The following is a 68,839-nucleotide window of genomic DNA, read 5'->3' as shown; positions in this document are numbered from 1 at the left end:
ATTATTTAAAGTAGCTTCAAAGATTTAAAGGTCTTAATACCGTCAAGAAAAACACTAGGTAGAAAAGAGTTCCCTGGCCGGGCACCCTGAGCTCTTACAGGATCAGAGGAGTGGCCTACTCTGCATGATGTTAACGTCCACCTGTTCACCGGCCACTGCAGTAGGTCTTCCAGACACAGCCACCGTGTTGTGTCCCATGGTCTTTCTGCAGTGTGGTGGCGGCCTGTGTCTTCTCCCCTTGATCCTGGGGAGTTCAAAGGACGTGTTGTGCTGTGGCTTCCAAGAGCTGGTCACAGGAACGCCACGTGCTCACACAGCAGCCATCTGGGCAGCAGCCAAGCAGCCACATGGACATGCCACAGGCAGCTGTGGCCAAAGCCCTGGCTGTGGTCCCAGATGACAACCAGCCCAACAGCCAGGTGTGTGAGTGTGGCGCCTCCAGAAGAGCCCTGTGACCACAGGACACAGCCACCCTGGCTGATACTCTGAGCAGAGCACACTGAGCCCTCGGGCTCCTCTGCCTCACGGTGTGTGAGCAGAGAAAACAATGAGGAGCCACCTGGAGAGAGGCGCTGGTCCGGCAGGAGAGGTGCTGGGCGGAACAGAACATGCTTCTCCAAAGCAGCTGCTTCTATAACCAAAACCCAATACAGAGACCCTTGGCCTTGACACCAGGTGGCAGGAGGGGGCTGGAGAGCATCAAGGAGACCGTGGTCAAGGCGAGGAGGACTGAGGGTCCTGGTGGACACCCAGAGGGTCACAAGAAGCTGGGGTGAGGGTTGGAAGGCAGTGAGATGCTGTTGGAGGCTCTGAGGACCAGGACCTCTTGGTGTCACGGCTGCAAGTCTGGTACCATGGGGACTGGCAGTTCCATGGAGAATGAGAGACGAACTAATGAACCTGGTGAGCTGGCACAAGGGGGCCGGATGAAGAATCAGAGAGCCGGCGCGCTGCGTCTGAGCCACTGTCGGACGCCAGAGGAGAGAGGGAAGGCAAAGGTTGTCCTGCCCAACAGAGGCCCAGGTCTGTCTGCATCTGAGAATAAATCTGCCTCCGCTTGCCTGCCTGCCCAGATGGTGAACAGTGACTCCAGGGTTGACCTCCAGGAGAGACAGATAAGCCCGTCTCCCACAAAAAACAACCATAAACGTGGGATGCAATACAAAAACACGATGATCTGAAGCCTCCTTGGAGGGAGCACAGGGAGGCAGGAGCGGGGACAGCTGCGCAGCAGAGTGTGGGAGGCTGTGTGGTCCCAGGGCTGGCCGGGCAGCCGCCCTCCAGAGGGAAGCTGCTTCTCTTTGGCTGGAGGAAGCACGGGAAGGAGGCTGGGCCTGTAGGACAGTGGGACAAAGTCAGAAAAAAAGGGAGCCCAGAAGGGGAACCCCACGTTCTGTACAAAAACTGCCCGGGGCCTGGGCTGCACTCAGGGCACACCAGGGTGGGGCAGGCGGAAAGTGGCTTGAACTGAGGTTCGGCTCTGGTTGTGATGAGTCATCCGTGTCCACTTGACTGGGTCTTGGGGTGCCCAGATATTCAGCTAAGCAGCGCTGTGGGTGTGTGTCTGAGGGTGTTTCGCGTGAGCTCAGCAGTTGAATCGGTGAACAGATTAGAGCAGACCACCCTCCCCAGTGGGGGGCCTTGTCTAATCCTTAGAAGGTCTGGATGGAGGAGGAGAGGAGAAGGCCCTGTCTCCGTCTGCCTGCCTGACAGGACATCAGGCTTCTGCCTGTGGACTGGGATTCACCACACAGATCCCTGGGTCTCAGGTCTCTCCCGAGGCTCCCCCGGGCAGAGGGCAGACCGCGGGACTTTTCAACCTACATGACCCTGCAAGGCAGGCCCTCGTAAAAAGTTTCTCTTATTCTCACTCTCTCTTCAGTTTGAATCTAACCAAGTAAATTGGCTATTATAACAAAGATATCAATCCTCTTTGGAGTAATATAATAAATCAGAGTCTTGCAACATGATAATAGTCCACAAGATTATCTGACAGTTAAAGACTCAGAAAAATGTGACTCATTTACAAGGAAAGGTTTCAAGAGGAACCAGTCCCCAGATGACCCACCCATTGGGATCACCAAAGACAAACAACTGTTTTTAAATATGCTCAATGGAAAGAGGGGAAAAATCATAGAGCAAAGAAATAGAGAATGCAAAAAATAGCTAAGGAGAAATTTTAGCATTGAAAAATAAAACAGCATTTCAATACTGATGGAGTCAATAGCAGTTTAGGGGTGACAGAGAAAATAATTGGTGAACTTGAACATAGAAATACAGAAACCACCCAATCTGAAGTAGAAAAGAACTATAAAAATGAACAGCATCTCAGAAACCTATGGCAATTTTTAAAAAATGAGCAATTATTAGGGTCTCAAAAGGAGAGAAGATGTTTCAGAGGAAAAAAAAAAAGTTAAAGAAACAGTTCCACAGTCTTACCAAATTTGATGAAAGACATAAATTTACAGATTCAAGAATTTCAGGGAACTACAAATAGAATACATTCCCAGGCACATGGTCGTCCAATAGCTAAAACCAAAGACAAAGGGAAAATGTGGAAAGCAGCAAGAGAAAGAAGAGAGCAAGAGAGCAACGAAACGACCTGAGACTTCTCATCAGAAATCGTGGAGAGTGGAGCAGCATCTTGACAGTGCAGGGCGGGCGGTGGGGAGGCACTCTCACGCAGAACCCCACAACAGTTAACACGTCCTTCAGCAGTCGCGGGCTTGGTAATCCTGCCCCAGAGGTGCTCGGGAGATTCCTCCACAGAAGGAAAACCATGCAGGTAGAACCCAGGTCTTCAGGAATGACGGTGAGCACAGGCAAGGTCAGCAGAGAGGTACATGGAAGGCCACTTTCCCTTAGTGTCCTTAGTACCCACTGATTGCTTAAAGCAAAGAGTGGATGGTACCTGGCAGGGCTGGTGACGTCCCTGAGCAGCCACATCCGGCAGCTGGCACACCCAGGGAGAGAGCCCTAGGGCTGCCAAGTGGTGCACGTTTAATCTTAAGCTGGCTGAAGGTTAGCTGGTGTGATGGAGCCACAGTCCCTACGTAACCCTGCAGTGAGCTACAGGCCAAGGGCAGCTTACAGAGTTCTAAGACGGGCCAAATTATCCAAGCAAAAGAAGAGAAACTGGGAGGAAGGAAGAAGAGAGAAAATTCCAGTCCCAGATGCTTTAACTGGGAACACAAGCAAATGTTTCACCAAGAAATGCCAAGTACATACACACTCAGAAAACAGAGGAGAGGACTTCCCCATCCCTGTTTGGGGCCAACCCAACCCTAACCCCCAAACAGACACGAAGTCCACAAGAACCAATGTGCACACACCCCCAACTCTCCTGAAGGGAGACGCCAAAGTCTTCAGCCAAATATAAGCAGCTCGGGAAATCTAGCCACTCACAGAGCCATGCAGAGTGGCCAAGGAGTGTTTGCCCTGGAACCCAGGGACAGTTCAACACTCGGATCCATTCACTGTAGGAGCAGAGGAAAGGAGACAGATAGGAAAAGCAGCTGAGAAGACGAAATGCAATAGAATCCATCCTAACAAGATGCTCCGAGAATCACATTTAGGAGGGAAGTACGAAGAACAGCTTCTCAAAAGCCTAACATCGCACCCAGAGGAGTTGGGTGCTCTCCTGTGGGACAGGGGGCAAGACGAGGATTTCTGCTCTCTCTGCTGCTATTCAACATTGAGCGGAGGTTTGAGTTGCCGCAAAAGGGAAACAAATAAACAAAAGCCCAGAGACCGGAGGAGATGTAGACCAGTCTCTCTCTGTGGGTAAAATAATTGCTAGTGTAACAATTGCTAAGAAGTCTGTAAAGCAGCTATGGGAACTAATAAGTGAATTCAGCAAGGGTGCAGGACACAAAGATCCGGAAATCAATTGTAGTTTTATATACCAGCAAACAATTAGATGAAACTTTAAAAATTCCACTTATAATAGCCCCCAGAATCATAAAAGGAACAAATTTAACAAAAAAATGTGTAATGATCTCCTCACCAGAAACCTGGGCACACTGCTGAAAGAAATTAAAGACCCCTCGTATTTTCATGTCAGAGACCCCCGCATTCTCCAGAAGCTGGCTCCTCCCAACTGCCCTGTAGATTCAGCGCCACCCAAGCAAGAATCCAGCAGCATTTTGGAGAAATTGACTGGCTGGTTTTAAGATTTATGCAGAAAGGCAAGTGACTTAGAACAGCAAACACATTTTTTTATATATAAAAACAAAGTTGAAGAAATCACACTACCTGATTTCAGAATTCACTAGGAATGAGTCATCAAGACAGAGTCTTGGCAAAAGAATACACACATAAATCAGCGACGCCCAGTTACAAGTCCAGAAATACACACATGGGTGTGAAGTCATTGTCAGCGAAGGGACAGTGGCAATTGGAAGGAAAAGGAAAGTCGTTTCAACAGAAGCTGTCCCTACGCTCCCAAGAGGGAGAGCGGACATCGAGCCTGACCTCACACCATACACAAAAGTGGACTCAGCATGATCATAGCCCAAGTGCAAAGGCTGAAACCACGGAAATTCTAGAAGAAAGCAGGAGAAAATCTTTCCAACTTCGGGGCAAATACGTCTTAAATTAGTTTCAAAAAAACCTAAATCACAAACATACATATGTACACATATACACATAGATATTATATGGCAGTTGATAAAGTGGGCTTTACCAAAGTTTAAAACTTTTGCTTTTTGGAAGATACCACTAAAGAAACAAAAATATCTGGGAACAAAAATGGAAGAAAATGTTCAAAATTCCTGTATCTGACAAAAGACCTCTATCCATAACATATTAGGAACTTTTACAACTCAATAAGAAGATAGAAATCCCACAACAGTGGGCAAGCTATTTGGACACATCAGGAAGCCAGTGTGCGCCTGTCCAGGAAGCCCATGGAGAGAAGCTCATTAGCACCAGCCATGGGGGAGGGCGACCGGGGGAAGGGCAGGAAGAGCAGGGAGAGGCCAGGCTGAGGCCTATGGTGACTTGGGTGGCCCAGCTAAAGCCACTGATGCAATTGTCCTGGAGTCACCCTTAGAGAGAGTCCTGGAAAGGCCAGGGACTCGCCTCAGCCCCACAGGAAGAACACCTAACAGCTCACATAGGAAGCAAACCCCAACTGGCCCAGAGTCTCAGCAATGAAGTGAAATTGGGAGGCCCTGTGTGAGGAGGCCCAGCAACAGGTGTTCAGAGGGAGAAGAGTCCCACGGCGCATTTCTGCACTGACATCTGCCTCCTTCCCTCCCAGTCCCTCTGCTGACTCCTGCCTGTCTCGCAGGATGCCAAAGGCCGACCCCAGGGACTCCCCAAGAGAAGCAGGTGGACTCAGCCAGGACAGGGCCATGGTGTGGAAACAGGACACCTGTGGAATTCTCAAGCAGACCACAGCAGACCGTCCACTCCCCAGATTCCAGGTCTTGTTTTCTCCCTGCTGGTCCAGCACACTGTGCAGGGTAGACACCCAGGAAAGATGTGGTGAAGGGAGACAGAGATGCCAATGGCACTTGGCAGCTAAACAGCCCCAGGTCCTGGCAAAGCTGTTCGATCCTTCACCCTGCAGAGGTCGGGATGAGTGGCACCCAGCCCGGCAGGCCCAGCAGGAGCCCCACAGCTCCCTGGTGCTGTGTACGGCCACATCAGAAGGAAAAGTGACGCTGGGGCTACTACAGGACAAACTGTCATTTGGGAAATGTTTTCTGCTCAGCCCTTCTATGGGGACAGCGCTTCTGAGTCTGAAAGTGCTCTTTTCAGCCTAAGTTCCACCACTCAACACAGCCATGGTCTTATTTTCATCGAAACCAAGACTTAGAAAAGGATGCGGAGGTCAAGCAATTACCTGCTTCATCCCCAAGCACTGGTGTCACCAAGGAGCCGGAGCTCTTCCTAAGTGGCAGATGCGGTCCTGAGTAACCAGAGACCTCATGTCTTTTCCCTTCCTTCTTCTGTTAACTCCCTGAGGTCGATGCTGACACCATGCCAGCCAGAGAGACTGCGGGATTGATGCCTCTTATCTCGGCTTGCTTTTGTTTCTAACTAGTGCATTTAATGGCCTTTGGTTTCCTTTAGATTTTTGTTCTCCAATTGCACCCTGGGGACCCTGGCAGGTGGAGCCTCAGACCCGCCTGCACAGCTGTGTTTGCAGCTGCGTATTGGGACTGAGTGGAGTGAGACGGGGAGACGGCAGCTGTAGGTAGGGGACCTGCAAAAGAGACTGGGGCTGGGCCGGGCCTTAGCTTGAGGCAGCCTCTGCCAGTCTCCCACCCGTTCCCTGAGCCAGTGATTCCCTCATCTCTGCCTCAGTCTCCACATCTGTGAAATGCACCAATGGCCGTGCCCGCCTTGGATGGTGAGCAAGAGAGAAACAGGCTGCAATGAGCTTAGCTCAGAGCCTGGCACGGGTGTCACTTGGTGAGTGCAGCTTGTGGCCCCTGGTGGCCCCTGGCTGCAAGGGTGGTTTCAGAAGCAGGTGACCACTGGAGAGCGTTGGCAAGACCAAAGCGGAGCCTTGAGAGGTAGCATGGTGTTGCAGGGCCAGCTGCTCTGGGAGCCGACGGCTCTGGGGTCTGCTACAGCCCAGGGCAGGGCTTCTTCCTGGTAAGAAGGTGCAGGCAGAGCGGCTTAAGTATAGAGGAAGCCAGGAGGCACATCACGTGCACCAGCACCCAGAGTCCCCTGCACCACCACCTTAACAGGGCCCACAGAGGTGAGTCTTTATCTCTCGCTGTCTTGAGGAAACCCTGCGTGGAGCAGCCCAGTGGAGGAGGAACCTCGCCCAGGGCCGGCCACACCTTCTGGTGAGGGTCTGGGCTCCCAGACAGGAATCGGGGCCCTGCCTTGGGACCCCATCCGATGGTGGCAGCCGGGTGTTGTGCCCTGCACTGGGGTGGGCTTGTGGTCTGGATGATGGGGCCCAGATGTGGCCTGGAACCTGGAGCCCTCCTCCCAGCCTGCCAGAGGAGCCAAGAGCTAGAGCACCACAGTGGTGGAATTGATTGTTCTTGGAGCTGCTTCCTCTGTCCTGAGTGGCCCCATGCCCTGGACTTGGGACTGTTCCCCCTGGAGTGCCCCCTCTGCCCTGAAGCTCCATCTCCACACTCTGCCTACCCTCAGGCAGGGTGACAGCTCCTGGCCACGGTCACCTTGCCTGTTCTACAAGGCTTTCTTGTCTCCATGGATGCTCTGATGAGGGAAGCCTGTGGGTCCCCCGGGCGCTGTGTGCTCCAGCCACCCATCTTCTCCAGGGCTTGGCCTCTGGGCTGCACTAGGGGCCTGCACTAGGGTCTCCTCCAGGCTGGCATACCCACAAGGCCCTGCCCTGACTCCTGACCTCCACCCCAGCCAGCTTTGTTCACCATCTCTCCTTGGGCCGTGGAAGCCTGCTGCCCACCCAGAGCCCCAAGCCACGTGCGTCCAGACCACCTGGACCCCACCCCCACAGCACCTCACTGTCAGCACCCCTCTCCCGCTCTCTCGGGAGGAATTGCCCACTCCCTTCAGTCACCCAGTTGGCCCTGCTATCTCTGGGCTGGGTGTCGTCAGCAGTCACGTGACTCTCAGCGCCTCAGGACAGTGGCCTCCCCTTCCGTGGTCTCTGCAACTCCCAGGTCTCCACAGAGAGGCAGGGTTTCCCAAATGCAGAACAGACCACGTTGCTTCCTACTTGAACCCAAGGGCCACGTTTTCAAAATGGAATCTGCAGGTCTTCCCTGGCTGGAGACCCTGCCCACTCTCCCTGCACCGCTCCCCTCCCCACGCCCTCTCGCTGACCTGCCACGCTGGGGCCTCCCTCTGTGTCTCCTTTCCCCCACAGTACCAAGCCTCGCCAGCACCCTGCCTCTGTGGGATGCTCTGTCCACACAACAGGCCACCTTTCCCAGAGGGTCTCCCGTGATTCCTGGGCCAGCAGCCTATTCATTAGCTCCATGTCACATGACCACAGAAGGCAGCTACCGGGCTCTGTTGCCCAACGTCTGTTCCTGTGGTGTGTGAAAGACAGCCCTCCCTCGGGGCTGACCCCGGGCATGGACCTGGCCCGTGAACGTGTCTTTGCAGATGTGACCAAGTTAAGGGTCCTAAGATCATCCTGGCCTTCTAAATGGGCTGTGGATTCATTTGTAAGTATCCTGTGAGAGACGCAGAGGGGGACTTGACAGAGGGGCAGCATGTGGCACTGCAACAGAGGAATGCTGAGGTGCTGGCCCTGAAGCCTGAAGTAAAGTGGCCACAAGTCCAAGATCAAGGCGTGTGTCCCTCTGCAGACTCCAGGAAGGCCCCTCCTGCCTCCTCCAGGCCCCGAGGGAAGAAGTCTCTGGAAGGTGGCCCAGCCTATAGCATCTGGTCCCAGCGGAAGGGATCACCAGGGCAGTCCCTGGGGCACAGACCTCATTGGTTTTGCTTTGTTTCCAAGTAGCTCTGGTGGAGAAGCAGGGGAGAACAGAAACGAGTTACGCCAGCGGGAGAAAACTCAGAGTCAAGGGTCAGAGAAAGATGGGGTGCACCAGCATGTCTGACCAGTGGTCAGGGAAGATTCCCCTGTAAGGCAGCATCTGAGCTGAGGCCCAAGAGGAGCCAGCTTCAGCCTGGACCCAGAGGTTCCGATGGGGCAAGCAGCAGCACCTGCTGAGGCCCAGGGCAGCGAGGAGGTGGCCAGCTGGCCAGGGCTGGCCAGGGCGAGGGGCAGCAGGAAGGGCTGGCTCCAGAGCTGGGGGCCCATGGTCCAGGGCGCTGCGTCCTGGACATACTGCCTGTGCTCTGGGGGTGCGGGAAGGAGCCTTCGCAGGATGAGATCTCAGTTCCCTGGGACGATGCTGGCTGCCGCGAGGACAGCAGCACTAGAGGGAAAGTGGTACAGAGCAGGTGGTGACTGGCAGCTGGCGCTGGGCAGCTGGGAAGTTCGCCTTGAGGGACTGGCTGACAGGCTGGGCATCGGGTTTGAAAGAAACAAGGAGTTTGAGCCTGAGCAGCAGGAAGAGCAGAACTGCTGCCCGCTGGGATGGGAACAGCAGGGCGGAGCTGCTTCAGGGAGGAGGAGCAGGGCACAGAGCTGGCCTGAGGGGCACCAGCGCCAGACGGTGTCCAGGCCAGGGGACCTGTCAGGCTACGGGGCCAGCACGAGACAGAGCGCAGGGACCAGGCTGTAGCAGCACGGAAATGGGGCAGCAGGACAGACCGTTGACATCACAGGCTGAAAGAAGCATCTTGCAGGGAACATGGAGGACTGAGTGCCACATCACCCCAAGCTTTAGAAGGTGGGAGGTGGGTGAGGTCGAAGGAAGCCTCAGGAGACCTGGGAAGGTGAGGGCTCAGAAGGGAGCCATGCAGGGCGCAGGGCAGCAGGGCTCCGGGCAGGCAGGCAACCCCGCCACACACTGCAGCTTGCCCACCTAAGCCGGGGACAAGGGGCCTGCTAGTTTGGTAAGGTGGAGTCCTTGGTGAGCTTGTCCAGAGCGCCCAGGGAGCAGGCTCTGGAGAGGAAGTGGACACTGCTAGTGAGATGTTCAGCTCTGCCAGGAGCAAAGGAGGGCGAGGCTGCTGGGGAAGAAAGGGACCAGGTCAGGTGCTACCTGCCCCCGGGAGGAGCAGGGAAGGGCGTCCGGGAGGAGGAGGAAGTGTGGAGTTCAAGTATGAGGCGCTGGGGCAGGGGCACCTGGGCCCTCCTGGGCCGGGAGGCCATGAGTCACCATGGGACCCGTGTACACACCCTGTGGCTTCACCATTTTGCTCTGCTGTCTGGGAGCAGGGACAGGGAGCTCAGTGTGCTGTGACTGGTGTGTCCAGGAGGACAGGGGAGGGTGGGGAAGGCCGGCAGAGCCTCTGGGCTGTCTCCCCATGCCCAGCCAGAGGCTGTGGAGGGGGGGGGCAGGGAGGGGGCCGGGAGCTGCTGGGCCCCAGGAACACCTGGAAATGCACCAGCGACTCTGGTGAGCGACACCTGCCCTCCAGAGATTCCAAGATCTAGTGAGGGGACACAGAATCTCCCAACGCCCGCCCCAGCTCGAGGGCCAAGTGCTCCAGTTGAGCCAGGTGGTCTGGAGGGCCGTCTTCCCTGCCATGCCACTGCTCCGCCGTGAGAGCACGGCCCCCACCTGTCCCCTCCTTGACTGCTTCCAAACAAAGGGACTGCACAGGGTCCTCGGCAGGAGCCAGTTCTCCATCACCCAGGGCCAGTGTCCCTAGCCCGAGGAGGCCCTCTGTCAGTGGGGGCCTTTATCCAGTTCAACAAGGACAGTCAGGGCACTTAAGAATGAAGAGCAGAGGCCCTGGGGGGACTGGGGGAGTGCTCAGCTGAGCTGGAGGCCAAGAGGGTGACAGTGGCTGGTGCGGTGGCACACACCTGTAGTCCTAGGGACTTGGGAGGCTGAAGCAGGAGGACCCCAAGTTTGAGAGCAACCTTGGCAAATTAGTGAGACCCTGTCTCAAAATAAAAAATAAATGAAGGAAGGAACGAAAAGGGCTGGGGGTGTAGCCCAGCAGCAGAGAACCCCTGGTTCCGTCCACACACACACACACACACACACACACACAATTAATTAATTAAAAAAGAAGGTAACCTGGGCTGCCTGAAGGCTCTGAGACAGGCCAGGGACAGCTCCATAGGTTTCAGGCCCCATTTGCTAGGAAATTCTCAGAGAAGAGGGGAGAGTTAGTGCTGTTGCCTTAGCAACGCTCTGTCACATTATAATGAGGCTCAGCCTAGGAGGAGGCCCGTCTTAAAGGAGCAGGAAGCTTATCGATTTTGCTGATGTCCGGAGGAGCCTCAGCAGGAAAGTGGCTTCTTCCTGGAGCTCACTGGCTCCATTACCAGGAAGACAGCAAGAGAGGACCAGGTGGGGTGCCATACCCCTGACGGCCCAGCATCCCCTGGGCACACCACAGGACAGCTTGGGGTCTCAGGGCTGGCGTGGAGGGGCAGAGGCTTCCTGGAAGGTGAAGCCCTGGACCAGACCCCTTGCCCACCTCTGCACAGAGCTGCAGCCCAAGGCGCCTCATGGTAGTCCAGATGGGAAGCCAGTGGGAAGAGGACACAGACAAGCATCTCTCCAGTGAGCAGTGGGCATGGCGGCAGGGGGCTGTGGCCACCCTGGCCTGAACTTCAGCCCCACAGATGGGGTGGGCCCCGTGAGGGGCTGAGTAGAAGCAGCAGGTGGACAGGAGTGGGTACCACGGCCCCGTCAGCCTAGGGGCCAACATGCCCACCACCAACTGCAATGGACAGTGCAGAGAAGGGAACTTATTGAAAGTCCAGCCTTTCAACCAGGAATGGCCAACACCGTCCAATGGGGACGTGGGCTGCAGCAGGTCTGCTCTGTCTTCACAGACTCCCCAGGGTCTTCTAGGAAGCGCCCGTGTGTGGCGGTGGACGCCCCAGGACCTGGCTGGTCCTGCTCTGCCTTCCCTCCTCTCCACATCCAAGCCTCCTGGGCCTCGGCCTCCACTTCTTCAGGTTCCAAGTTCTCTGATCCACCCAGGGGCAGATGGAGAGCGTTAGAGGAGAAAATCGCATCCCTTCTGAAACTACAGACGTGTGTATCCTCATTCCCTAAATGACCCACTGTGACGATTGTTTGTTTAGCATTTATTTTGTATTGGGGATTAAAGGTGATCAAGAGATGATTGTAAGTGCACGAGAGGAAAGAAGTACAAATATCAAAACTAGAAACTGAAAAAAGAATGGACAAGATCACTAAAATTACTAAGTAGATAAAGTACACAGGGGAGTGCATAGGTGTAGGTGGACACAGAGAAGGGCCTGACCCCCCAGGACTTCGATGTTGTGGGGGTCCTCGAGCCAGCGGCTCCTGCAGTGGAGGGACGCCTGTTTTTCTAAGCTTCAAGGCTGTGAGTGGGAGGGTCTGGCTCTTCCTCGAGTGCCAGCTCATCTCTCCCAGTTGCTGCCAGCCCTGGCTGCCAGCAGGGCACGGGTCCAGGAACCCGGCCAGGCTGTGACTCCCCCACTCCACTGGGCGGGGTCTGGGGGTCCAGGTCATGACACTCCTGCAGCTGCGAATGCAGGCCATGCGGCGCTAGAGGCCACCAGCTTAGCTTGGCCATCTCCCCTCCCCTGACCAGGGGCACCTGAGCGTGTTGGGACCATCCAGCAGCATCGGTGGTCACTCGGGGAGGGGCTTCTGTTGTTTTGTGTTCTGAAAGTAATGCATTAATCAGTGTGTGACTTTTAAAAAACAGCCTTATTAAGTTCCAAATCGTGTACCATATGATTCGCCAGGTAGAGTGTACAGTCTGAGGTTTGGGCAGAAAATGTGCCATATAGAAGTTTAGGCACACAGTGTTGAATGTAGCATGCAGTGGCTATAGGTACACGCCCCGTTGTGTGACCATCAGGCAGCCGCTGGGTGATCACTCGGTTCCCCTGTCCCTGCCCCCAGGAGCCTCTGCACTCCCTTGTGTCTGTGAGTGAAGACAAGTCACACTAGTCCTCCTGTGCGGGTCACTCAGTGTGTGGCCTCAAGGTTCAGCCCTGCTGGGGCAGTGCTCAGGGTGCCCTTCCTTGTCACTGCTGAATGACATTCCATTGGATATGAATATGTGGACAGACCATTTTTTTTCTTTGTCCATTTGTATGTTCCGGGACACTTGGGTGTTTCCACCCCTTGGCTGTTGTGAACAGCACTGCTATGAACATGATGTGCAAATATCTATTCCAGTCCCTGCTTTCAATTCCCTTGGGTTTACATGCAGAAGTGACATTTCTGGGTCATATGATAAAACTGTCTCTCTCCATCTGAGGAAATCAATGCAGCCCCCCTCCCTGGCCCCCAGGGACAAGACCCGGGTTCGCATCCTAGCTCCTTGACTGGCATCTTGTGTATCCCTTTGGGCCTCTGTCTCTTCCTCTGCAGTGGGTGGACACTGGCAGCCACCCAGGAGGATTCATGGGAACACTATGTGTTCTGGGGGCTCTCAATGGACTCAGATCCTTCCTCAGAGTTCTTTTGAATGGATACAATGTTTACCTCCCCCCTCATTTGATCTTTCTAACAGCTGGTGAGACCTGCAGGACCCACATCTTTCTTTCCCTTCTACAGGTGGGGAGACAGGCTCAGAGGACCAGGACCTGGAAGAGTCAGGACAAGACACCAAGCCTCCAGTCCAAATGGAGAACTCTCCCCAGCCCCTGGATGCCCTGCAACACTCACAGGGAAGCCAGTAGGCCCCGGGGCTCCCAGAGCACTTCCCTCCATTAGAGGGAATTAAGGAATTAAGTAAGAGGAGGGCCAGAGAGCAAGGACTCCCCCAGTCCCCTGGTGTCCTCAGCACCACCTCATCTCAGATATTCAGGGCCACCCTACCTGATGGCCTGTCCCCAAGTGTCACCCTTGCCTGACCAAAAGGCCCAGCCTCTTGTTTCCCTTGGCTGGCTGTGGAATGCTTTCCGGGGCTCAGAGGACACAGCGCCTGTGGCAAAGCCCCTCAGATAGGGAAGCCCCTTGCACCATCTTCTCAAGCTATACAGGTGCCCAGAGCAGGAACTGGCATCCAGACCTGGCTTCGGAACTCCCCAAGAGCCTAGAGAAGCACCCACAGGCTTCAGTGTCCCTGATTGTAACAGGAGAGGGTTGGACCCCATCCTCTGCCCCTCTGCTTCCGAGGAGGTTGAGCCTGGGCCTCTTTCTGTGAGAGGTTTTCTTTGTTCAGTTTGCTTTCCAAAGACTGAAGATTAAAAAAACTGAGTGGTGGTGGTGGGGGCGGGGGGGGGGATGCACCTAAATGACTCCTATAACCTTAATTTCTCAGGAAACAGAGACACTTGAGGACTCCTCTCCAAAACGGAGAATTTGAATAGAAAATGTGGCCCAACCCAAGCGCCTGTGGTCTAGGCTTTGAGTACCAGGAACCGGAGAAGGGAGGGGCCCAGCGATCTGGAGGCGGGGAGGGGTATCTCCACCTGCAGAGGTTCTGCTCTCCGGGTACAAAGACAGGCTGGGCCCAGGGGGCTCTGGAAGATGCCAGCCCCGTGGGAGAGCTCATCTGGGGCAGGCCCAACTGTCACAACCCCAGCCAAGTGCAGAACCCTCGCAGGCCTGTGCTGTCCCCCAGCACACACCACCACACCAGAACAACCCGTCCTGGGATGGAACCCCAGCACCTAATGCCCGCTTCCCCCTGGGCTCCTTGCGGACCATTCCACGGCGACAGGGAGAAGGCCTGCATGTGCGATGACCTGGCTCTAACTAAAGGGAGGCTCCTGGCCACAGCCTTCCTGACTCCGAGCCTCGGTTTAGCCCTTTCAGTGGTCACCTCTAAGGACCTGTTCGGCTGCAGGAGTCGTCAATCCTTTCCATCCCAGGTCCTCGCCCCCAAACCAGTCCCGCCCCCGCTGAGATTCCCCTCCCCACCCGCCGTTCCACTCGCCGCGTCCTGGGGCGCGGTCCCCAGCTGGGCACACCTCCGACCCGGCCCGGGGTCCGGGAGCCCCCTTGGCTCGGGGCCGCTGGGATGGAATTATCTGCCCCAGTTCAATTTCCCCCGCCTTTTTGATGTCACATCCTGTCCCAGCCTTCTTCCCCGCCGGCCGCCGCCCTCCCTCCTCCCGCGCGAGCGAGGCGCGGGTCCCCCTGCGCCGCCCCCGCCCTCCGCGAGCAAACTTTTGGCACCCGCCGCCCGAGCGCGCCTCCGAGCTGCGCAGGGCGCCTCCCCGCCGGGCGGGCTCCGAGCCGTCAGCCGCGGGAGAGGAGGGCGCAGCCCCCGCCCAGCCGCCCAGCCCTGCCCCGCGGCAGCCGCGCCGGAACCGGGACCATAAATATGCAGAGCGGAGGCTCCGCGCAGCACAGCCCGCGCGCCGCCCGCCCCGGGTGCTGAGCAGGCGCCGCCGAGCCCGCCGCGGCCCGAGCCGGGAGCGCGTCCGCGTCCACGCAGCCGCCGGCCGGCAGCACCCAGGCCCGCACGCCAGGACGTCGGAGGTGGCCGCGAGACATGCAACCGGCCCGGAAGCTCCTCGGCCTCCTCTTCCTCATCCTGATGGGCACCGAACTCACCCAAGTACGTGCAGCCAACGCCATCTTTCCCCGCCAGGCGCCCCGCGCGGCCCGCGGAGCCCCGCAAAGTCGGGGAGCCGCTCTGCCCGCCCTGCGCCCCCTGCCCGGTGCCGAGCTCCGGGGCCAGGGAAGGGGGTCCAGAGGCCTGGGTGGACCTGGGGCGAGGGAGGGGCGCAAGCCGAGGAGACCCGTCCCCCAGCCTGGCCCAGCGGGGTGCAGAGCTGTCCCCTTTCCCAGGACTCCCCGCCCCCACTCCCGCTGAGAAGTTCAAAGGGCGGCCTGGGGGCTGTTTGCTGCTGCTGTCATCTGGGGGGGAAAGGGTGCGCCCTATAGCTAAGCCCCAGGCTTTCTCAGAGGCACAGGGACCTAACTCCTGCCCCCCCAACACACACCCCTCTGGTGGCCCATCCCTTCCTTTGGGCATAAGGCTCCCCACACCCCCAAAAGGACACCCCAGAACCCTGGGAGGGCAGCCAGCGCTGGGGTGCATTGTCGGCTTTGTGTGCAGGGCTTGGGGGGCTGTGGCCACACAAGCGGCAAGAGGTGCAGAGTGACACCCGAATGCGTGAGGGGACCCTGGGCTTTGCCAGCTAGGCTTGGCATCCCCTGAACAATGTACCAGTAGAGCGTGTCCGGGCTTGGTATTCTCCATTTTAAAAATGCATCTCGGAGTGGCAGGTCCGGGAGGAAGAGAAGCGCTGTCGGCGAGCTCTCTGCTGGGAGGGCTGCTTTGGCACCAGGGTGCTCCCAGAGCCTGCCAGCTTCGGGGCTGCTGGGGAGTGACATTAAAATGCCCTTTCCCTGGTGCCACTGTGCTGCTCCGTGAGCAAGAGACTGGCTCTAGGGAGTCTCAAGTCCAAGTGGAAGGAAGCTGGCCCCTTGACCCCAACCCCAGCCAGACCCTCCCTGTCTTGCCTTGTCTCAGGATAAAAGAGCAAACAAAGGAGAGAAGGGTGGGCAGGCGCGCTGGAGGAGACCTCAGAGAGAAGACTCTGGAACAGGCTCTCCTTGTTTGCCTGGAAGCCCTTGCTAGCTCCCTGACTCTGCCCAGGAAGCACAGTCCAACCCCAACTAACAGTGGGGTTTTGTGGTCCCACTTACCCCCTGTGCCCCCTCCTCGGGTGCTGCCCAGGCAATCAGCCAGTTGCCCTGGAGAGGTTCCGCATGGCTCTGGGAGAGAAGTTTTCTCAGCCACTGGAGAAGGCCTGGCAAGGGGTGTTGGACTCATGCATGTAAGCACACACACCCACAGACACGCGTGCACAGAGCACACATGTGAAAGAGAGCCTCGAAGGTCCCCATTAGCAGCAGACTGCCCGACAGAAAGCTGCACCTGGACCTTATTGCACATCTTGGCAAAGAAACTGCTGGTCCTGGGTGGCCTGGAGGGGGTGCCCCCAGGAGCCCTCCAAGCCTTCAGGGCCCTCCTACTTCCAGGCACCCTGCGTCTCCAGTGCCAGACCACAGGCCCTCCTTCCTAAGTTCTCCTCGTCGTCATTTAAAAGATCCCGTGTTCTGGGGAGAAAGTTTTGGTTCAACTTCAGTCAGAAGCTTTGTCTCAGTGGGGAAGCCTTTGCCTGTCCACACGGACAGTGCTGGTGCTGGGTGCTGGGTGCTGGGTGCTGATCCTCAGCCAGCAGGGCACACAGAGCTCTCCAGGCAGACACTAGCTGACTACCTTCAGGACCAAGGTCAGCTCCCGGGGCCCACAGCCTCTGCCTCTGAAAAGGAAAGGATTTTTTTCTCTGCCTGGGAGGTTCCTCTTGGAGGCTGAGCTGATCTCTCTGGGGAACGCGTCCCTCAGCTCAGCTGGAGGCACCTCCCTGCCTCTAGCTGAAGCCCTGACTTCCCTCCCTCCTCTGAGTCCCGCTTTTAGAGTCTTGCCCTGGACATCTCATCTCTATCTTATCTCTTGTTGTGGGGGGATTTTAGAGCAAAACCTAGTAGCCAAACCCCTCCAAGCTCCGGGAGTCTATGAAGAGGTGAATGGCTGGCAGGGCAGCTGCTGGGCCTCCCAGGGCCCCACAGGGGTGGGACAGGTGGGCCTCAGCCTTAGCAGTGAGTGACCTCTAAGGTGGAGCCTGTATGGGGGATGGGTGTGGACCTGGGCTGGGCTGCATGGAATCTGAGCCTCTTGGGAATCTACCCAGGAATCTTCCCTTCTGGGTCCCAAAGTGTTCAAGCAGTGCCTGCACATCTATGTGTGCGTGAACCACCCCTCTGGGCTCCAGGAAGGGCGTCTATCTCTCGCTCCATTGCAGGGCCAGTGCCCCCATAGCTGCACCTTGCTTTTCAGTCCCCCTGGGAGACATGGACTCACAATTCCAGGGCAGCTGAGTTTATGGACTGGCACATGTTGGGATGGCAACGAGTCAGGGATGTATAGATCCTACCTGCACCTAATTAGGGTTGCAGGATTTGGGCAGACAGGTTTGGGGAGTGGAGCACGTGGCTGGGCCATCTGTTCTCCTTACAGCTCACTTGCGATGAGCCATTCAATCAGATGCCAGCTATTGATCGACAGCCTACTACATGCAAAACAGTGGATCCACGTGAACTTTGTCTTTAGACAGAAGGACATTTGACGTGGTCTTGTTCTGTGATTTTCGATAAAAGGCTGGTGTTTCACAGTCCTTGGGAAGCAGTGTGAAGTGACGCACAGCGAGCCTCTAGCGGGGTGCTGAGGAGCTGATCTCTCAGTCCTGGGGAGGTGCGGTAGGGCTGGGGCTCCCTAAACTCCAGGCCTCCCTGCAGCCTGCCCCAGATTTCCCTTGAGAGAGGCAGGGGCCCTCTGAGTGCTGCTGCGGGAGGGGCTGGGAAGTAGCCTTGACCTTGAGCCCAGGCCTCTTTTTCTTGCCCCAGACCCACCAGGACTGTGGGTGACCTTGTGATAGGCTCTTAACCCCGCTGAGCCTCAACTCCCAACTCCTTAAAACAAAGAGGGTTAGCTGGAGGGCTCTGTAAGATGCCTCCTCACCACAGGCCCCCAAGCCCACTCTTGCATCTGCTCCCTCACCCTTTCCTGGAACAAGCACCCTGTGACGACCAACTGGTTGGACTTACCCCTGTCACATCTGAGCTCCCAGTACTGAGTGACTCCAGACCCTGGCCATCTGGCATCGGGGGCGACACACTTTGTGGGAAGACCAAGGCTCTGCTGTATCACTGGATTAAGAGCTGTCTGCGCCCGGTGCTCAGGTTGGGAGTGGGGAGTGAGCTCTGTTGTGGTAGCTGGAAAAGGGTGGCCGTCCAAGCTGGATTCTGACGTTGCATCTGGGCCCACGAGAGCCCCAAGCAGGAAGACGGGGAGACAGCAGGAGGGCAAGCTGGGACTGCTGATAGGCTCCGATGCAGAAGGAAGGGCCCCCAAACCTCCACTCTTGGACAGCGCTTGGCCACCGTGGGGTCGAGGGTTGGGCGGTCTTACAGGGAGTGGCACCCCAGCTGGGCACTGTGCCGATGCCCCAGTGAGGGCCAGGCTGGAGTTGCACGTTGAGCATCTCTGAGTGCCAGCTGTTGCTGTGGTTGTGGTTTGCCTTCGGGCTTTATTGAGTGACTGCTGTATGCCTGGTTGTGGAGTTTTGTCAGCTGTTTGCCACTGAGGGGCCTGTGTGGGGCTGTGGGCCAGCCCTGGCCTCTGCTTGGGGAGCCGCATCGACGGGGCAAGAGACAGGAGGCGACGCTGACTTCGCCTCTCAGATCCCAGTGAGGGCCATTGCTCTGAGTCTCCTCTCTCATCCCCACACGTACCCCGTTCCTGAGAAGAAGACCTCTCAACCCACCCCCTGAACAAATGCAGCTGCATATTGTGACCAGCCCAAGTCTCTGCTGGGGGTCCTGTAGGCGCCCCGCCCACCTGCCAACCCCTCCTTTTCCCACAGCTTCTAGACCTTCCCTGCGCAGAACGTGCTGGGGTGGAGCATCTGCTGAGGGGGGTGCCGGGGTCCGGAGGAGGGACTTGGGCAGAATGGGACCTTTTCCTACTCCTGTTGTTTTAGGATCCTTTGAACATACCCATTCTCTGAGCTGGGGTTGGCCTCTGCCTCGGGGGCTGGCAACGCTTGGTCCAGGGGACTGGAGACTTAGATCCCAGGCCTGCCTCTGGTGGGGAGGTCCGGGACACCAGAGGGACCTTGGCTGTAAATCCTGCACACAAGGCAGCCACTTCATCTCCTAAAGCAATTTGCTTCTCATTTCCCTGACTTCAGCCTTCCCCAATCAAAAGCAAGGTAATTTTCTGCCTTGGGTTGTATTTATTACTAAAGTTATCAGGCCCTGTAATCAGTATTAACATCACCGTGGAAAGGAACACAAAACTAATTACTAGCTAAACTGAATTAGATACGTGGCAGCTGCAGGCTGGGTGGATGGGAAGGGGAGCAGTTTTCAGCCCTGAAAGCTGTGCTGAGGGTGTTGCTCCCACCCAAACCAGCAGCCAAGGGGTCACTCAGGCAGCAAGTGGCCTCTGTGACCAGGGCGGTCTTGACGGCCTTGCAGGCAGCCGGGTGCAGGAGGGGAAGATAAGAGGTGAAGTGGCACCTCTGTTTTTCCCAGATTGTTTCACGTGTAGAAGCTCCCCAGGAGCTTAAGGCACTGGAGCAGAGCCCGTGAGTGTCGCCATGGCAGAGCCCGTGACAGAGGCCCTGTCGCCCCTCACAGCTACAGCCCCAGAGACCCAGCTGGCCCTCGCTGAAACCAGGGCGCTGATGTGGGGGGGGGGGCAACCTGTCCAGTGACGCCCCTGCAGCCGCGGCTCTGACTCCACAGACACCTGGGCCCAGACTCGTTAAGACAGAGAATGAACCTAGAGAAAGCAGCCCAGTGGCGCCCAGCGTCGGCAAGAGGGGTGCCTGGAAGGCACTGGGTCACGTTGGCTTGTCAGGGGCCGTGTGGAGCTGGGTTTCTCTGATGTGGCCAGTGCTCTGCCTGCTGCTGCCCGGAACTGGCTTCCAAACAAGGGACAGCAGGGCAGGGAAGGAGTTTCACTGGTGGCTATCAGAGGCCTAGGTCCTAGCTTTGTCACCCCCACCAAGGACCAATGGCCACACCTGGAAGAGGAGGGGCCTCTGGGGCATGCTCAGGTCTTCACCTTCAGCTCTCAGGCGAGGAGCGAGGGGTCACATGGCGGGTCCCGGTGCCTAGACTGTCCTAGCATGTTCTGGGTGACTTGAGACCCGAGAAGTCACAAGTAGGCACAGGCAGACTGCGTGCACAGAGCCTTCTGCTGGATCTCTCAGGGGGCTGACGCATCGGGTGTCCTGGTCACGCCATTTGCTGTATCTGTCACAATTCCCACATGCCAGGGAAGTTGGCCTGACTGCAGTGAAGAGGTGTCACACTGTGCGCCTGTGACCTGAGCCTGGTCGTGGCTTTTCATGTAGGGGTCTTCTGCACCCAAGTTAAAGCTCTAGACCGCTGTCCAGCTGACAGCTGGTGACAGTGACAGTGTCTCAAGAGGTGTGTGCAGATGTAGGCTTAACTACCTGCTTGTTCTGTGTACTTTGATCCCCGATTTGGCCTGCTCCTTGTTACAGTTCAGTGCCATTTAAAATCTGCAAAGAGTCGAGGCTGAAGCATCTGAGGCAGGAGACAGAAAGGTGTCCATGTTCAGATGGCAGTGACCAGGGCCCACGGTGCAGATGGCTACCTGCATCGGTTCTGTCCTGACAGCACTTTGAGTGTGGGTACACGCTACCCTCGAGGACAGAGAGATCCCTAGTACACACACGCCCGCACAGCTGGGTCTGAAAAGAAGGTGCCTCCGCTCAAGCTGATGCTTTGGTGTCAGAGGGTTGAAGAAAGGATAGGTGCATCATGGTGGAAGTCACTGAAGGCTCCCCACGCTGCTCAATTCAGGCAGCAGGGCAGGACTCAAAGAAAAGGAGGGAACTGCCCTTTGCCACTGATTCTGCTTTCAGATTTTAAGTGCCCACGCCCCTCCCTCCTCCTGTTCCTGGGGCCACCTGGCCTCTGCACCCGCTCCTGTTATTCCAGGCCAGCAGGGAGAGAGCCTGGATTGGGTCAGGGGTCCCCTATTCCATAAGCAATGCCAGGGATTCGAGAACCAGGTTTCCCCACGGGTAGCGTCTGTCGTTGGTAGAGGTTGCTGAGGACGTTGCCCAGCAGAGAAGGGCCCTGAACACAAGGGCGGAGCGTGTGCTCCCTGGGAGACCAGGCTGGGAAAGCAGGTGTCCTCGGGGGCAGAGGTCTAGTCTCCGGAGCCTGGCAGCTCCGGGGTCCTCCGCTCTAAGCGAGTGTGGCCTTCCCGGGTGATTCTTACACACCCAGCTGGCCCACACACTGGCTCTCGGTATCTTTATGATGATATCAGCTTTTGATTCAGGCCTGGATCATTACTTCTCAATTAGTGATGGTGAGTTCTGTCACCTGGGAAGTAGGAAACGGGAACATTTGTAGGCCCTGGAAAACACAGTGCAGCCCAGAGGGTGATGTGGCTACTGAGTCACCTCACGCGTGCTCTTCAAAGCCACTCCCAGGATTGGACCCATTTCTGTTGGGCAGCTGGTGGAACACAGTGTGGAACACACGTCTGCGCTTGGCCTGTCAGAGGCAACCTTTAGAGAGCAGCATGGATCGTGCTGGAGGGGGGGACAGCGTGCCCGGGGCCGGTGTGGCAGGAAGCCCTACAGGGACAGAGGCTGACAGGCCCAGAAACGTGGCCCATCGGGCATCGATGGGGAAGACCGACTCCGAGACAGCATGGGTCAGCCGGGGCCCCCTCCTTTCCCCTTCCCTCTCACTCCCTCTCTCCTTGCTCCCCTCAAGCTGTTTGTAGATGGCCTGAGAAGAATAAGCATATTTTAAACAGCAAGGGGCATCCATCTTTTGTTCACTGGGGGTGTCCCTGTGCCAGGAGGGGTGGCCACATGCCTGCTCCTCTCAGAGCAGCCACCTCTGGCCCTGGGACCTGTGCAGATTCTCGTCTGGACCTCGGTTTTCTGACTGTGAGGTGGTTGTGACCAGGTTTGCCCCGCATGGCTGTGTGGGGCCTCACGAGGTGATCAACAGGCCAGGTGTGCCTGCCCCAGCAGGGTGCTGCGCCCAGCTTGGTTCCAGCGCTCACTCTTGGGGATGCACGTCCCAGGGATTTGGGAGAGTGGTATTCTTGTTTTCAAGTGTGCTGCTGGATTCATGCCAAGGTCAAGGCTGTGAAGCCCTGGCATAGTGGGCAAGAGCCAAGGAGTGCTCTGGTTGAGTGCCTTGTGGTCACCGCTGGGCGCCTGGAATTGTGCAGGTCCTGCCACCCCTGGGACTCAGCCTCACTGCGGCGGCGTCTGAGAGTCAGGCTGCTGCCCTGTCTGCTCTGCCCTGAGACATGGCCTTGGATGGGTCTTGTCTCTCTAAGCTCAAACTCCTCCTCTGTGCAGTAGAGTCCACAGTGGCTCAGCCCTGGGGGCTGCTGCAAGGGTCAGGTGGCATCATGCATGGCAAATGCCCAGTGTGGTCTGGGCTTGGCCCCTGCTGCACCAGTATTGTGACTACTCAGCTGCAGTGGAAGCAAGCCCTTACTTCAAGGGAAGTCATGTGGAAAATGGGTTTGACCCCTCTAGGAGTATTCAGCGTTGGCTGACTCCCTTGTCCCTTTAGTGCAAATGCCTCTGCTCCTCAACAATCCCAGGCTCACCTTTGCAAATTATGTGCAGCTGCCTAAATCTGTTACCTTCACTCCACTGTTCCCAGTTACTCTCACAAAAGCAGTGATCACCCCTGCAGAAATCACAGATAAAGGCGCTGGACAGGACAGGTTTGGAATTGGAAGAGTTGGGAGTGACTTATGTGAATCGCCTAGGTCATTAGAGCAGGTGGGGTGCAGGTGACATCAAGTGGGGTACAGGTGATAGCAGGTGGGTACAGGTGACAGCAGGCAAGGTGCAGGTAAGATTAGGTGGGGCCTGGGGTGCAGTGAGAGCAGGTGGGGTACAGTGAGAGCAGGTCAGGTGCAGGTGCAGTGGGAAGGCCAGCACTGTGTCCCCTGCACACCATCCTATTCACTTTTTCCATGGGGGATGAGAACTAGGTACCTGCTCAGTTCTCTGTCAAAAGACCAACGGTGCAGAGAGGGTGCCTGAGTTGAAAGTCCTCAGAGAGGGAGAGGGACAGCTTTGCTTCCCAGAGCTCTCGGATCCTTCCACCTCCTGGATCAGCTTCGTTCTTAGGAATTCCAAGGCCCAGCTCCCAGTGGCAAGCTCAGGGTGAGTCACCTGAATTGCATTTCAGAAGAACGCTCAGCCAAGCTTTGGGGAGCCCTGTGCCCTTTGTGTCCCCAACATGACAGTAAGGGCAGGAGAAATGATTGAGGTTCAAATCTCCAGGCCACCCCCCAAATGCCTGCCCCAAGAGAGTTAGAGAAAGTCCCTGCCCCATGGCACTGAGGGCTGCCCTTGGTTCCTGGTGGTAACTACCCAGACTCCCTAGCACAGAGGCCTGCCTGGTTACGTGCTCTTCTAACTTAGAGTTCCAATGGTAAGGCCCAGTGGGACACAGCTGACAAAAAACAAGCCAGGAGTTCTTCAAAATCAGGAGATGGGGATGGTGATGCCAGTCTAGGGGTGGAGCTCTAGGGTGTTGGGGTGGTCACTTTCATATTCAGTTATACACCCATTCCAGCAGCACCTCCTGGCAGCCTTTAGCTGACAGCAGCTCTCGAGGGAGTTGACAGGTTCCTGGGGGCACCACCCCTCACTTTTAATCCCTGCTCTGCACCCTGCTTAAGCTCGAGTCACTGGACAGAGGTCCTCTCTGACCCTATCTTGTCTTCTGCAATGTGGGTGACAACAACTGTCACCTTCATTGGGCTCCAGGCTCCTTTCTGCACTAACACTGCCTCACAGAGGAATGCTGCGGTTTTTAAACCCATGTTGCAGATGCCAGCCACTGACTCACAGCCAGTCACTGGCAGAACCGGGCTCACAAGAGCCCAGGCCATCAGGGTCCACGGTCTGCACACAGAGGGGACAATCTGAGAGAGCTCTTGCAGCAGAACATCTGCATGTTAGGTGGCAGGGAAGGTGTCCAGGGCCTGGTGTGGAAAGCGCCAGGCCCTGCCCGCCGGCTCTGTGTTGCTCCGTCCAGGTCTACAGCACGTGTCCTCGTAGCTTGCTCTTGGTTGGTATAAATGTCTGTGGCTTCTGAGGTGACCTGAGAGTTTCCTGGATTGGCCTGGCTGTTAGAAGCTGTTCCAACACAGTAAGTGGCCCTTGTTCTTCTGTAGTGGAAAGCCACGTGAGTGATTTGCGCAGATGTGGCTTGTGGCTCTGAATCTGTGTCAAATATGCTTGGCAAGAGGAGGGGGCGGGGCATCAGTGCACTCCAGCAGGCCAGTTGGGTGTGACTTGGTGTGACTTGGACTCTCCTGGTTCTGAGCAGAGCCTGCAGTACCAGCTTGCACTAGGAGATGGCGCCCCTCTCCAACAGTTAGAACTTGCTGGCACCCAACCTGGCCTGCAGCCACCAGTGCCATGCATTAACCAGAAAAACAAATCAGAGGGACTTCTTTGGCCAGCAGGCTGCACACCCAGTGCTCAGGCCAGGATAGCCTTGGCTGTTGCTGAAGTCCTCTCTTCAAACCAGTACTGAGCAACAAGAGAGAAAAGCCCCAAGAAGGTGCTGTGTCCCTTTCAGACAGCCACCCGGGAAGAGACTCCTTCTGTCCCTGCTGCCCTCATTCAAATCCCCATCTTGGAAAGGAGATTAACTCTCACCCAGGCAGAAAGGAGTGTAGCGAGTGATCTGGGGGATTCTTTCCTTCCCGAATGGCCAGGAAAGCTTAATGGAGTGCCTGAAGGAAGGAGCTTTCCTCTCAGATTAGAAGCCTGCTGCACATTCAAAAGCCCTATTATGGTGTTTGACCCAGGCAGGCCGCTTCTGATGAGACTTACATGTGTCCTGGACGCTGCAGAGGGCTGGGAAGAGAAGGTAGCTTGTGCCAGCCTGCCCTGCCCGGGAGCCCAGGCTCCAGGGCTTGCAGGCTCCTGGGAGGGACCCCAGGCCCCGCAGCTGCAGGCACGGGTTTCTTCCACACCTACACTCCTAGTCATGGGTGTGTCCTTTTAACTCCTCAGGTGCCTCAGCTCCAAATCTACAGCAGCTCCCACTGTGGGCACACTAGCCTGCACCGGCTCCTGGCCGCAGCAGGGCACACAGGCCTCCTCCTAGTCTCGACCGTGCCAGAAACCCATGGTGGAGGCCACTGGTAGGGATCGCCAGTTAAGCCCTTTCCTCCCCAGGCCTCTGGGCTCCAGGGCTGCCTGGCAGGGTCTTTCCCGGTGCACCCATGCCTCGCTCCCCTGCTGTTGGGGAGCTCCCTCTTGGGTTAGGGTTCTGGCGGCCCAGACTCTCCAGCCACCTGCCAAGACTGGCCCTTGCAGAAGGGGCGGCGCACTCCAACCGCAGCGACCCTTGCCTCCAAAGTAGTCTCTGGAGAGCAGGTCGGCGGCGTTGCCGCGGCTAGGCAGGCGGTGAGGGTGCGCGAGAGGGCGGGGCGGAGCGGGCAGCCGATGACCACCCCTCCGGGTTTTTTATGATTTGGGGGCGGAGTTTCGTCTGTCCTCCCGGGTCACCCCAACTCCTCGGCCGACTGGGGTTTGTAAACCTCGCTGCCAGCAGCCAGGGGGCGGCGGGGAGCCGGAGCGCAGAGGAAAAATCCACCCATTTCCTGGGCAGATTGCGTCGGCCGCCGCCCGGCCGTGTCCCCGCCTCCCGACCGCGGCCCCCGCGCTCAGCCCGCGCGGCGCTCAGAGCCCGGTGGCCCTTCTCGGCGGCGGAGCGCGGAGGGACGCGCCGGCAGCGGGCAGCGGGCAGCGGGCGGGCAGCGCGCGGCGGGCAGGCGTTGGACACCCTCCCGGCGCCCGGGGCGGCGCGGCGATGGCCGGGGCGCGCGGGGCGGCGGCGGCGGCGGGCGGGCGGCGGCGGGCGGAGGGGGCGCGGGGACGCGGCCGGGCTCCCCTGCCCGCCGCGGTGCCCGCCGCCTGAAGCTGCCCGGGCGCGGGAGCCGGCGCCGGCGCGGCGCGGGCGCAGGAGGCGACTCGAGGCGCGATGTCGGTGCCGCTGCTCAAGATCGGGGTTGTGCTGAGCACCATGGCCATGATCACCAACTGGATGTCCCAGACGCTGCCCTCGCTGGTGGGCCTCAACACCACCAAGCTCTCGGCAGCCAGCGGCGGGACGCTCGACCGCAGCACCGGCGTAAGTGCGCCCGCAGCCGCCTTCGCGGCCCCTTCCCTCCCCAGCCTCCTCCTGCGTCCGAGCCCCGGGCTGGGCGGGCGCCGCGCGGGACCGCGTCGTCCGGGGAGGCGGCGGGGAACCGGGCGCAGGGGCAAGGACAGGGTCCCGATCCCGCCCGTCTGCGCTGCGGCTCCCATCCGCACCTGAACCCTAGGGGCGATGCTGCCTTCCCCAAGGAGCTGGGGACCCTGTCCAGGGGCTTCGAGTCTGGAGGCTCCCTCACTAATAAAAACCCCTCATGGAAAAGCACGAGAAACTGGGACTGGAGACTTGGGGACTTGTCCAAGGTCACTCAGCAAGTGAAGGGTGGAGACAACGCCAGACCCCAGTCCAGGCTTGTCCCAGACCCCAGTCCAGGCTTGTCCGGCTGGGACTCAGCCCGCCCTACTTTGTAAAAGCTGGACTGGGGCCGTGGTGGGGGTGCAGGGAGCTACCCTCGTGGGGGCCCTCTCCTTCCTTTCCAAAGTCCCAGGGCACCTTCCCCCCCTCATCCCCTTGGGAAGCTACATGGGGTCCTCTGGGAGGAGGGTGCAGTGGGGCTGGGCGAGGCCCCGGGGACTTTGCTGTGGGATGTGTGCCCCCAGGCCTGCTCACTCCTGCCTGCTGGCCTCCGAAATAGCTCCTTCTCATCTGGAGCAAGGAGGGAGGGCAGTGGCCTGGCCCTTCTGGGCCGGGCTGACTTCCATGGTGGCTGGAGCTGGCTGAGCCGGAGCCACCCACCAGACAGGGGCCTGTGTGGCCAGGGGGCCAGCTCTGGACGTTTCCTCTAAGTGGAAAGGAGAGGTGAAGGACACGAGTCTTTCTCCCACTCCCGCTTTGCTTTCAAAGACTCGGTGCTCTTCCCAGAGGTCTCTGTGGTGTGACCTCCACCTGAGACCCTTGCACCTGCTGTTTCAAAATTGCTGTGTTTTCCTCCATAATGACTATTCCCGCCTCTGGGGTTGGACATGAATGAAGTGTAATATATCACTACCCTGCTTCTCCCCACCCAGCTCCCCTCCCATTCTCATCTAAAAATAGCAGGGAGGTGATTGGGGTGCTGGGGGTCTGTGGAGACAGTGGGTGGCTGCAGGTCCAGCAGCAGGGCACAGGTGAATGAATGTTCAGGGGTGTCTGGGGCCTGCTATGGGCCCTGGGTACCTGGAGGTCAGATCACTGAGCAGGGCTGCAAGGTGAGACCAGCCATGCACAGATCTGGTGTTTCGGTGGTCTCTAGGTAAACCCCAGGACTGAAGTGGGGTGACCCTTGCACAACATATCAGTTTGGTGACATCCACCACGTGGCTCATGGGTGGGAGCGGCATGGAGTTGGGAGCTCAGCATTTCCCTGGTGGCAGCAGGAAGCTGCTGTGGCTCAGGGCTGTGGTGGCTCTGTACTGATACCCTCCTGGACCCCGGCTGTCGCCCAGGGTGCTTGTCTCCAGGTGTCAGGAATGGCAGACCAGGGCTTGGCTGTGCCTGCCCCTCCACAGGGAGGGGAGGGCATCTGACTTCTGTGAGTCATGCAGGCCCTTGTGTGGCGACGTTCCATGGCCCCTCCCGTTTCCCTGAGCCTCAGTAGGGCCAGATGTCAAAACTCCAAGCATCCCCTGGGTTGAACTTGAATTTTAAAACTTTGAAGAGTCGTGTGTCTTTGGCTTCCTTCAGCCCCGGGCAGCCTGGCGGGAAACCCAGGTCTCTGTCCTTAAGGACCCCTTTCCCTGTGCCAGGTCCTTGGTGCTCTTCCCTGGGGTGGGCTGTGGACAGTCTCCTCCATTGTCGCCTGTCCTGCCTGACCCTTCTCCCTTTCTGTCCTCCCCGCTCTCTCGCCTCACCTGCACCCCCAGGTGTTGCCCACCAACCCCGAGGAGAGCTGGCAGGTGTACAGCTCTGCCCAGGACAGCGAGGGCAGATGTATCTGCACAGTGGTGGCCCCCCAGCAGACCATGTGTTCACGGGACGCCCGCACCAAACAACTGAGGCAGCTACTGGAGAAGGTGAGTCCCTGCTGTGGGAGTGGGCGGGCACCTACAAGAGTGCAGTGTGCCCTCGGGGAGCCAAGGCTTGGCCAGCCTGCAGGGACCCCGGGCCTTTCCTGGCACATCCCCACTCAAAGTATTTGTGAATGGATGGATGGATGGATGGATGGATAAGCTGGTGGATGATGGAGACGCCAAGGGCGGAGGTGAATACATTGGGAGATGAGTACACTGCTTCCTGGTCCATGGGGAGTCGTGAGCTTCCTGCCCAGGCTGCCGGCAGGAAGGTGCTGTGGCACGGGGGCTTGGTGAGGGCATGAAGGTCCTCCACCCACAGCCTCCCTGAGTGACGCTCCTTATCCACTGCTGACGGCTTAACAGCTGCCTCTGAGCAGGCAGCTCCCTTGGGCCCAGGGATGCAGGCCGTGAGTTGTACAGGATGGGGTCTCTGCCTTTGAGTGGTCAGACCTGGCTGGTCTAGGCTCATTGTCACCCTTGTACCCACCCAGAAGCAGCAGTGTGTGGTCCGCTTGTGTATTTTGACTCCATTATTTCACTTAAGCTTCAAAGAGTCACGTGGAGCTAGTGAAATTTCTCCCTCCATTTCCAGAAGGGAAAATTCAGGTCCCAGAGGACAGACTTGCCCCAAGCCACAGCTAGTTAGCAGGGCAGCCGCCCCCGACGCTGGCTCAGCTCCCCTCTCCTCAGAGCCTGCCTTCTCCTGCAGGCTCCTGCTGCCCGGGGATCCCACTGCTGGGCCTCCCCAAAGCTGCTAAGGAAAGTAGGAAAAACGGGCCTCTGTGCCCAGCCTCCTCCCTCCCCAGGAAAAGGCGGTGTTTCTGTGTGACACCCACAGGGCAGGCGTCCTTCCCCAATTTGAGAGTGGGACACACATGTACACACACACACACACACACACACACACACACACACACACACGAAAGCCGCGAGTTTCCCTGCAGATCGGGTCTGGACTTTCCAGAACGAGCATCAGCCTGGGTTAGAAGTCTGTGGAGGGGGTCTTCTGTGCCGGGGACCCAGGCCCTGAGCTCTGAGAATGGTCACTACGTGTGACACCTCCACACTGGGGAGGGGGGCCAGCCTTCCCCCACTGTGCCCTCTGCCCTCAGTGCCCATGCACCCTCCCTCCCAGGAACAGTGGGCCGCTTTCCTCAACTCAGTTTCCCCACCCACCAAGGGGGCAGATGGAGACTCAGGGTCTTCCTAGCTCTGTGGGCTCTGAGGACTCCAGTCACTGCCTGTCCCTGTCCCTAGTGCCCTCTAGGAGGGAGAGGGCGCCGTGTGTTGTGAGAGCAGCTCAGTGCCAGCAGACACTCACCTTGAGGGAGTGCATTTTCCTGCCACCTTTACCCACCTCCGTAAATCATTTGACAAGAGTTAAAGTGAGATGCATTGAGCAGATTCCATGAGCGTTTATTAACACCAACTAGACTGAGCCCAGCTGTGTCTTTAATTATTCAGCCGGAGGAGGGGGGCGGGGTGTTGGGGGGCCTGGGACTGCGGGGCAGGGCTGGGGCCCCTGGGAGGAGATGCCTGCTGGCAGGGCGGAGAGCTGGGAAGTGGGTTCCAGAAAGCTCTGTGAGCCCCTGGGAGTGAGGCCCGGAGCTCTCCTTTCTTCCTGCGCAGGCCACAGCGTTACTGCTTAAAAATTTAAAGCCCCATTTCACGTGTGCAGGCGCTCTATTTCGGGCAGCTGTGAGCCTTTGTCGGAAGAGGCCCAGCTCCTAAGTGCACACTTCAGCTTCATTCAAAGGCGGGTCCCTTCCTGGGCTCCCTCCTGCCCTGGCCTGGGCAGTTCTCTTCCTCCTCTTCTCCTCTCAGCCAAGGGGCGGGGCGAGGTCAGACAGGGCCCCACCCTCAGAGGCAGAAGCAGGGGAACAGGCTTCATCCCCAGGTCCTGGGCCCTGCCCATGGGCTGGGGCACAGCTGAGTGTCTTCCAGCTTGTTCCAAGTCTCTGCAGCTGGGCTTTGTGTTAAGACCCACCTGAGATGGCCGAGGGGCAGAGTGCTGGGACCCACCTTGGATGGTCTGATTTCCTCTGGCCTGAAGTCCTTGTGTGGGGTGGGCATCAGGATGCCTGGAGAGCCCTACCACGGTCCTGGGCAGCCAGGGCCAAGGGGTGGGGACTGTGTTCTCTTTGAAGAGCCATCACTCTGAGTTTGAGAGCTGAGGCTTTGGAGCCCAGTCCTTCAGTCTTAGCTCCCTGTGTGACAGTCGTGAGTTGCTTAACTTCTCTGAATCTTTGTCTTTGTGTATGTAAAATGAGATTTGGAATACGTCACCTCCTGGGGTTTGAGGAAGCTCAAAAGAGATGAATAATGAATAGGCTCTGTCCAGTGCCTGGAACATGGACGATGTTCAATAAACAGTAGCAATCAGTCACGCTCAGGAGGCCAGGTGTACCCTTGGCATGCCGGGGGCATCCCCTCCCCCTCTTCTTAGCACCTGCTGCCACCCTGGCTAGGGCTTAGGGTGGCTTCCTGCCCTTGAGCCTGCAGGGGCACTGCCCAGGGAATGTGCGAGCTGGAGGGGGAGCGGTGACGGGCAAGGTGACCATGCTCCATTGTCAGAATCCTAGCTGAGCCCTGGGCCAGAGAGCATGCATCCGGGGCACAAGAGCTTAGTTTGCTTTAAGGCAGCTGAGTAGCTTGGCATCTTTAAATTATCTGTTTTAAATTTAAAGTCTAAATTTTACAATCTGCCAAACACATTCCTCCTCTGGGGGACAGAAAGCCCACTGCACTGTCCAGCCTCTTGCCCAAGCCAATGGGCAGCGGGAGCCAGGCACCTCCCTACACACCATGTGCCCTCCGCTGGCCGAGGAGCGCGTGCCCCGCCTCCAGTCCCTGCATCCTGATTCTTCCAGGCTCCTAGCACTGGGGTACTACTGGGCCCTTGTTCTGGGGTCACAGATGTGGGCGAGGCCCTGCCCTGCCCTCCTTGCGTTTCTTACTGACAAGGTAGAGCAGACAGATGTGCGACTTGAGCCTGCAGGCATCGTCTCCATGTGGCCTGTTCCCGGTGGACTTAGCTCGCCAGGGACAGACGTCTCCCTGGGGGCGGGGCACTTGGGCTGGACCTCCAACCAGTGAACAAAACCAGATCCACAACCTTCCCGAAAGGAGAAGTTATGCAGAGTGACCAACGTCCAGGCCAGGAGGAGCAGGGAGACCGCGTCAGAGCAAATGTATTTCAGCCCCCCAAAGAGAGCGCCAAGGTCACCCCCACACGGCGTCTTGCCAGCTTGAAATTTTAAAGCAAATTTGTGTACGTTACTCTCAAATGAGGAGCCATAAAATTCACGCATTTTTAGGTGTGGAGAGCAGCAGTGTTGGTCTTCCTCCCACTGAGAAAGCTTCCCTTGCTCTTTTAATTCGGCTTTATCTGCTGGCATGGGAGGATTTACAGCCGGGGGAACCCCACCGTCATCCATTCTGATCCCGACCAGGCAGAGCTCAGCCTCACACCCAAATGGTTCTGTTCCTAGAAGGGAAAGTATTTTCAAATTCAGGAAAAAACCAGAAATGAAGATTTGCTGTTACGGAGGCGGCTTCCTCCGTCGTGATTGGTAATTGGAATGGATTCTGAGGAAAAGACCCCGACAGCACTGCGGCAGTCCTGGGGCCCCACCGCCCAGCGCATATGCACACAGGCCCGCTTCCTGGAAATGAGATGCGCTGGCAGGTGGCTGTACTAAAACTGTTTTTCTTTTAAGCTCTCTGGAATCCTGTTGAATATTAAAGTCCCATCTCGAGGCTAGACTCAATTCAGATCTGCCTGTAGAGGTGTAAAACAGCGATTCTTCATTTGCTGGGTGATTGATTCCTGACTCTGTGTTGTGAATGTGCGTGTTTGCCGAGCAGTCATCTGCCTATGATACTGTGGGTGTGATGGATGGTGGGTGAGATGGGGGAAGGCTCTTGCGGAGTCGGGAGAGCGACGGCTCCCTGGTTCCTCCCCTTTGCACTTAGCCAGCAGCCTCAGCCAGATTTCAGAGGAAGGGGATTTATGCCTGGGGGCGGGGCAGCCCAATGAGGCTGTTCATCTCTGTTGCTGTTTATGCCTGCCTGATGGATACCCTCCCGCCACCTAGGGAGAACGAAACGATCCCTACCCCACAAAAAAGATGAGCAGCACACAGTTGGTGCCTGCAGCTAGGACCAGTGAGCAGCCAGCTCCCCGCCCCGACCTGTGTCCCTGGTTGTAAGAGCCTGGCTGGAAGGGGAGCTCCTGTTCCTAACAGTGCTGATGCTGGTGATTAGCTAGTAAAGCATGCATGGGCCACTCTGGCTCCCAGGGTGGTGGCTGCGTGAGGAAGGTCAGCATGGTGGGAGAGCAGGCAATGAGATCCACTGGTCCATGCTGCAGCTCTTGTTGAACCTGTTGCTCTCTTGACAGGTGCAGAACATGTCTCAGTCCATCGAAGTCTTGGACAGGAGGACTCAGAGAGACTTGCAGTATGTGGAGAAGATGGAGAACCAGATGAAAGGCCTGGAGTCCAAGTTCAAGCAGGTGGAAGAGAGTCACAAGCAGCACCTGGCTAGGCAGTTCAAGGTATGTGCGCCCTCCTCCTCTGCCCCTCTTCAGCTGGACTTGCTTGCCCTGGCCACCAGGGAAATAGCGAGGGGCCTGGAGGGGCAGGCCTGGCGTTTGCCTTGCAAAGCACTGCAGGCTAAGAGAGCAGAGGCAGCCCGCCCTGGCCCTGGTTTGGCCAGGCACCTGGAAGGGGTGGGCTTGAGCAGCCACGTGAGCACAGATGGGCCCTGGAACCTGTGTCAATCTGGTTTGGAAGCCAGGGTCCCAGACCCTGAACTCTATGGCTGAGTGGCATATTAGCCGGGAAAGAATGTCATTATTGGCCCTTGCCACTCCACAGCTGTTGCAGGTAAATCACATTAGCCACGGATTAGCTTAATTGATTGGAGCCGTTCCTGAGCGGGGATCACTCAGGGCACTTTTTCATATCTGACCTAATTTAGCTATGACAAGGCACACTGTAGACACAGGGAAAAAAGACCAGCGTCTGTCTCAGCTCGTGGTAAGTGTCCCGCATCTCCAGGTAACTCCGGACACTGAAACTGCAGTTCCTTTGACCCGAAATTATATATACATACGTACAAGTATGTATATATACACACCGACGAGATCGAGAAGTCATATGCCACCTTAATTAAGGTATACATGCGTGTCAATTAGGACTGGAGCCCTGATGTAAATGAACAGGTCAAATTACGCAGCCCTCCTCGGCTGGAAATTGCTGATGTGCCCGGTTGTCTTCCTGTCCTTTATGCTAATGTTCTCTTTGATGTGCTCCCTGCATGAAGCTAGAGCTAATTCTCCTTTAAAAGCGATACATTAGAGAGACGAAATGGCAAGCTAATGAAGTTATGAATCTATATTATAAATAAAATAACAGCAGGCCTATCCCATGGAGGAGAAATGAGTCCCATGCAGGTGCACATTTTGTCCTTATTTCCTGATGTGTCCCCCTGCATTATCTTGGAGAGAGATTTGAACTTTCTGATCAAAAACAGAGTCTTTGTCTCTCCCTGAAGGGCCAGCATGCCTCTTCCCTGTTCTGCGGACTCCCTTAAAGATGGGCAGCCTCGAGGTGGCTCACCTTGGCGGGTTCTGAAATCCCGAGCCACCTCTCTGGGTTTGAGATCGGGGGCACTGTAGCTCTGGGGGAGGAAAGGTGAGCCCTTGCTTTTCACACTGCTTGCCCCGCATGGAGGAATCCCAGCAGAACTTGTCGTGAGAGAATCTCAATCATTATTAGGGCAGTTGTGTTCCCAGCATTCAAGTGTGGGTTTTTTTAAGTGACGGTGCAAGTATTTGTCTCTTAATGGCTGTTTAAGGCAGGCTAGTGAGCTAGCTTTTCAACAGTGTTTCATTTTCTTGCTTGCAGGGCTAACTTAAAAGAGTTTTTTCAATGCCGCAGTGACTGAAGAAGCAGTCCACTCCCATGTAACCATGAAAGAGCCAGAGAGCTTTTGGCACCCTGCATTTTTACTGTTTCTTTCCAATCTTAGCACCATATCCCTAAGGAACCTTGAATCCAACCAGGACCCTCCTTTGCATGCGACTCTAGATGCATTTCATGGATAGTTTGAAACCCTTGTCAATGCATTTTTTGAAAAGGAAAGAAAAAAAAAAAAGAACTTTGTGTATGTGACTTAAAGCATGTAACCTTAAGATGTTGCATTCTAAACTGAAAATAAAGACCTTTCCCAAATGTGTCGGTGTGCTGAGGATTGTTTAATATGCTCTCCTAACTCATCGGGGCCAGGATAAATAAGCACATAACTAAGCGGGCGTGTGCAGGTGCTCCGCGCGCAGGGAGAAGCCGGGCCGAGCAGGGTGTTACAGTTCTTGCATGCATCGCACTGAACCCAGCTTATTTTAACCTTGCAGGCAATAAAAACGAAAATGGATGAACTTAGGCCTTTGATACCTGTGTTGGAAGAGTACAAGGCCGATGCCAAATTGGTATTGCAGTTTAAGGAGGAGGTCCAGAATCTGACGTCAGTGCTTAACGAGCTGCAAGAGGAAATTGGCGCCTATGACTACGATGAACTTCAGAGCAGAGTGTCCAATCTTGAAGAAAGGCTCCGTGCATGCATGCAAAAACTAGGTAGGCCCGGCACCCTCGGGGTGTGGCGCTGCTCAGCCCACCTCCGCACACGCACAGGCCTAGGCAGTGGTGCTGAAGGGCGGCCCGCCTGGCCACAGCGAGGCCATGGCTGCGTCAGGGCTCCTGGGCAGGGCCACCTGGAGAGACAGCGCCAGGGAGGGTAGGAGCACCCGCCACCTGGAGAGACAGCAGCCAGGGAGGGTAGGAGCACCTGCCTGAGTGCACTGACCATGTCCATGCTGGGGAAAGGCCAGTTCCAGACCCTACTCAGTTGCACATCTGGAAGAGAAGAGGATGGCATAGGTGCCACCTGTCCCCTGACAGGTGTGTGTGTGTGTGTGTGCGTGTGTGTGTGTGCACACGTGTGTGCCCATGCAGGCTGAGTAGGGCTGGTAACATGTCTCCCATTCCTCCAGTTCATGGGAGGGCTGATGAAGCCCCTGGAGATGGCCAGTCCTGCTGAGTTGGGATGGAAAGGGTCACCTGCCTCGCAGGAGCTGTGCCAGTGGCAGCAGGCAGGTCCCACTCAGCAGCCTGGGAGGAGCGCCAGGACAGGTGCCTCTCAGTGTCAGGTCCCTGGAACACTGTCTTGGTGTGGAGCCCAGATCCCAGTGAGGCAGGCACGGGTGGCCTGAGACCATCAGGATGGGTGTGGGGACCGTCTCCCCCACAGCTTCCCAGAGACATTCTGGGAGACAGTGCATGTCTGAAATGTCACAGTCCGTGCATCGTTGGGCCCAGCCCACTCCCACATGCCCTGAGTTTGCACCAAGCCTCCCTCCTTCCCAACACCCCTACTGAAGGGCCCGGATGTGGGTGCTTTGTGGGTTTTAAAAAATCATTTCCCCACAAGCAGTTCTCTGTCCCCGAGAACGGCAGGTGGACCTGGAGACCTCCTCTGCCCCAGGCCCAGAGTCCAGGCACAGAGGGGAAGTGGTTTGAGTGGGAAGCCCAGGGCCTGGAGGGGGCATTCCCTCCTCTTGTCCAGCCAGACTGCCCATTCTCAGTAGCTGGGCGAGAGCACCCTGTCTTAGGACCTTGGGTCCTTAACATGGCTGTCCTCAGGCTGAAGGGCTGCGCAGGTACAGAGACCTGCCGGTCGACATGGCTAGGGGCTGGGTGGCCAGCTGTGAACGCCGGCTCTGGGGGTGGGGCAGCCCACGAGGACGAGGCCACATAAAGCAGTGTGTGCCCCTTGACAGCTGTGTGACCCTCCCTGGCATCGACCATCTTGGACTTCAGCTGCCTCCTCATCTGTAGTAGGAAGGTCCAGGTAGTCCCTGGGCCCTGGGGTCACTGTGAGAATTCAGATGTCATTCATGTCACCGGTTCAGAGGAGGCAGTGGTGGGACAGGATGGTAAGAAGGTAGGTTGGTAGGTAGGTTAGTGATGGAGATGGGTGATTGATAGGTGGTGGAAGGACGGAGGGATGGACAGGTGATAGAATGATGGATGGAGAGGTAGAGATGGGTGACAGTGATTGGCTGATTGACATGTAGAGAAGTTGAGCAGCTGCTCCTCCCCCTCCCCAGCTTTTGTCCAGCTCAGGACCCTACTACTACCATAGCCTTACGCCAGGCAGTGGCCGCAGGACCACGCTTGCCAGCTGGTTGCTGGGGGCTCAGCCTCTGTGTGGTGGAGTCGGCTCCCACTGCTGGTGCTCCTGGGTGGGTTGCAGCTCAGTGGCGGGCAGTGTCCCTTGACCCCATCACCCTGGCTCCTTGGTGTGCCTGTTGCCTCTGGTGCGAGGCCTGACCTTCTTGGTCCCCAGGGGAGGCAGGACTCCTGTACCTCTAGAAGTCCTCCTGTTGATAAGATCATCTTTGCTGCCTCCTTTTCATCAAGCCAATGTTGCTGACGGCTCCTGGCCCCAGAACCATCCACACACAGAAAAGCAGACCAAGGACTGAGGCTCCAGTGGCGCCCCTCAGTAGACTGCATGCTTGTCCTAAGGGCCCAGCCAGAAACTTGAGTCTGAAACTCATCCCTGAGCCTGGAGGCTGAGCACAGCATCTTGCAGGCCTCCTCTGGAGTGGAGGCTGGTTCTCAGTGTTGTCCTAGAGCAAATCTCATGCCCAGGCAGGAGAGAGGCAGCGCTGTCCAGAGGTCCAGCTTCTCCCTGAGCCAGGGCCTGGGCTATCCTCCTGGACCAGCGTAGAGCCAAAGCCCAATAGCTGAACAAGCTAAGCCAACAGGCTTTGTGAGCCACTGAGACATGGCTCCTCAGACGTGGTCACTCACCTGGGCCTGCTGCGTGCTGCAAGGCCAGCCTCAGTGGCCCTCTCTGTAGCGAGGGATTGAGCTGATCTTGGGCTGCCCCCAGGTACATTCCAGCGCTGACACCAAGGGCTTATGCAGTTTTGCAGTTTCTTTTCTGTTAGGGGATGAAGAGAAAGCCCTGACTCTCAGGGTCAACTGGGCACCCTTTTCTTGCCCAAGATGAGCCCATCTTAGCCAAGGCTGCCAGCCCCAGGTTCAGACTCTCACGAGGCACCAGGAGCTGGGCCACCCGCATACTGTTGAGGAGTCTGGGGGAGCACAGGCTCGGGGGCCAGGGCCAGGGCAGGGCCAGGCTCAGGGCCAGGGCAGGGGCCAGGGCAGGGCCAGGGGCAGGGCCAGGGCCAGGGCCAGGGCAGGGCCAGAGCAGGGCCAGGGCCAGGGCAGAGCCAGGGCAGGCCCAGGGGCAGGGCCAGGGGCAGGGCCAGGGCGAGGGGCAGGGCCAGGGCCAGGGCCAGGGCAGGGCCAGGGCAGGGCCAGGGTAGGGCCAGGGCCAGGGCAGAGCCAGGGCAGGGCCAGGCTCAGGGCCAGGGCAGGGGCCAGGGCAGGGCCCGGGGCAGGGCCAGGGCAGGGCAAGGGCCAGGGCCAGGGCCAGGGCAGGGCCAGGCTCAGGGCCAGGGCCAGGGCCAGGGCAGGGCCAGGCTCAGGGCCAGGGCAGGGCCAGGCAGGGCCAGGGTAGGGCCAGGGCCAGGGCAGGACCAGGCAGGGCCAGGCAGGGCCAGGGTAGGGCCAGGGCCAGGGCAGGGCCAGGGCAGGGGCCAGGGCAGGGCCAGGCTCAGGGCCAGGGCAGGGCCAGGCAGGGCCAGGGCAGGGCTCTGTGCTCTTCCTGCTGGGAAAGGAGTCGAAGCTCCTGCTTGCTCCTCACCCTTGAGTGGCCAGGAAAGACCACTGGACAGTGGGGTGTCCTCGCCTCCTGCCTGGGGTCTGGAGGGGCTGGATCATGAACTGTAGCAGGGCGTGGGGAGGGCCACCTGCATTCAGGCAGGGATGGGCAGAGCCAAGGGGAAGCCCTAGGACAGGGAGGGAAGGAGCCAGCCTGAAGTGCTCCCTGGGGCTCCGCCTCAGTGGGACCCTGGCAGGGCCAGGCCTCCCCTTTGGCTCCTTGCAGGAAGCCCTCAGGGTGGCCTGTGCTGTGAGGTCTCCTGAGGGCCCTACTTCCCTGCCACAGTGACCCCTTTTCCTGCTCCCTCTGGGCTCCGTCTGAGCATGAGGCCTGGGTAGGGCTGCCCACCGCTGGGCTTGTTTCTTCTGCATCTTGGACGTTGGTTTGTCTGAGCCCCCAGCTCTGCAAACTTCTGGCGTAACTCCCCAGGCCTTGGGGGACAGGAGCTGGGAGTAGAGGCCAGGCGCTGACCACATGGGGCACTTGGCTCTTCACCTGTGGCTGCCCAGAGACCCCTCTGTCCTGGTTGGAACACCTGGGTAGCACTTTGCCCTGGGCCTGTGGCCTGAGATGTCCAGGCTGCTCCCACTGTGGCCTCTGCCCAGAAATAGCAGGAGGCCGTGGTTTCTCCCTCAGGCCAGCAGCTCCTTCAGGCTCCCCACTTGACCAGTCACCCCTCTTCCTGAGACCCTCCCAGCCCAGGGGCTGTCCCCCACTGTTCTGCTTGCTTAGAACCTGAGCCACCAGTGCCAGCTCCGCAGGCCACCCTCTCTTCCCCTCCCTCTCCCGTCCCCCTCCCTGTGTCCTGGGCGCGCGTGACTGGAGAGGGACACTTTCCCGAACTGAATGTGCCAAGATTGGCCGAGGCTCTGCCATGGGCTTTTTTAGATCCTGTCAGTCCCGAGGTCTTGGCAGAACCAGTCTGGACAGAGAACCAAAAATAGCTCCCTGACTCAGGGAGGGCGGGCAGCCTGCAGCCCCGGGGGGCCCTGGGAGCTGTGCCCGCAGCCAGCTTGGAGCACAGGGCACACGGGCCAGGGGCCTCCCTGCCCGCCTCAGCTGAGATTTGAAGGATGGCTTCAAGGGGCCGTGTGAGCATGTGGAAGAGGCTAGGTGCCCGAGAAGGGAGCCCTGGCCCTGCAGCAGGCCTTCCCCTGGACTGCTGCCAGCCCCCCCGCCCCCAGGTGGCCAGGAGGTCCCGGTGGGCAGGTGGGCAGGACGTGGTCAGACCGTCCAAGGCTGCCTGACCTGGACTTGTCTGAGCACGAAGCCGCTTTTCTGCGTGTTCTCAGTCTGCATTTGCAGTGGCGTGACGGAGACCTTGCTGAGTGCCAGGTGTGCCCTGGAAGCCCCCGCCAGTGCCCTGCTCTGATTCCCACGAAGGCCCTCTGCTGCTCTCCGTTCCTGCCCAGGAGCACACTGGGGAGCACACTGCCCTCCCTGCGTGAGGCCGTGACGCAGGAGACTTGGGAGGGCCCGGGCCAGGCCACTCATCCCCTCCTGCTGGGGAGGGGTGAGTGGGGAGCCTCCTTACCGGAGCGGTGGGACCCCGACACCCCTGTCTGCAGCTGTGAGAAGTGGGCCGTTGCCACTTAGGTCACAGCGCCAGTGGGATGGAGTCGGAGGGGACCGTCTCTAGGGACAAGGCTTCAGTCTGGGTCCCCCCAGAAGCTGGGTGGGCTGGCATCCAGGTGGGGACCAGGGTGGCAGCTGTGGGAAGTGCTGAGGTCCCTGCCATGACTCCCTGTGGGCTTCTCCTTCCAGGGAACTAGTGGGACGAGGGGGGACGGGGGCACGCTCTCTTAGGAGCCTGGAGGATGGCGGGGAGGGCCGGAGGCCGTCTGTGGGAGGGGTTGGTCCTTGTAGGCCTTTCAGGGTTCCCACCCAGTTCAGAGGTTGCTGCAGCCCAGGACCCAGCCCCCAGATCAACAGGAACAAAGGAAGAAAGAGTTGGAGAGTGGGGCTGGGGTCCAGCCTGGGCTGCTTCTTCGGCCCACCTCCTCCACTGACCCCTCCCAAGTCCCCAAGAGACAGTTGAGGTGACAAGCTAGCCAGGCCCCTGGAAAAGGAATCTCCTCGGAGATTTCCAAGAGCTCTCCCTGTTTTGTATTCCCACCCCTGTCGATGCTGGTCACTCTTGGCCTCAACCCCTGTGCCCTCTCCCAGAGTGGACTTGGTCAGAGCAGGGTCTGCGTGCAAACCAAGCAAGCACCCTGAGCTCAGCGGCGGCCGCGCAGCCTGCAATGGGGGGGTCTGTGTTGACGTGGGAGGCACAGACTCCTTCCCAGGAGTGGGAACAGGTGAACCTGGAGCGGGTAGGAGAGCAGGACCACGGGTGGCATTACTTTTTCCATTTTGGGCCAGGCACCAGCGCTGGGGCTGGAGGTGCTTGGGTCCCCCAAGCCTCCCTCTGGCCAGGCTGTGCCCTCGGGCAGCTCTCTGGGCAGGGGTTGGGCCCTCCCTTCCCTTCAGTCCTGTACAGCTCTGCTGGGGACACCTTCTTTAAGTTTGAGAGGGTGGCAGGCTCTGAGACTGTGCCTGAGTGAGAAGAGTCCTCCCCGCCCTCCCGCCTGAGGGACTGCCGGCTCCCTGGGGTCTGGGCTAAGTCTCTGACAATCTTCCGTAAGCACCTGGATCTCCTCTGAACTTTGCAGACTGCTGTGTACACATGCTGATGGGAGGCCCTGAGCGGGTGTGTAGACTCCAGAGGTCACCGGCAGGCCTAGCCTGGAGAGAAAGGGAGGGTCTGGGAGGCCCTAGTTGGATGTCCCTGGGGGGCGACCACCTTGGACCTCAGGAGTTCTTTGCCCTCCCGAGGTGGGCTGAGATGGCAGTACTGTGGTGGTGGCCTGGCTGCAGACTGGCTGACTTTCAGCACTGAGGGTGGTGTTTCTGAACAGAGGGGTCAGCTTGTGGGCTTTAGCTCGTGGCTGACAACCAGGAATCTCCTCTGAGATTTCCAAGAGCTCGCCATGTTTTGTATTCATCTCTGTCGATGCTGGTCACCCTTGGCCTCAGCCCCTGTCCCCTCTCCCAGAGTGGGCTTGGTCAGAGCAGGGTCTGTGTGCAAGCCAAGCAAGCAGGCGGAGTTCAGCGGTGGCCCTGGCCCAGGAAGGAAACAGTAATGACATTCCTGGTGCTGCTCTCCTAGCCGCTCCACCTGGTGGTCAGCCACGAACTAAAGCCCAGGGGGCTGTGGAGGTCAGCAGACTGGCTGTCGGGAATGCAGGCCTCCACTTAGCCTTGCCTGAATGGCCAGGAGGCCTGAGCAAGTCCCTCACAGTCTCTGAGGCCACCTGTGAGTGGGAGGGCTGCAGGTCACCTCCAGGATCTTGGCAACCCTGGTGCTCAGCCTAGCCCTCCTGCCTGGGGCTCCTCTTCAGGGGAGGTGGGAGGCTACCCACTCCCAGCAGGAGGGCGCCAGCCTTCCTGTTAGTTCTCAGGTCACAGAGTGGACACTCCTGCAGTGACAGGCCCTGGGCTGTGGAGGGTGGTCTGGCTGCTCCTTCCTGGGTGTGGTGTCTTGCATGGAGCCTAAGTAGGTGCCTGAGGCATGTCCGCCAGTTCCCTGCTTTCCCCAGCTGTAGGAGGCCCAGCTGTGTGCTCTCCTGGAGAGAAAACAGTCTTGCTGAACCCTCCCAGAGCTGCTGCTGTGACCTCCCATCCCCAGACTGGCGGGCGTGGCTGGGCCAGGAGGGTACCGGCCCAGGAGGGTGGCTGCCCCTGGCTCCCGCCTGCCCGTTCTGGCCTCCCTTGCTGGGTTTAGGGAAGAGGTGGCCTCGAGACCTGGAGGGGAAGTGGAGGCAGCCATCAGGACTTCCGGGCAGTCTGGGACAGGGCTGTGGTGGGCCAGCGCTCCCTCCGCCTCGTGTCCTGATCTGTGTGCGCTCTGTTCCAGCCTGCGGCAAGCTGACGGGCATAAGTGACCCGGTAACCGTCAAGACCTCTGGCTCGAGGTTTGGATCCTGGATGACAGACCCCCTGGCCCCGGAAGGCGATAACAGGGTAAGTGTCTCCTTATTGTTACGGGGCCTCTTGGACAGGCGTGCTCGTGTGACCTGCAGGAGCTGGTCTCCCTCCCTCACCTCAGTCCCAGCCCCACCCACCTCCTAGGCCACCCGCAGCCCAGAGTCCCCAGGGGCTTCCTCCTACAGGGGCCCGTGTTCCCGGCTGAAGTCCTTGTGGTAACCCAGAGTCACAGATCCCAGTGGTCGGCGAGGGCGTGTGGTATGGCATGCTGGAGCCTGCAGTGGCCCCTGGGCTCTCTCCAGGCCCAGCTGGGCTGGGCTGAGTCTGTCTCTGACTGCCCGGCTCTTCCCCGGCGGCCTCTGCTGCAGGGAGAGCTGTGGGGCCTTCCTTGTTCTAATGACACTCATTTGTACTTCATTTGCCTTTCCTTTCATGGCTGACAGAAGCTCCTCTTCTTTTTGATTTTGGGAAGAGGCCCTGGTTCTTTCTTCCTGGGTGTCTCCCCCCAGGCAAACCTCGGGAAGGAGAGGGAATCAGGGCCAGCCGCCTGCCCCAGGGCCTGGGTTTCGGGCTGAGCCTCGGGAACTGGGAGGTGAGGGGTGCTGCGGGGTGGAGGACGCCTGCCCACCTGTCCCTCCTTGCTGTAGCCTGGACACAGCAGCTGTGGCCCGTAGGACGCTCCTCTGGAGGTAGAGGGGCAGCTCGTTGGGCCCTGCTCACCATCTGGGGCTCGGCCCTGATTACTGAGGCCAGAGTGAGTCTTGCAGCCCTGGCGCCCCCCCCCCCCGCCCTGTGATGTGGGCAGACGTGTAGACAACATGCTCTTGGAAACACCTGGGTTCTGCTCCAGGCTGATGGAGAAAGGGACTTAGGAATCCGAAGGCCTCTAAGCTCGACCTGGCACCCGCGTGGCGGAAGCCATTCCTGGTCTCAGCTGTCCACCAGCTACAGGCAGAGCAAGATGAGGTCTCCTGTGCTGGAGGTGGGAAGTGGCCGGGGACGAGGATAGACAGGTCCTCCAGCCTTTTGTGTTTGTTGGCCTAACTGCTTGCAGCAGGAAGAGCCCACCCCACCCCCCGTGTCACAGCCCCCTACCCAGGTGGCCGCCTCAGCACAGGGTGGTCTGGACGCTCTGCCTCCCTGCACGTGCTGCCGGCAGTTCTGGAGAGCTGGCAGGCTGCATACCTGGGACTCCACTGGGATCCAGGGTCTGTAGGGGAAAGGTTGTTTTCGTCCTGAACTCTGATGGCCAGTACTTGGAAGGTTCCTAACAATTTGAGTCAGCTGTTCCCTGAACTGTTCTTTGAGTCCTGCCTGGAGAACACGCCTCTGCCCAGACGTGGTGAACTGACATCCTTGCTGCACTGGGCAAAGCAAAATCCCCAACTTCCCGGAGTCCGGGGGCATCTGGGGAGGGGACCATTTGGCTCTCGCCCTCTGACAAAGAAAGAGGCTGGCAGAGGCCAGGGGGCTGCGGGGGCAGGCAGATGCTCCACCCCCTCCCACTGCAGAGGTAGTGATGATGACCCAGGAACAGAAACAAGGCCATGTGGCAGGTGCTTAGAAAGCAGGTCTCGTGGCCAGGGACTGTCCTGGGCACTCCACGACAAGCAGAGAGGGGGCAGTGGGCACTGCAGCCACACTGTGCGCCTCCCCGGCCCCTGCCTGCCCCTGCATCCAGGTGTGTTTCTCCCTGTGTTGATGAGACATGTGTCCTTACCTACTCCCTGCCCGAAACCTCGGAGACCATTCCCGGCTTCCCTGGACACGTTCCTGGCAGGCACTGATCTGTCCCCAGGGGCCCTCCCCCCTCCCATCTGTCCTCCCACCCACACAGGGCAGGAAACCCACCCACAGACCCACACAGGCCACGCTGGGCCGCGAGCAGGAGCTGCCCCCCACTGCTGCAGAGCAGGAGCCCACGTGTGGAGGGAGCACTGACCCTGCCCAGGCCTCTGGCCTCTGCGCCCCATGCCAGTCAAATGGGTCTCTCCCCAGGTGCCAAGGACCCAGAGTTCCTGGAAATGGGTTCTTTGCTTGCACAGTACAGCAAGGGTGTCGGTTCTCAGAGCCGTCTAGGGGCCCATGGGTGATTTAGATAATTAGATACCTATTTTCCGCTTCTTGACTGCATCGCCCTCCAGGAGAAGAGGCTCTGGTGGCAGAGTGTCGGGAAGGACCTGTGGGGGGAGGGGAGGACTCGGGGAGTTGGCGGCACAGGAGGCGAGGAGGTGGGAGCTGGGCTGGCCGGGGGCGTGGCAGCAGTGCTGCTCTGGGCTCCAGGCCTGCTGAGCCGTGTTCCCAGGCTGCTAAGTGCCACGTCTCCTGGTGGGTCCTGCCATTGATCTGGACTCGCAATGTTTTGCTTTGTTTTGATTTTTTCCAATCTCCCATCCAATTTTGATCACACACAAGCGGGAGACCAATAACTCGCCCCCAAACAAAACAGCCATCCACACTGGCCTCCATGCAGGCTGCCCTGGAGGCCCGGCCAGGGCTGTGGCTAGGGCAGGAGGGGACATGCTGAGCCACTGTTAGAGTCAGGCTGGCTGGTAGGCCTTCATCAGTCCTTCCTGCGTCCATTTGTTAAGCACCAGCTGTGTGCCAAGCGCTGGGCTCTCCCGCATCTCCCAGCGGGGAGCATCCTGTGCTTCCCGGGCCCTGGAGAGGCCTGGCCCACTTTGCCAGCACTGCAGGAGGAAGGCTTCGCCGGAACTGGCGTCCCCCACCAGGCTGTGCCTCTATCCCCAGGAGACCACACGAGCTCCAGGGGTCCTGTTCCCAACTCTGAAGCTCACAGCCCACCCTGACCATGGGCCACCTCACCAGAGCCCACGTCCAGCCTCCCTCTTCCTGGCCAGCTTCTTCCGAAGAAGTTCCAGGCCAACGGTCACCAGCATCAGAGGGGCCCAGCAGTCCCCTCTCACCACACCCAGAAGGCTCATGCCCAGAGCAGGTGGTATAATTGCCAAACCATGGTTATTTTAGAAGCAGCCGAGTTCGACTTTGGCGCCAAAGCCCTCCGGACACTTGGTAAGGGTCCTGGGAACAGGAGGTGGAATCACCCAGAATGCACCAGTTCATGCAGACGCGTGGGGTCAGCGTGGCGCCTGCAGCTCTGTCCCGTGGGGTCCCTCCTGATCTTTTCTCAGCAGGAGTCAGGGGTTCTTGGGCTGCCCATCCCTCTGCTCCCACTCTCCTCTGCACCCCGCCACTAACGGCTCTCTTCAGAGCCTAGTGCTGGGCCCCTTGTTTTAGCCATCCTAGCCGGAGGACACGTGACCCATGCTGGCCAAGCCAAGGAAGAGCACCCTGGGGCCCAGGTTCCTAAGAAAGGCCCTTGAAATAGCATCACGTGTGCTGCCCGGCGAGCGGGCGGAGGAGGCGCGGATCCGCCGCAGGGCGGGGGCGCCTCCCCAGCTCTGCCCTGGGCGGCCTTCCTCCTGCAAGCGGCTGAAAATAGTCAGGACAGTTAGGGAAGCCCGTGTTCTCAGTGAGCCTGACCATATGGGCCTGAGAGCACTTGAGACGTGGGGAGACCCAGTTTTTCTCCTGTGGGCAGCAGCGCCGGGCGCTTGCTTCTGAGAAGACTCCCTCTGGCAGCGGGGCGGTTGCAGATGCTCCAGAGCTCACGTGCACCAGCCAGCCTTTGATTTTTTTTCTGGCAAAGGATATCATGGGTAGGGAGGGAATTGGGCTGGGACTCGAGTGTAGCCCCTGAGGCAGGCAGAGACAAAAGAATGTGACAGCTAAACTTTTTAAAAGCAAAGTCATTTCCAGGGAGTACTTTCGGCCCTTTCAGCTACTGCAGAATTAAGGAAAGGCTGGGCTTGGGGGGTCCTGGGGTGGGGGGGTCGTCCGTTGCTGCTGATTGAGAGGGACGGCTGACTGACAGACCCATGGTAGTCCACCAGGAGGCCAGGTCCCGGGCTCCACCTGCTCCAGATCTGGATTGGACCAGCGCTGGCCTGTGCTGCCCACACTGAGGACAGGTTACAGAGTGGTCAGTGATGTCAGAGGGTGTCCTCAGGGAACCCTGGTGGATCCTGGAGGGCAGCGGGCCCTCACCCACCCTGTGCCCTTTGGGATCCTCACCCTCTCAGGAGAGGGGGGCCTGAGGCGAGGCCTGAAAGAGGCTGCCCTCTGAGGGCAGGGCGTGTGGGTGACGAGGTCTGGGAGGAGTGATTGGAGAGTCCATGCCCCCATGGACGGCACCTGCCTCGGGAAGTGGTGGACATAGCCAGGTTGGGACAAGGGCCGTCACAGCCTAGAGAGGCCATGGGTGGACTGCATGCAAGATGCCAGTGGTGGGCCCGCTGTCCATGGAGCAGAGCGGGTGACCCCAAGAGAGACCCTCCTCTTCTCTGGGTCTCTGTGAATTAGGGGTCTGGAAGCAGTGGCCTCAGCACCCCAGCCGTCCCCGCTGTGCCATTCTGTAGAGGTGCCCTGACCTGTCTGTGGCTGGAGTCCTGGGCTGACCTCGAGGCTGAGCTCACCATGGCCTGGATTTGCAGATGAACTGGTCCCTCCTGCCACGTGCCCACTTGTGTCTTGACCCCTCTTCCTCCTGGCTGTGTGTGCCCCTGGTGCCCTTTCTAGCCCACTCAGAACCACCCGTTCCTGCTGTCCAGGACTAGGAGGCAGAGCTGGGCTGTCCAGCATGGACAGGTGGAGGTGGCAGGTCCCAGTTGGCCTGTTCTAGAGCCGCGGGACTGAGGCAGAGAGGAAGCAGCGGCTGGGCCCATGCTGCCACGGTTGGGCCTGTACAGGTGTCCAGGTGCCAGCCGCCATCCACACAAAGACCCTTGCCCTGTGGCATCAACAGATCACCCTCAGGTTCCACAGGGCCTTCCCCAACAGACCCACTGTCACTCACTGGGCCACTGAGAGTGGGGTTGACAGGCAGGAAGACCCCTGTGGCATCTCCCTTCGTGTCTCCTGTCTCTTGAGGACCCTGGTCACTTGTTTCAGGCTCACCCTGATCCAGGACCAGCTCCTTATCTGGAGACATTAACTCTAAGACCTTTTCTCCAACCAATGCATCCGTAGGCTCGAGGGTGTGGATACCTCTTTTGGGGGCCACTCTCTAATCCAATAAGGGGGTTGACACCCACTCGCTTATGGGGACAGGACTTAGACCCCTGAGGAGGTGTGTCTGGGCTGGGGTGACAGGAGGGTGTGGCCATGGGAGCAGCCTCTCGCTGGGCGCGGAGCCTGCGGCCGCAGTGCTAACCTGGCTGGAACCGAGGGTGTGCGGTGGCTGGCAGGGAGACGCCGCAGGCCGGGCTGGGGAGTTTGGAGCTGCAGAATCAGGAAGGGTTTGTGTAGGACAGTGGTGGGGTGGACTGGAATTCTAGAAGATTCTCACTGGTTGTGGGAGCCAGTCTGGGGGCTGCAGGCGGAACCCCAGGGCAAGGCAGCTCGCCTCAGGGTCTGAGTGGGATCCAGACTTCTTCTGCTGGGGAAGGGCCTCTCTGCAAGCAGGTGGTGTGGCCTGGTGACCCCTCTGCCCTTCCAAACCTCGGACGCAGGAAGCAGGGTGACATCCAAGTCCCCATCATGAGGGGAAAGCCTGGCCACGCAGGAGCAGTGGGGTCTTCCTACAGGGGGACGCTTCTCCCTGGGGCTGTCTGGGCACATGCAGGCTCCTTCCTCATGCCTCAAGGGCCACGAGGGTCAAGGGTGCCCTGTCCCTCGACCAGCCTGCCCTAGGGCTGGGGTCTCCGGTGGAAGCCCAGAGCCTGCTCCTGCCCATAAACACGCCAATCAGACTGCAGCTTCTGAGGCCACCCCTTCAAGCCTGCACCCATCCAGGTTGTACCCAGGGCCTTTTAGAGGAAACGGGGGATTCTGGTGAAGACCCCTAACCAGGCCCTTCCCCAGATGCCAAGGGGTGGTGCTGTGCCTGTTAGTTGGCATGGCTGACTTGGTGCACGGGCCAGGCTCAGGGTGTGGTGTGGGGACCTGGGCTTTGCCCTCTAGGGAAACAGGGGTCAGTGGGACCGGTGGTCTAGGACATTCATGGCAGGTCCAGTGGGGCTAGACTTTCCAGCGTGATATTTGGAATCTGGTCATTTGTGTCGTGGGGGTGTCCTGTACCCTGGAGGATGCCCAGCACCTCCCCTGGCCTGTGCCTACCTCATGCCAGCCACACGCCCACCAACCTGAGACACCCCACACCATCTCCAGCGTCGGTCCTGCTCCTGGCGCTCCTTCGTCTCCAGGCCTCCCTGGCCTTGGTACCCAGTCCCAGGGTGGCACCCACACAGTTGTGTTGGTGAGTGAGCTGGTGTGAGGCCTGAAGGCAGGAGCTGGAGCTGGAGTCTGCACAGTAGCAACCGGAGTAGAGACGCACAGCGCAGCTCCCGCCACCCCGTCCTGCCTGCCGCCCTTAGCCGGGCACCCAGAGGCCCACAGGAAAGAAAATGGGCCTTTGGAAAGCATGAGAGCCCCATCTCCCTGGTCTTTGGGGCCACCTCCCCAGAGACAAAAGTAGCCAGCCTTGACGGGCTTGGGGTAGAACCGGACACGAGCAGCCCAGGGGTCACGCAAGTGGACTCAGGCTGCCCACTGTGCCAAGGTCTCCTCGGCATGAGCCCTTGGGGTCCTGCACGTGGCCCTCTTCTGCCTAGAGTGGCTTCCCACTGGCTCAGGTCCAGCGTGGAAAGGGACACGTTCACATCTTAGACGTTGGCGAACCTCCAAGACGGCCTGCCTGAGCGAGCCCGGGCCCAGCCCCCGGTGGGACATGTGGCCCTGGTACTGATTTTCCCTCCCGTCCCCAACAGTACGTTCAGAAAGTACTGGGTCCGGTGCATGGAAGAAAAGCCTTCTGAAGATCCAGTCCGGGTCACTGATGCCACTGGTTCCAGCCACGGGAAGGAGGTCCTGGCCCTTGGGTCCCCACTCTCAAGGGTCCACTCGGGCAGCAGACCTATCAAAAGTGTCCTCCGTGCCGAGATGGGGAGCAGGGCTTGCTTTAGAGGCAGGTGGGAGGCCGGGGAGGTCGGTGGGGGCCGAGGCAGGAAGGAAGCATTGGGCTTTGGTCCCTCCAGGGCCAGGCAGAGGCAGGGGGTTGGGGGCAGCTGCGGGCTGCCTTCTGCCATGTGATGGGGGTTTCTGTGCATGGCCCTGCTGCCTCCGTCACCCCTCCCAGCTCTAATCCCTGACCCACATCATGGAGGGCTGGTCTGCAGGAGGCGAGGGATAATGACAGCCTCAAATGAGACCCAGTTGAAAAAAAACTCATTAAAAACAAAAGGCACATCTGCCTCCAGCATCTGAATGGACGTCTCAGGAACAAGGTTACGGTTTTTTTTAATTTTTAACGCATGTGTCATGCCAAGTCTGAAAGCTCCGCGTCCTTAATCTCCCAGCAGCTCCAGAGCCCCTGATGGATAGAGCAGCTGTCCTGCCAGACAGATGTGGGAGCAGGGTGGCCTGCCAGATCCCCCTGCTACGTGCTCTGCCTTCTCCTTGCTCCCGTATGGGTTGGAAATGACTAAAGCGTTTGTTCAAACGCGGGCAGCTCCAGGTCACATGGCATCTAAGCACTGGGAGGTCTCTCCCGCAGGCCTGACTAGGGCCACGCCCAGGTCTGGCTCATTGGTCTGGACCCCTGGGGCCTTCTGCAGAAGCCTTTCCCGATTAGGTGTGACGCTGAGTGACGCGCACAGCAGCCCAAAGGCCACATTGATGACGTTCTGCCTGGCAGACAGGATGATTCAGCCTGGCAGGGTGACGAGGCCCACTGCCAGGGCCCTCCCAGTGACCTTGAGAACTGTGGCCTCTGCAGTGCTACCTGGAGCTGGGGCATCTGTCCTGCCCAGGACCTGGAGGCGTGCCCTCCACCCTGCCTCGCTGGCTTTGGGGCAGCTGGAGGGATGGAGCTCCTTTCTCCACAAATCTGTGGACACAGCCAGGTCCTCGGCGTGGCCCCTGCCCCATAGCCAGATTGGTTCCAAGCAGAGGGCTTGGCTGCTGGCCTGTGGGGTTGTCAGTGCCACCCACTGAGGTGAATGGCACAGGGTGGCTGCAGCCCTGTCTAGTGAGACTGGCAGCCCCAGACTGCCTGCCCCCCGTCTGCCTTTCCCGTGTCCTCTCCTCACCCTGGACAAGTCCTGCTCTGGTCCTGTCCCTTTGGAAAAGTCCTGTGGCCTGGAGGAGGGAGGTGACACCCTTCCTGGCTCTTCCCTGCAAGTTCCCGTGGGAGGCCGGCCTCCCCGCAGCCCCATGTCCTCTCAGGGAACGCTCACGGGTCTGCTGTCTCCACAGGTCTGGTACATGGACGGTTACCACAACAACCGCTTCGTCCGTGAGTACAAGTCCATGGTGGACTTCATGAACACGGACAACTTCACCTCGCACCGCCTGCCCCACCCGTGGTCGGGCACGGGGCAGGTGGTCTACAACGGCTCCATCTACTTCAACAAGTTCCAGAGCCACATCATCATCCGGTTCGACTTGAAGACGGAGACCATCCTCAAGACGCGCAGCTTGGACTACGCCGGCTACAACAACATGTACCACTACGCCTGGGGCGGCCACTCGGACATCGACCTCATGGTGGACGAGAACGGGCTCTGGGCCGTCTACGCCACCAACCAGAACGCCGGCAACATCGTGATCAGCAAGCTGGACCCCGTGTCCCTGCAGATCCTGCAGACCTGGAACACCAGCTACCCCAAGCGCAGCGCCGGTGAGGCCTTCATCATCTGCGGCACCCTCTACGTCACCAACGGCTACTCGGGGGGCACCAAGGTGCACTACGCCTACCAGACCAACGCCTCGACCTATGAGTACATCGACATCCCCTTCCAGAACAAGTACTCCCACATCTCCATGCTGGACTACAACCCCAAGGACCGCGCACTGTATGCCTGGAACAACGGGCACCAGACCCTCTACAACGTCACCCTCTTCCACGTCATCCGCTCGGACGAGTTGTAGCCCCTTCTGCCGCAAGCCAAGGGTCCGAGCCCTCCCCTCCGAGGGCGCTCCGTGCAACAGCTGCCAAAACGATGCTGAGAATACTGACAAACTGACTTCAGAAAAATCATCAGCAATGATCCTGACGACAAGGGACGGCACTACCCCCGCGTCCCTCCCACTCAAGCCGGCGGGCGACAGATTTCGGAAGAAATCCCTGTATTTGCAGCTGGAACTGCAGCCTGAGGCCCCTGGCCTCCCCCACCCACCCCTCTCTGGTCAAATAACATACTCAAGAAGCAAGGCAGTGACTGTTGGCCATTCTCACCCGAGAACACCCACTGTTAGGATCGCATGGACATCTCCTTAGGTCATGGTCAGCGCTGATGGACGGGGCTGTCCTGTCTCTCCGAGAGCCCCCGCCGGGTGGTGCTCGGCACGGCCGGTCTCCCACCCCGACACGGCTGCTGTTTCTTGACTGTGTCTTTGTCTCTTAGATTAACTGTGCCCAGACTGCAAGTAGTTCACGGACCGTGTCTAGCACTTCCTCCAGTGGTGGTCGGCGTAGAGTGGAGTTGCTGTTCCCGCATCGTTTGAACCCGCGTACCCCGTAGATATATTGTGCAGTGTCTGTCTGTTATTTCCTTGAGGTGGTAACTTTGTGCGTTCAGTTGATGCCATGAATGTTGTAATGCAATGCTGTAGTTTGGATTGATAAGTGGATGGTTTTTGTTTCTAAAAAGAAAAAAAAATCAGTGTTCACCCTTATAGAGACATAGTCAAGTTCATGTTGATAATAATCAAAGGAATTACTCTCTCCTTGTTAAATTATCTGAATCGTGTGATGGTGGATGGAAAGGGCTTGCCTTGGGAAACTCCGGTTCCCAGTGGGAAGGAAATCCACTGGGCGGCAGTGTATGGAAAGTCCACTTTTTAGGTAAAAAAAGAGGGAAACTTTGTACTATCCGGTTATCTAAGGAACAATAAAGACATTAGGAGACCTGCTTGCTCTTGTCGTTTCTGAGGTTTTAAGTGAGGTAGCCTCCCCAGTCCTGTGGCTACGCTGAAGCTAGGTCAGGAAAGGGAAGAGGGAAGTGGCCACGCCCCATGGAGCCCAACCTCCTGTCCCCAGAAGTCAGGACTGGGCCAAGGGCTTGGAGTTTCACTCCCCTTAGGTGAATCTGACTCGGGGCTGCAGCCGGGTGTCCCACTCCTTACCCCACCCAGGTGTCCTCCAGGAGCGCATCTGGGGGAACCCAGAGCAGGTGCCCACTCCAGATGCCCCGCAGGACAGGTGCTGCCAACCAGGCTCCCGCTGAAGAGTCTGCCAAGGCACACCGCCCTCTGGGCAGCTCACTCTGCAGCAGGTCTGGGTCACAAGTGACTTTCCCTGGGTGTGTGTCCCTTGCAACTCTAAGCAGCCCAACATGGGCAGTGTCCACAGAAGCTGGTCATCCCCACCTCTAGGCAGGCTCTGGGACCCTGTAGGACAAGTCATATCTTAATGTCCAGAGCCTTTCCAGAATGCCAGCCAGAGAAGGGACAGGCAAAAGGACTGCCTGTCCAGGTGCAGGTGCTGGCTCCCCCAGCAGGGTGGGCAGCAGGACAGTGATGTGGGACCCCAACCAGGGAACCAAGGAGTCCCCTGAAATCCCGCGGTTTGACATGGGAAGGCGGCCGGGCTGGACACAGCAGGACAGGTATGGCCCTGAGGCTGGTGCATGCGGAGGCCCAGCATGCCTAGTGTGCCATGCGGCTGAGACTGCAACGTTCCCAGGCTGTGACACCAGTCCCAGTGTCCTCACAGGAGCCAGAGCTCCCAACATAGAGAGCCAGCAGGACGGCAGCTGTGGGCATTGGGGACCATATCCTGCTAGGGCCCAGTAGGCGCCCTTGTTATCTGGCCCTGGACAATAGTTGGGGAAATGTGGGATGACCACAGGGCAAAGGTGCCTGGACCGCAGTGGGAGGAAGGGGCTGGAGACACCCAGGCACGTCCACCCCGAGGATCTGGAGCACAGCCCAGTGACCAGGGCCCCTCATGGTCCTGCAGTCCGGCCTCCACCCCCTTCTTACAGTGGGGATGGTGACTCCACTATCCTGAGGGCTGAGACCGTCCCCACAGGGGCAGTGCCCACCCGTGTCCTGCCCAGGCCTGCCTCCTGCCCAGGCCTGCCTCCAGCCTGCTCCGACCGGGCCCCCTCCGGTCCTCTTCCTGGTCTCCCCCACCTCCAAGGAGAACCTTCCCTCCTCTTTCTGCGGCTGATCTCCCCACCAGCCTGTCCTCCCCAGCATCTGTGACTCTTCCACATCCAATACACTCTCTGGGACTTGGGGGAAGACTTTAGGTATCCAGTAGATGACCATTCAAACCCAACTCAAGCCAAAAAAAAAACCTTTCTTGCTTTCTTCGTGTTGCCTACATTTCTTCAGCCAGGAGCATCCTCTGAAAGGCCATGTTAAGGAGAGGAGGGGGTGGGGAGAAGCTCATCCTTAATTACAGCCTTGTTAGCTGGAGCCGCTCCTGGAGCCAGCCGGCCCTGACACCTCACCACAGACGGACGAGCTTCCAGTTAGAACTTGTGGGAGTGGGGGGCATTTTCATACTTCCATGGGTACAAATGTCTTGGAGGGAGACGGTGTCCCCCCATGAGGCGGAGGAGCTGGCCATTGACACAGAAGCCCTCAGTTTTCACGGAGCAATAATGCAGGTGTGCAAGGCCACCGCCGGATCCCCATGGGATGAGACCCTCTCTTTGCACAGTGGGACAGGAGTGGCTTTGTGCACTGTGCATCAGGCACCCATTCCTGCGGAGCTTCCCCTTGACGGCACAGTAAACCCAACAGGCAAACACCCTACCAGAAGACAAAAGAGCGGCCCGTTAGGTCCAGCATGGATTGCTGTCTCAGCTGAGCATCTGCTAGTGAAAATATCTACAGGAGATTAAATACGGAAGAAAAACGGGTCCATGCAGAGAGCAAATCAAACCGCCACCTCCTGATTCCAATAACTGAATATATGAGCTGGTGGCAGAATATCTGAGGATGAATTTTCTTTATTAAAAGTTTGGCCTAGAATCAAACCCAGCACTTCTTCAGGATATGTGGGATCAAAGCATGAGACACCTGACTGTTGGCAGCTGGGCCTGGAACGTCCCTGATTGCCACAGGGTTCATTTCCCTCAGGAGGCCCAGGACTGGAGACCACACAGGTGCCCAGGGCTCCTCTGGCTCTGAGTCCCGGGTCTTGCTCATGCCGAGTTCACGGAGGCCTGGTGCGGCTGGCTTCCCTCCTGGTCCAACCTTGGCCAGAGGGCTGGAAGGAGGAGCCACTGGCTGGGGACAGTCCGTCTTAGGGGTGCAGGGGGCCAAGGGTGCCATCATCGGCCTTGTGAGGGGTGGGGACACGCCTCGTCTGGGGCAGCAGGAGCAGTGAATGCCACTCTGGTGCCGTGTTTCCTGGGACTTCCCGCTCCGGCTGTTTCCCTGACCCCCACGGTTTCCTGCTCAGTTCTTTTCTCTCTCAGGAGCTGCTTACACGGGTGGGAAGTGAGCCTTCGGGTTATGTGATGCACGCTGCTGACCCTGGCTGGTCACTGGACTCTTGGTTTGGGTTAGGGTCATGGGGGTTTTTCATGTAATTGAAACGACCAGTTCTTCTTTGATGCCTGACTTCCGGGACAGTCCTGCACACTCCTGGCTCAGGAGGGAGTTTCTTGTGCTTGCTCCTGGGTGTGTGGGGCTCCCTGCCTTTGTTGAGACTGTGCCCTTTGGGGTTCTGTGGAGTGAGGTGTGGGCCACGGTATCTTGGCCTGAAGGCTGCCCAGCTCTCCCAGTGGGATTTATTAATCAGACCAACTCCCCCTGCCCCTGGGTGCCTGGGACTGTTTCTGAAGCCTCCCTACTGAGTCTGTGTTCCATGCTGCCTTGGAAATTCCACCCCAGGCCCTAGGATCTGTTTCCACACCTGGGAGCATTTCCCTGCAGGTAAAGAGACATGATCTCGATGACTCCAGCACTTCTTTGCTTTTTAAAGTCGTCCTTAAGAGCTCCTGTGCCACGGGGCCTGGCCACTGTGACCGTGGAGCCTCACCAGGCAGTGCTGGGGAGATCAGAGTGGTTTTGCCTCTGTCTGTCCTCCTGGGCCTGTAAAGACTGAAGCAGTTTCGAGCTGGTACATCTCTGTGGCTCTGAACCAGGTGCCGAAGTCCCAAGATTTTCCCAGCACCTAAGGCAAGGCTGGGTTTGTCCCCCAGGACCTTCCTGGAGCCCCTCACCCTGCCCACTGTCTCCACTTTACAGAAACAGACATGAGGAGATTAAGGAGGAGCCCAGGACCCGCTGCCCGGCCTGGGCTGAGCTCTCGCCCTGCTCGGCTGGCCCTCGGGCTGTCTCAGTGAGCCCCAGCTGGCGAACCAGGACTGCCCCTTGTCACAGCAGGCAGCAGAGTGTGCCACTGCAGGCCAGGATCTGGGCTCATTCTCCAGCTCCCTGCACTGGTGAATCACTGCGGCCAGCACTGAGGAGGGCTCAGAGGAGGGGAGGCCCTGGCCAAGGAGGCTAGAGCCAAAGGGCAGGCACCCGCTTCTGCCTCTGCCAGCCTCCCTCCCCGCGCATGCCCAGCCTGGCCTCAACCTCCCTCACAGGGAGGGGCCACAGGTGGAAGGGAAGACTTTCCTCAGTGTCCCCTCCGTCCTGCTGCCCCAGCTTGCTCTTTCACACACACACGTGCACACACATGCACACACGTACACACATGTGCACACACATGTGCTCACACACGCGCACACACATGCACACACCACACATACGTGCACACACACACGTGCAGGCACTCACACTGCCTAAGCCAGGGACCTCGTGGGAAGCAGGGCAGGTGCATGGCGGTGGGAACCCACTCTGCTTCCTCCAGGTGCAGCGTCCTCCCTGGCAGAACAGGGCCAGTGACCGCCGTCTCCTGCTTCTGGAACATGGTTCTGCTTTTGCGGCCTCCCCAAGGCTTCCAGGCCTCCCAGCCTGGCCTGAGTCCCCTGTGACCTCAGCGAGGGCAGGGCAAACTCAGGCGGGGGTGTAGTCACCTGGGCCACCTTCCTCCACCCCACACACCCTGCTCCGGCCTCAGGTTCCTCGTCCCACTGAGGATAGCAACACTGGCTCCATGGAGGGGTCCTGGGGGACAAGGAGCCTGTGCTGGTGGCCACTCTGTGACAGCCCTGCCCAGGCTGGCATCGCGCTGCGACGTGAGGGCCACTTGTTTGCTTTAACTGGAAAAGGCTTGACGCGGAGCCCTCCCTGGCCCCACGGCACAGTGAGTGTGCTGGGCTCACACCCCTCCTCCCGTGATGTGACGTCGCCCCTTGGTGGGGACCTCACTGTGCTGTGCTCTGCCTCTGAAGCCTGTTAGCCCTGCTCCGCAGGTAGAGACGTGCAGGTCCAGAGAGACTAGTTACCGCCTGTGCACGTTAGCACAGATAGTTAGTGGCAACCAAGATGGGACGTCCCCTGACACCAGACTGGGCTCTTATAGGTGAAGTGGTGCAGTGTCACACAATGGTCCTCTAATTGGCCCAAGTTTCCAGAGCCCCTGGGGGCTGGCAGCCGCTCAGGATGCTCCCTCCGGGGCTGTTGTCTTCCTCCCCAAGCCAGGCCCTGGGGAAGGGCTGCAGAACACGGGCGCTTCCGGCCTTCCGGCCGCCGGCTCCGAGAGAAGGAGCAGTAATTTCCTTATTGATCTTTTCCTTCCCGCTACGGGCTGGAAATAAGGTCGCAGGAATGCTGCTGCTGCACGCTCCCAGTTGTCTCGTTCGTGCTTATTGAATTCTCCTGCTGCTCCTGGAGGACCCTGCCCCCTCCCACAGCAGGTCCGAGGTCACCTGTGGCCTGCAGAGACCTGCAAAGCACCTCCCTGGGTTAGTGACACAGCATGGACCCAAGGCTGTCCCTGAGGCCGTGGGGTCTCCCAGGTGCCCGCCTGTCCTCCAACATCTCCAAGGCCCCTCTTCCAGCCTCTTGACCCCCACTGCCACCCCTTTTACCCAGCAGATGGGATGTCCTGTCTGGGACAGTCTCCTGGGCTGTTGGTCTCATTTAGGTAGCACCCGTTGTCCCTGTTAAATTGGCTGTGGCAGCCATAATAAAGAAGACAAACGCAGCTGCATCCGGTCATTCTGAGGAGCCGCGTTAACTCCGCAAGGGCTGCGAGAGACCCAGGTAGCCTTGGACCACACTCAGCAGCCCCTGGCCAGCCCTGCGGACCCGCTGCTGCACTGAGGTTCAAAGAAGACTGACAGCCAGCCAAGCTTCCTGGGTCCTTCCTCCCCCAGAGCCATCGTTCTGCACCGTGGCAGGGAGCCTGGGGCAGCCCAGGTCTAGGGGTGCTTCCTGCATGCAGAGCACCATGCTGCGGGCTCCAAGAAGACCCCTGCTCGAGTGGCTTCTAGTCCAGCACAGAGTCAGAAGCAATTCCTGAGGGTGTCCGTGAGTCTCCAAGCCTTGGCTATGAAGCCAGCAGCTAATTTCACCCATAAAATAAACTACAAAACAACAGGCAGATTTAGGTGCCTCTTCTGGCCCTGGGGGGTCCTATGAGCACAGGCAGGTGGAAAGTCCCCCACAGGGTGATTTCCTGGTCAGACCACACTCTCCCTCATGTCCCTCATAACACAGCCGACCACAACAGAAGTGAAAGGAGCACATGTGGATGCAACTCTGGGGACACTGACGTATCTGGGGAGTCTGGGGAGACCCAGCAGAATCCCCGCTGGACGCTGGTGGCCCTGTGTCCTGCACACACCACTGGGATCCACACCGATCCCTCCCAGTGGAACCACCCCAAGGAGGGCCTGGGTCCAGGGCAGGGGGGCTGGCGTCAGGGTTCAGGGAATGGGGTGGGGATGGCAGGGGCCCTGACCCATGGGTCCTGAGGCCAGTGGGGCCAAGCGGGAGCAATGCAGGCAGCAAGATGCAGGTGGCAGGGCCAGCTGCTCCCTGTGTTCTTTACCAAGCACAGCCTTTGGGCTCCAGGGTAAGCGCCTGGTTTTCATGGTCTCATTTCAGCAACAACCCGTTTCTCAGATTGGAAAACAGCCTGGGCACAGACGGACGCAGGACTTCCAGCCACCCTGCTGTGCCGATGGACCCTGCCGCTTACCGCCCAGCCTGTTGGCCCGGCGACCACCTTCACAGAGCCAGCCTGGACCCGCAGGGCTGGGTGGAAGAGGGACCCATGCCAGACCCTGCACTGTGGCCCCCTCTCCTAGCGCACCTCCCAGGGCTCTCGCCTGCTTCCTCCGCCTGAGGGGAGTGTGGGTCCCCCGGAACACAGCCTGCCGCAGCCCACTGCCCGCCACCCTCCCACCCTCCTGCTGTGGATGTGGTCTGTCGCGCCCTGTGGGGATCAGTCCTGCTGGCTCTGCGCATCCCAGGGCCCAGCAGTGCTCCTGGGTGGAGACAGGACACACCGGCATCGGCTACTCTGCGGGGCCTGCGCTCCATGGCCTGGGGGTGGGGAGCCTGGGGCAGCTGGGAGCCCCGTCTATACCACATCTCCTCCCTCAAGGCCTGTGGCACTGCCGCAGCACCTCCTCTGGACCACTCCCCGTGCCCTTGAAGGCCATCGTTAAGTGACACAAGCATTGCTTCAACACAAAGCACCGCGATACCCCCAAGTTGACCTGAGGCCAGGTGGCTGTTAAGTGACTGACGGGTGGGCAGCGAGGGCAGTGCAGGGACCCGGACTGACTCACACCCAGGCAGGACAGATTGGGTGACGTGAGATCTCATCACACATCTCGGGAGGACAAGCAATCTAAAACTTATGAACTGTTTATTTCTGGAAGCTTCCACTTGATATTATTGATTGGACCACGGTGACTGAAGCCATGGACACCGAAACCTTGGAGGGGGGCAGCTGTAAGTGTTAGGTGGACGGATGATGGACAGGCACCCTGAGAGCAGAGGAGGAGAACGGGGCACCCTGGGAATGGGTCCTCAAACGCAGATCCAAACCTGCTTAGCTTCTAGAACCTTCCATTCTTCACTCCAATTTAATAAATATCTCCAGAGTCCTGTGGCAGTGTCCACTGAGTGCCGAGCTGGTGGGAACCAGGGGAAGTAGCTGGCCCTGCCCCGAGGAGGCGTTGGTGTGGGGCCGGCCCTGGCCCTCCTCAGTGGCCTATTGGTGACATGGGGGCTCCTCAGGGTCCTCGGGGGGCTCAGCTGGATGCCCTTTGTGGGCCCTTTCCTTCTCAGAATGGAGCGCTGGCCACGATGGGGGAGGAAGGGCACACGGAGCCCAAGGCCCAGGAGCGAGGCGTGGTCCCACCAACGTCTTGTCTTCTGCTTCCTCTCGAAATCACCAGAAGCCCTGTCCTTGGGAAAGGAGGGAGGGAAGCCAGGTCCCAGGGCCCACCCACCCAGAGTGTGGGCTCCCTGTTGAGGCCCGGGCAGTGGGAGCAAGACAGGACTTGCTCTGGGCACAGCAGCTCACACCTGTAATCCCAGAGGCTCAGGAGGCTGACACAGGAGGATTGTGGAGTGCAAAGCCAGCCTCAGCAGTGGCAAGGTGCTAAGCAACTTGGAGAGCAACTCAGGGCTGGGGGTGTGGCTCAGTGGTCTAGTGCCCTGAGTTCAGTTCCTGAACCCAAAAACCCCAAAACCACGGGACTTGGTGGGTGAATTACTCAGAGCAGCCAGAAGACAATGAAGAACTGCGACAGCGTGTGTGGGTCTGGGATCAGAAGGCAGATCCGGACTGCGAAGATCTGAACACAAATGATCAGAGAGTTCTGGAAAACACGATTTGATTGCATTCGAACAGTTGTTTCAGAAACAAGACTCTGAATTGTTTTCTGTAAAGGGTTTCGCAGAGCTGTACCAGGGGGCACCTGCTGACCACGCCCACCTCCTGCAACCCAGTCTTGCCTGCGGCAGAGGCCCAGGACCTGTTCACACAGCGGCCCACAGGAGGCTTGGCAAGGGTCAGGAGCAGCCACAATGCCAAAGGAGCAGTCCTCGGTGGGAGAGAGGGGAGGTTCCAGGAGAAGCCCCGGAGTGCAGGGGTTGGATAAGGGAAAGCTGGCCTCAGGCAGGAGCAGGGACAGGCTGGGACCAGCCAGAGGGCAAGTGGATGTGGGTGGCCCCTGGGACTGAGGGTCGTGCCCGGCAGCTGGTCTGATTTTCTCAATGAAGTGAGTCCAGGTCAAGGTCAGGTGAGGGGGCAGGTGAGGGGGCAGGAGCAGGGGACCAGGAGGGATTTTGGTGGAGATGCAGCATGAGCACCTTGGTTTGGAGGGTGAGGACCTGCCCCTCACCCCAGGGTGGTCTGCTGGGTGAGATCTGTGGCTGAACCAGAAGGAGGCTCGTCCACGTGGCGTGCGCCTTCTCCAGGAACACTGGGCTGATCCCAGGTGGGGACAGGTCCCGGCAGTCCACAGGAAGGAAGTGAGGTCAGAGAGAGGGTCACGCAATCCAGGGGAAGGTGGAAGGGGGTGCAGAGGGAGAGGTCTGCTCTCTTCAAAGACCTGGAAGCTAAGTTGGGCAGCTGGAGAGGGGTCTGGAGCCAGGACTCAGGAGGGAAGAGGCCACCAGGGTCACAGGGACAAGGGCATGAGCCACAGAGGTGGCTCAGCAGGGTGGAAGAGCTGAGGATGGGGCCTGAGTGGGAGGGGCCTGACAGGTGAGGGAGGAGCTGACCAGCAGGTCCAGGCAGCATGCTGGGAGGAGGTGACCTCGGAGGAGACCACCTGTCAGAGCTGGACCTTCACCTACCCAAGAGCAAGGCCTAGCCCTCGGGACACCTCGTGTTGGGCAGGAGGACGGAGGACCCTGCGGGGGGGGTGGTCTGTGGCTGGCTGACCTGAGTTGAGGGCTCCACGCAGGCCTGGGGGGCGGTGAGCTCAGAGCAGGGAGCAGCGTGCGTGTGGGGCCGCGCTGTCCTGGAGCCAGGGTGGAACAGGAGGGGTGGGCGAGGCGTGGTGGACTTCAGGGCCATGGGCGGCTCTGGCCCTTCCTGATGTTGCATGGACGAAGGGCAGAGGAGCCCTCAGGTGGGCACCTGGAGCACGCCATCTCCCTGGTGGGGGGTATAGGCGCAGGTACTGGGCCGAGCAGGGGGCAGTGCTGCTCATGCTTCCCAGTGTGGCGGGTTTGGTCTGTGGCCAGGGGAGGTGAGGCCAGCACAGACCAGCGGTGCCTGGACCACAGCCACATGCCCCTGAACGCTGGGCAGGCGCAGGGGGCCAGTGCAGGGGGCCAGAGTCAGAGCCGAGTCACCTCATGCATCCATCCTTCACTCCCTGCTCCACCCACGGGCCTCAGCCTCGCTGTGCCGGACCTGGGAACCAGGACGGGGTTTGGTCTTGGACACACACCCACACGCCTGCCCACTTGTGCACAAACCTGCACCCTTGCCTGCAACTGCCACAGAGGCGTGGGGTGTCCTGGCCTCAGGGGAAGTGTGAGAGAGGAGAGAAGAGCTGGCCCCCCACAGGAGGCGCCACCCCAGGAGGCTTCCCAGGGGAGAGGGCTGCTCAGGCCCAAGTCAGGGGCAGGAGCAGGCCAGCTGGGCCTGGGGAGTCGAAGCCAGAGGTCGGCCTGGCCAGGCATGTTGAAAGGGTGAGGAATCTGGACTGGCTGTGGAGAAGGGTCCATATCTGATGTGACGAAGGAGACCAAGGCTCAGGGCTGGGACCCAGGAGGCAAGAAGGCCCTGGACACTGCTGGAAGGGGCAGCTGGTGGTGCTCTGTGGAGGCATTGGGCTGGCACCTCTGAATCCATTTACTCCTTAGCTGTAAGGCACAGAATCACCACAGCTAGAGGCCCGGGAGGGGGTTTTGCTCCATGAAGGAAGAGCCTCTGGTGGTGGTTAGCTTCTGGTGGCGGGTAGTGTGCAAGGAGAAGGTAGAAATCACTAGGCTCCAGAGGCAGAGACAGGAGGAGTGTGAGTTCCAAGCCAGCCTCAGCAACCGCGAGGTGTTGAGCAACTCAGTGAGACCCTGTCTCTAAATGTAATATAAAATAGGGCTGGGGTGTGGCTCAGTGGTTGAGTGCCCCCAAGTTCAATCCCCAGTACAAAAAAAAAAAAAAGAAAGAAAGAAAGAAAGAAAGAAATCACTGGGTGGGGTGCTGAGAAGATGTGCAGTGATGCACGCGCCCTCCAGCGGCCTCCCACCCTGCGGGTGACCCTACTCCCCGGCAGCCTCTGCCCACAGGGTTTCACCAGCAGAGCCGGTAATTTCCCCAGCACTGCTCCGAGGCCAGCCCCACCCCTGGCCATCTGCTTGTGCACAGTGCCAGATCATTTTTCAAGACATCAGCAGAACAGCCCAGAAATCTCTGCAGGCCGCCCCACCGGCTCCCTGCCGCGGGAGCACACCCCCAGGATGCCATTTCACCTCCTCCTGCAGGTCAGCAGATATGATTTTATTGATTGGAGACGCTGGGCTCGTCGATTTGCTACATGGGAGAAAGCATGCATTTTCCTGTCTCGTCCTTAAACAACTCGTAAAATGGATTGTGTGTGTAAAAGGGCGACATAAAACACTGGCCACAGCAAGCTTCACAGAATCGCTGACTTTATAAATCAGGGCCGTGAGTGTCAGAGAATCTTCCTTCTCCCTTTCTGGATGTAAAATAGTTCACTTTGAACTTGAGACAGAAGTCAGCCCAAATGTCCAGGCACACCTATAATCCCAATATCTCAGAAGGCTGAAGCAGGAGGATTGCAAGTCTGAGGCCAGCCTCAGCAACTTGGCAAGATCCTGTCTCAAAATACAAAATAAGAAGGGCTGGGGACGTTGTTCAGTGATAGAGCACCCCTGGGTTTAATCTCCAGTACAAAAAATAGAAAGCGCACCCACCCACCCTATTTAGTGGCCCTGTTTTAGCAGCAGTACCCCTGACCCCAGAGTTTGATGACCAGGCTATACTTTTCTGATACTTTACAATGATCATTAGTGGAGTACTGCCCAGGTCTCGCCCCAGGTCTCCTGCTCGCCTTTCTCTTCCACGTGGTGCCCCAGGGATCCAGGCAGCTCCATCTCTGAGCCTCCAGAGGCAGAGAGGGAAGTTTCCATCTACACTTCTTCGTCTCTCCGTGTCTAGCTTGGGGCCAAACCTGAGAGGCCAGGTGCAGTGCTGGGCTACCCAGACAGCTGTGTAGAAACCATGTGCTCCTGCTGAGCACGAGGCATGTGCGGAGTCCCAGCTCTCAGGAGGGAGGAGGCAGGAGGGTGGCAAGTTCAAGGTCAGCCTGGGCACCTTAGCAAGACCCTCCCTCAAAAGATAAAAGTGGGGGACCAGTGGGTGTAGCTCAGTGGTAGACCCCCGGGTTCAATGCCCAGCTCCAAAGAAAGAAGAGAAAGCATGGCCTTGCTGGGCACCTGTCTTAATGTCTCAGAGGGGCCAACCGGGCGGCCATTTGTAATCAGTGACCACAAAGTGGACAAAACAGGTGGACACGTCTGTTCAGAGAGAAAGAACTTTCTTCAGGAGATGAGCCAGTATGAGGGTGCCAGTCTGGGGTCCCCATGTTCCAACCTGCTGCCCCCACAGCCCCACCGCCTTCAGGTCTGAGAATACACATGCTTTCTGGGTGCTAGGGGTCTCTGGCCCCAGGTCACTGGGCTTCCAGCATCTGGACTCTACCCAGAGAGAAGAGGACAGCTGCTGGGCTCTGAGAGGGGCACAGGTGTCTTTAGAAGACAGGCCAGGCTGATTTCCATTTCTACCCAAAAAAACAAAATTAAGTGACTTATTAAATCTAAACCACAGAAGGCTGAGCCAGAGCCGGATGAGGGTCTTCCCTCTGGGTGGAGCAACTGAGGTGGGCAGGAGCTGTGACTGATGAGCACCAGCTTGGTGAAGGAGCTGGACAGTGGGGCAGGGCTGCAAGCGGACTTGTTCTTCCTCGGGGCTTTGGCTGTGCCCACAGTGAAATCGGTAGCCTGACTCAGAGCATCTGGCCATATTATGTAGTTGCCTAATAAAAGCAGGAGAAGCAGGGAGAAATCATCCATGTTAACATGTAATTTATTCAACATCCATAATTACGTTTTGCAGCCAGTAATGAGAACACAGCACTCAGCCTCCCGGGGGCAGTGCCCCGCCTCTGGAAGGCAGCTGCAGGTCCATCTTAGTGAACTGGCCTCTCTGTGGAGCCCCCGCCTCACCCAGGTGGGCCACACTCTGCAGGCCGAGTTGGCATGATAGGGGTAGGGTCACACACCAGGAAGGTGCCAGACAGTCCAGCCCTTCAGAGTTTACAGCCACCCACAAAGATAGTCCCTTGGAACTGCCTGAGCAGTGGTGCTTGCAATCCACAGGCCATCATGGACCCAGGAGATGAATATTAGGAGAGGCAGGGATGGTCAGAGCCGGATCAGAAGGCAGCCCCCCAGTATGCTGCATCCCATCCCACCACCCCCCAATCCGTGGAAACTTTAGCTTCTGTGCCAAGGGGGCTTTGCAGCTGTGATTAAATTAAGGATTGGGTGTGGGGTGATTATCCTGGATTATGAAGGAGGCCTGCTGCAATCACAAGGGTCCTGCTAAGAGGAGCTGGAGGCAGATAAGACAGAAGTGGGGCAGAAGCAGAGGTCAGAGAGAACAGAAGAGGCTGCGGCCTGGAAGAGGGAGGAGGGCCTTGGGCTGGGAGGAAAAACGGTGGCTGCCCAGGGCCTCCAGAAGGATCGAGCCTGCCGCGGCCTGATCTCAGAGCCTGGGACCCCAGAACTGCAGAACAGCGCTGTGCCCACATGGCTGTCGAGGTGGGTACAACACCCGGGCTGAGGAGGCTCCCTGGTGCATAGCGGAAGGAAAGGGAAGCAGGACCCCCTCCCCTGCTCACACACCTGCTTCCAGGCTCCTCCTCCAAGCAGGGAAGCCTGGGCCATCCCACCTGGAGCCACACACCCAGCCAGGTGCTCCCAGGGCGCCTAGCAAGGGCTCGTGCTACCGGGGGGCCGGCTTAGACCACTCACCCTCCTAAATCCCTGGGGCCACGTCACCCTGAGCAGCCTCCCCCAACCTCTCTGCCTCTGGGCCACCAAATCATCTCATCAGTGCCTGGCTTCCTGCTAAGATCCCTGAGGGGGCGCTGGGTCCCCCAGCTCCAGGGAGGAGGGAGGAGGGAGGAGGGGGGTGGGGGAGGGGGGAGGGAGGGAGAATGGGGCCCAGCGGAGGAGCAGGCTCTGACCCCTGCCAAGGGCGCAGGGAGTCAGAGACCTCTGCCACCCACAGCGGAGCCCCTAGGCGCGGCCCTCGGTGAAGCCCTGGGATGCAGCTCCGCAGGGATGCACCGGGTGCCGGGGCCTTGGTTCAACTTCCCTCGGGGCGGGGCGGGGCCTCGGGCCACCAGGGACCGCGGGAGCCGCCCCGCCCTGCAGGGCGCAGCAGCGGCGGGAGGTGGCCTTCGCCTCCTTCTGGCCCCGTGATCTCATCTCCCCGAGGACAGGGCTAAAAGACACCTGGGGGGTTAGCGACAGATTTAGAACGAGTGGCAAAGTGCTGAGTCACGCTTTGCCTGTTTGGAAAACAGAGAGCTAATTAAGTTACTGCGGGGAGGCCGCGCCGCGGAGCGGCAGTGGAAAAACCCTCCTCCAGCGAGCGCCTCGGGGGCCAGCGCGCGTCGTCGCTGCGAGGGCGACCCCGCCTGCGCCCCGCCTCTCCAGCCTCCCGCGCCGCAGGGCGGCTGGATGGCGGCCTGGCAGGGCTGCCCTCAGGTCACCGTGACGGCTGGCCACCCGGAAGGAAGGGGAAGAGGCCCCTTGCCCTGCCCTCCCCGGGGCTCCCTGCGCGTCCCTTGCCTCGGCCTGCAGGACAGAGCTCAGGGCGGGCTTGGCCGCAGAGCTCACGGCCCAGCCCTGGAGCTGCACGGATTCCAGGACAGGGCAGGCAGGGAGGTCACAGCTCGACCTGAGCAGGGGCCAGCCTTTGACCTTGAGCAAATTGCTTAACTTACATTTGTTGGGCAGCGGGGGTATGGGCCAACTGAACCCGCTCGGGATCCCCAGAAGCCCAAGTCCAGGGTACAGGAGTGGTGTTCAGGGAGCGAGGGTTTTCAGACCTGGAGATGCCTCTGGTAAGCAGGCAGTGGAGGGCCCGAGGGGGCCCTGGGAGCCCCTCCGAGCTGGCCGCGGCCCCCTCCACAGCCACCTTGCTGATCTCCCTGGGGCATCCCCACACCACCACGCGGGGTTAGGCCTGGCTGACTTCCGTGAGTCCTTGAGGGGCCCAGTTGGACCTGGAGCCCAGAACCCCAGGTCCTGGCCAGGTGTGGGGTTCAAGCAGGAGGACATTCCCCCTTAGTCCGCCCCTTGGCCAGTCTCCTAAGAGACAGACTATCAGATCTGGGGTGGGGGCAAACACTGGTGTCACTGGCAGGTGCAGAGGCCCAGTGTGGGACTGAGGATGGGTGCTCAAGGAGGAGGCCAGAGTGGCCCAAGGACATGGAGGGACAGGTCTCACTCCCTCCGCCCTCCTGGGCTCCAGGCCTGCTCTGAGTGCTGCCTTCTCAGACCGGTCCTGTCACTGGGCATGCTTCCTCCACTGCCCAGGTCCTGTCCTAGGTCTCAGGGAGGCTCCACCAGGTGTGGGCAGCCCAGGCATGATAGGCAGTGCCGCAGTCTCTGGCTGGGCACAAGATCACGAGCCACTCAAACAGGAACAAACTTTATTTGAAAGAACCGCCAATAACACGTCCGCCCGGGAAGCTTCCTGATCCACCCACGCGGCGTTCTCCCGGTTCCTTCCCGGAACTCTAGCGCAAGCGCCTCCCCGGAATTCCCTCCTACTGCACTTTCCCAACCAATGGGAACTCTCCAGGAGTCCCGCAGCAGGAGTCCGGTATCCATATGAATGTAATTTTTAACATAATCATATCATCTCAATGGCTAGCTGGCTTCACCTTTCAATCAAAAATGCCATGCATCATATTAATTGGCTGTGGCTCCCAGCAAGGCAGCACAGCCGTCAGGACCCAGAGCTCTAGCTTCTGCTCCGCCATCTCTAGGACCCAGGATGGTGGCTGGAGCTCCAGCCACCATAAGCTTATTCCAAGCAGCAGGGCAGAGGCCGGGGCACAGGGTCCACACCAACTGCCTTTTAGGTATGGACCCTGAGCACTGCCATGTGACTGCTTGTCCTGATGGCCGACTCCCACCTGTGACTGCAAGGGAAGCTGGGGACCGTCCCCTTTATGCTATGAGCCATGCCAGAACCCAGGGATGCAGTGCTGGGGAGAAGAGCTGTCCCCTCCCTGTCCCTCCCAGGCCCCATCACTCCCGGTCACTGCACTTGTCACACATGTAACTGAGCGTGGTGGTCTTTCTTCTTTACCTGTCCATCTGCACAGGGTCTGGCTGTGGGATGTGCTTGGGAAAGGGCTGGGCTGCACCGTACTGCTGATGGCCAGGCCTGAGTGACCAGAGCTCCTCTTCTGGGGTGGTCTCCCAGGAGGTGCTGTCTCTGTCCTCCCTCTAGTCCTCCAGCTCCCCTGGCCTTCCCTCTGAGCAGGAGATTCCCTTATGCCCTCCGTCCCCTCCCCTGAAGATCCCCAGTAAACTGGACTTGGGAGAGTGAGTGGGGCTTGTCACTGGCCTGGCCTGCTGGAGCCTGTCACTAGCTAGACACGATGTGGAACTGGAAAGTGGAGGACAGGAGGAGGAGACGCCGTGTGTACCCCTGAGCGCGTGTGTCTGTACATGTGCTTGTGTGTGTGCACGTGGGCTGGGTGTATTTGGAGCCTGCAGATCTGTTTCCAGGAAGCTGGGCTTGGCTCTCACGGACTGTGGCATAGTTGGAGCCAAGCACACCTGCAGGAGGCAGCGCTGGAGGTCCTGGGCCCAGAACCGCAGGCGGAAGGCCCTCGCAGGTGACCTGGCCTGGGCCGCTGCAGTTCCCTGTCTGAGGGAGGAGGGTGACCAAGGCCTGTCTCTTGCCTTCTGCCTGCATGGGACAACTGTGTCCAGTCCCCAGCCTCCGAGAGCAGAGCAGGTGACACCTAGGAAGGTGGCCAGTGGCCCTCTTCCTGGGCCTCCCTTCCTGTGACCTGTTGGCACATTTCCAAACCATGGCTGTTCCATGGAGTCCTCATGCGGGGACAATCCTGCTCACATAGGCTGAGCCTTCCTTATGCCACCTCCAGTCCTCCTGCCCCCTGTCCACTGGAGGCCTGCCTGGGCTGGAGCCTTCTGGGTTCTGACCCCTTTATACCCCAAGGGTAGAGACCACATCCACCTCAGCCCTTCCTCCTCACACCTCAGCTGCCCACTGTTGGTCTGTAGGTGGACATCTTATAGAAACGTCCCCTTGGCTTGCCTGGATGGGACCCCAAGGCCTCACAGTGACAGCGTCTTGCTCACTGCATGCCCTCATGTCCAGCTACTCAGACAGAACCTGGGAGGCTCTGCGGACTCCCTCTGCCCTCCCTCAGTGATCCCAGCGCTGAGCAGCGAGAACTCCACTCCCACCTTCCCCAAACCTCAGGTCCCTGTCCCCTCCTACTCCTCCCTGTCCCCCCCTACTGCTCCCTGTCCCCTCCTACTGCCCCCTGCTCATTTCTGCAACACTGAGTGCTGCCCTTCTGCTCCCCCTGGACGCCCCGAAGCCCTATGACCCACACCCAGCTCCTCCACAGGCTTGCTGACCATCAGAGCTCCTTCCTGCTCGCAGTTTAGAGCTGCAGGCTCTGCGCCTGGCCCCGGGACTGGTCCTCCCTGCCCAGGTCTCAGGCTAACGTGGCTCCTGGTGGAGAGCTCTGCAGACCCCTCTCCATGGCCTCTTCCATAGCCTCCTGCTGTCTACCTACCCGACCCCATTGCCTGGTGAGCATCGGTGGGGATTCTGCCGGGTGGTCTTGCTTGAGGCTGATGCAAGACAGTGCTGTCGCTAGTGTCACCCAAGATGGTGCAGCC

At 58.8% G+C, this 68,839-nt stretch overlaps 1 protein-coding gene across 3 annotated transcripts; it reads left to right on the top strand.

Annotated features, from left to right (window-relative positions):
- Positions 1 to 14,837: 14,837 nt before the first annotated feature.
- Olfm1 (olfactomedin 1) lies at positions 14,838 to 51,930 on the top strand. 3 transcript variants are annotated; one of them, XM_076845114.2, is made up of 6 exons: positions 14,838 to 15,015; positions 28,082 to 28,231; positions 32,634 to 32,789; positions 34,650 to 34,869; positions 41,928 to 42,034; positions 50,273 to 51,930. In XM_076845114.2, exons 1-6 carry the CDS (start codon positions 14,950 to 14,952, stop codon positions 50,945 to 50,947), a joined length of 1,374 nt encoding a protein of 457 aa, XP_076701229.1. In that variant the 5' UTR covers positions 14,838 to 14,949; the 3' UTR covers positions 50,948 to 51,930. The 3 variants fall into 3 exon arrangements, with proteins under 3 accessions (XP_076701229.1, XP_076701228.1, XP_076701230.1); XM_076845113.2 differs by lacking the exon at positions 14,838 to 15,015 and adding an exon at positions 25,960 to 26,216; XM_076845115.1 differs by lacking the exons at positions 14,838 to 15,015; positions 34,650 to 34,869; positions 41,928 to 42,034; positions 50,273 to 51,930 and adding exons at positions 25,960 to 26,216; positions 34,144 to 34,472.
- The last annotated feature ends 16,909 nt before the right edge of the window (positions 51,931 to 68,839 follow it).

This window comes from Callospermophilus lateralis, chromosome 2 (genome assembly GCF_048772815.1).
Source record: "Callospermophilus lateralis isolate mCalLat2 chromosome 2, mCalLat2.hap1, whole genome shotgun sequence".
NCBI lineage: Eukaryota > Metazoa > Chordata > Mammalia > Rodentia > Sciuridae > Callospermophilus > Callospermophilus lateralis.
The sequence above is the reverse complement of the archived record's forward strand: the minus strand, read 5'-3'. Positions and strand labels throughout refer to the sequence as shown.

Excerpts from the sequence above, each read along its gene's own strand:
- Olfm1 (XM_076845113.2), top strand. The coding sequence starts at position 26,067 with ATGTCGGTGCCGCTGCTCAAGATCGGGGTTGTGCTGAGCACCATGGCC. Across the intron at positions 26,217-28,081 it reads CGCTCGACCGCAGCACCGGC|GTGTTGCCCACCAACCCCGA; the intron begins GTAAGTGCGCCC and ends CTGCACCCCCAG. Across the intron at positions 42,035-50,272 it reads CCCCGGAAGGCGATAACAGG|GTCTGGTACATGGACGGTTA; the intron begins GTAAGTGTCTCC and ends CTGTCTCCACAG.